The 62,137-nt window shown below is 37.2% G+C and overlaps 1 protein-coding gene across 1 annotated transcript; it reads left to right on the top strand.

Annotated features, from left to right (window-relative positions):
* Positions 1-31,433: 31,433 nt before the first annotated feature.
* Positions 31,434-36,172, top strand: BTG2 (BTG anti-proliferation factor 2). The gene is made up of 2 exons (XM_026715547.2): positions 31,434-31,837; positions 33,389-36,172. The coding sequence occupies exons 1-2, from the start codon at positions 31,666-31,668 to the stop codon at positions 33,724-33,726; spliced, it is 510 nt and encodes a 169-aa protein (XP_026571332.1). The 5' UTR covers positions 31,434-31,665; the 3' UTR covers positions 33,727-36,172.
* Positions 36,173-62,137: the final 25,965 nt, after the last annotated feature.

The raw sequence follows: 62,137 nt of genomic DNA, 5'->3' as shown, positions 1-62,137 counted from the left end.
GGCAAGGTTTAAACATGGTATTGTATTAGTTTAATGTTTTGTAATCTATCATAGCGGCCATCCCAACCTGGTTAGCTCTTGTTGTGCTGGGTCAAAGCTCCCATGATCCAAGCCAGCATTGATTGCTGAGTTCACTGTGTTGTTTTCATGCTCTCATAGTTGTATAGAGAGCTGGTACAGTGGAAAAGGGCTGCCAGGAAGCTTCACTAATCAACCACGAGGAGGTGCTGACAACTAACTCTTTTGCAATGCTATTTTTAAAAAGATCCCTTGTTCTGTCTACAAACCTGTTTTGCTGAGTTGACATTAGTGGCATTTTTATTATCTTATCAATAAGCAACGTACACTTACCGTCTGTAATATTTTCCCAATGACCTTAACCAGATGGCATTCATACCATCTTGCTACATTTACCATGCATGCATTCAGTCTGTTCCTTTCCCCTTCCTTTTTCAGTTTCTTAGTTTTTACTTACTTAGAATAGAAATTATATATTTTGAATATTTGCTTTGCTTTGTATGGTTAAAATCTATTTTCAGAAAAGGGTATTATAAAGTTATAGGATATTGTGAGTCTGTAAACTTGGTTCACCTGAACCTCAGACTCATGGATTGTATTCTAATAATTCTGTTTAGGTGTTTCTGTGGGAGACATTCATATGTCTTCTGTACTATTCATAGGTTATACAATGGCTATCTTATTTTTGTTACAAAAAAGCACTTATTTAATGAAATCATAGACCAGAATGTCCTAGAGTTCATTTCTACTTTCATCAGAGAAAGTAATTTTAGTGAATATTCAATTACCACATGAAGGTCACATTCTGTTCATATATTGCTACAGACAGTTAAGGATGGAATCAGATATACCTGTTTCTTTACCCATGTAAAACATGCTGACATTTACACAACCTATCTAGTGAGACGGAGATGCCTAAGAAAATCTAGATTTCCTGTATTTCTAAATCTTAGTAAAAGTGAATACAAAGTTAATCTAAATGGGGAAAAGTTTGGTTTTGATCAGGGATGTCAAACTCAAGGCTCTGTAAGTCAGATCTGGGGTGCTTAGATTCAGCCCAGGGGGTAGGCCTGGAAATAGCAAAGGACCGGTCTGTGGTGCCTCTGCTAGCAAAAACAGGGCATAGGGGGACCGCGGGCAGCCCCCATGTACCCTGTTTTTGGCCTGGATGGCCTCCTGCAGCACCCGGCCAAAATGGGATATGGGGAGCTGCAGGAGGGGCACCCAGCCTGTCCTTCCCATCCAGCCCACGGAGCACAACTACAATGCTGATCCGGCCCTCCAAGAAATCCAGTTTGACACCCCTGGTTTTAATTATTCCACTCTTAGAGTCATTTTACACTAATGATTTAAAAGCTATCCATTCCTCCTTCAAGTGGCGGAAACTTATATTGGCATGAAATTTGCTGTCCTCCCTCTGAGCCATGCACTGTGTTTCACATGATGTGCTTATGCCATCATGGAGCTTCCCATACACCCCCATGTGACTCTTATGGGAATAGAATGCTGAATTAGTCGCCTTTTGATTGAGCCAAAAAAGCTCATTTTATGATCGATCACCACAATTGGGCACAGTTGGATTAGTGTATTCTTTGGGCCCTGCTCTCAACAAACATGACCCTTCCCATACTTCCAGGCAGAAACTGCTTTTACTTAACTAAGTCCTTAAAGTATTAGACATCCATATTTCTTCCATAAACATTGAGTTTTTTTATCAGCCTATATTTCTCAAACGCAGTTAAATGAAAGTATTTTTAGTCTGAAAGGCAATAAAAAAGCAAAAGCAAATCAGAATGGAATAAGAGCAGAAAGATTCTCCAAAATTAACCATATACGTGTTGGTATATGGTATGACTGATGTATGGGAAAATAGCTTTGGACTGATTCTCTCTCCAAGCAGATTTAATTTTAGAACATCTAATAACCCCATTTATATTCAGTAATATTTCTTTTCAAAATACATACTGTACTCATCTATAGATCACCATGTATTCCTTAGTTTAATTAAAACAAAACAAAAAGCAAATTACAGTAGGAGTAGAGGATATCGTTATATGAAAAGCACCTGTGTTAGAATAGATAATACCAGGCAAAATGAAGTGTGATCCAATATTCAAATTGTTTATTTAAAGTATTTGTAACTCTTCATTTCTCCAAGAAAATAATGGGTGGTTTAAAGTTTTCTGAATAGCTTTATGACTGAGCACATCTTGAACTGCAACCCGACGCAAATTTGTGGGGACGTATCACAAAAAGGATTCCTTAAGGCAGTGGTTTTGAAACTTTCTGCTCTTAGTATCCCTTCCTATTTTAAAAAATTATGGAAGACCCAAAGAGATATTGCTTGCATGGGTTATATTTATCAATATTTATCATATTAAAAGAATAAAATGGTGGCATTTGTAAAGTATTCATTGAATCATGTAACATTAACTATTAATACCATTAGATATTGCCATAAATGAAATATTTTCATGGAAAAAAAAACCTGCAACCTTCTGGAAGGCCATGAAGATTTGGCTGGTCCTCCATGCATGGGGCTAAGATGGGGCTGCTGAGTCAGGGGATCTACGTATGAGTGGTCCAGTTGGAAGGATCAAATTTGCTTTTTCATTCTGGTGCACTTGAGTCAGCCTTGATTCCTGTCCATTTGCCTGGACAAGTCCCTGCAGTTTCCTTGACTGGTTTGCCACTGCTTCCTTCCTAGGGCGAGAGGAATCACTGGCCCAAAGTCACTCAGCTGGCTTTGTGTGTAAGGCAGGACTATGGTCTCCCAGTTTCTAACCTGATGCCTCAACTACTACACCAAACTGGCTCTGGTGTATGTGAGCATAAGGTCTTCATAAATACCACACTACCTATTTAATTCACACTATAGTATTGATAGCTTGATTTCCCTCCAGATATTGAGCACAATTGATATGGCAACATTTCTTTATTCAGATAGCAAGGCTCACTTGTACACATCTGACAGCTTGATTTAAAACACACAAAATTAACCCACTCCCTCTTCTTTCGGTACAGTTTGCAAGTTACAAATACCAACTCCGAGCAAGGATTAAAAGGGCAGGTGCTGCGTCACCAGGTTTCTTTAGGGACTCGGTTTCAAATTGAGCGGGTTCCAAACCAGATCACTTTGCAAGACTTGCATTTTGCCCTGTACCCAAAGATCTAGCTGTAAAGAAGGTTCGCGTTAGAAGATCTTTTCTTTTAAATCTAATTGGCACTAAAAGAAAACTACGCCTTAGTTTGTTTGGACTGATTATTTCTTTCTCACTCACATCAAGATGTTTCCCATAATTTGAAAAAGGTAGGGAGGTTAAGAACCGGGCGAGTCCCGTTTTGTTTGCCTCCTACGTCACATGTTTTTCAAAAGCGCTTACCAACCACCTCCGGGTAAGCCGTGGTTGCTGACGCGCAGAGCCTGCCACGTCAAGAAGTAGGAAGGGAAATAAAGTCCTAATTTGGGCTCGGAATGCGGCGACATTTGATTGGCTGCTAAAGAGAGGTGGGGCGGGTGAACGAACAGCTGGCTTCAGTTACTGAACTCTAATCCTTTCAACAACGGAGAGCAAAAAATCTTCCGAGAGTTGGAAATTGCCCGCCCTTAACTCAGCATAATATGAGCCTTTGGTGATGCCTGTTGATAATTTACTTGATGGCAGGCTGTTTCTAAGTGTCCTTCAAAAATAAGTAAATAAATCTAATTTGCTCTTCCTTCCCAGCATATCTGTAAGCGTTTTGAAAAGGGAACCGATTTAATTTTCCTGACAGTTATTTCATTTGCTGAACCACAAGGAAAAAAAACCGGAATTAAGGAGTTAAAATGTGCTCAGTTTAAAATCTGATTGGCCGCCTTCCCCCCCACCACCCTAGTATGTCATGACACAATTCAACAAAAGGTAACCTGAACTGTATAATGTAAACAGGGAGGCTTTTAAAAAACAACAGCACAATATTGTAACCTTTTAGCTGTACTGTAATTGGTTATCAGACAATAACTCCACCAGGAATTAGATTTATAAGATACTGAAAATATCCTGGATTTTGAGTTTTGCAACAATTGGGAGTGTAAGTTTTGCTAGGGCAAATCCTAAATAAAGGCTGGGGAAACATTTCCTGTAAAAACTCTGGGAATCTCTTCAAATTCAAAATCTCAACATGTTTTTGAATCATTAATTTGCAATCTAGCATACAGTAAGCCAGAGTCAATAATATCTGTTCTATGCTTTCTATATTCTGATTGAAGCTTCCCTTTATGTCATAAATCAATGAGCAACACAAGAGCAGAATGAAACAATGGGGCTGTAAGGGGCTTTGGAGGATTTCTAGTTCAACTCCCTGTTCATGGCAGGATACCCTGTACAGGTGGTTCTTAACCTTTTTGAAAGGATCGCCCCCTTGAGCCATTGAGGAAGTATTATCACCCCCCTCCCCCGATATAACCTCTTAATCACAACACAGGGAAATAATTCTTCAATTTATGCAAACACGTTTTTTGTTTTCTATAAAATTGTCATCAGGACATATTGATGCAAATAATTTATTTCCAGTCTTTTTCCCATATCTCAACTGTGTGAAAAATTCTGGTGCTACCCATCACTCTACTCCCAAACTTCGTGATACATGTATTTCATTATTATCTTATTTATTCAAGACACTTAAATGCAATGACCACTGAAAACAAAATTCAATTGCAAGAAAATGAAATGCCCGAAAAAACCAGTAACATTTAATGATTTAATTACAAGTGAATTTTAAGACGCAAAAAGAAATATAAAAAGGGCATAAGAACAAACCACAATGCAGGAACTAAGAATTTCAAGATGAAAACTCTGAAACTAAATTAAGATTCGAGGAAAATATATATTCATGCACACTGTAAAAAGGGTTAAAAAGACACGAAGAAAATTTTTACAGAAGGAAAGCAACAAAAATCAGAGCGACAAATTTAATGGGTAGAGTAATAGAGGCTGCTGCGCAATGCGCATGAAGATGAGCGAAGCGTATTCACATATGTATGGCATTCTGTACTGAAGCTAGCTGGAGGAACATTTTAAAACACAGTTCACTAATAGCAAGCGATCTGATGTTTTTGTACGACAGATATACAGTGGTTCACTGTACAAAAAAAAGTCTCAAAAGTGTCCCCAAAACTTCTTGCTCCATCGCCCCCATATTGCCCCCTTCCATTCCTTCACCCCCACATTGCCCCTTTTCGTTCTGTCGCTCACCTGAAAAATGAAATTGCCCCTGGGGGCCAATATCGCACAGGTTAAGAACCACTGCCCTATACCATCCCACACAAATGGTTGTTCAATCTTGAAAACTTCCAGAGATGAAGCACCCACAACTCTGAGAGAATTGGTTAACTGTTAGCAAATTTCTCCTTAGTTTCAGGTGGAATCTCTCTTTGACAACTTTTTACCCATTGCTTCTTCTCCTACTCTCAAGTGATTTGGAGAATAAGTCAAGCCCATTTTCTCTTTGACAGCTCAAGAACCAGAAGTTTTGCCTGTGTCTGATTCTTCATTGTTTAAATTAATTTAACTCTAGAAAATAATATATGTCATTCACGATAGAGAACTGTGAGGTCCTTGGTGTTCTCTGAGCTTTGTTAATTACTTGCAGACATGTCATTACCACAGTATTTTTTTGACAAAGTCTTTGTCAACAGCAATGGCTCATGCCCCACATATTAGAAAGAGTGTGGGTCCTAGAAGGCTGACTTGGGGGACACTACTGTTAACTGGTTCAGGGTTTGATAGGGCACTCCTTATTTTGACTACTTGTTGCCTGTCTGACAGAAATGCAGCTATCCATTTGTGCAGTAATCCAGAAATGCTATAAGAGTGAAGTTTTAACAGTAGTTTGTTGTGTACCACTGAATCAAAGGCTTTGCAGAAGTTTATGTAAATTGTGTCTATTGCTTTACCTTGGTCGACTTGTGTAGTCCAAATGTTTCTGCAGTGTAGGAGTTGCAGATTACAGGACAACAATGATTGATTCCATGACTTTACAGGTGATGCAGCATAAAGAGATTGGTCTGTAATTTTCAACTAGGCTGGGGTCTCCCTTTTTGAAGATAGGAATAACTGTGGCTAATGACTATAGGTCGGGCAAAGAGCTGGTTCTAAAAGATCTCGTAGATTGTGCTTAGTGGCTCGGCTATAGCAGTGGAAAGCTTTTTCAAAAAGAAGGCACATAATCCTGTATATACTTATACCTGTTTATACTTATATGTTTATATATTATGTTCATACTTGTTTTTTCATACATGCTTGACAAACAAAATAAATAAAATAATAAATAAATAAAGTAGGTAACATGACCAGTGCTGCTGTGCACTGATGTTATCTAGTTGGGTAGTGAAACATGTGCAAACACCAACAATTCTACAATTTAACATTTCCAAGCAAAACAAGCCTGTGCAAATGATGAAGGCAGAGTAGCACCACATATTTAGAGATAATAGAATCATCTATGCTATTAAGTTATAATTTGCTTTAATTTAGGGTGTTGTGTGAATCCAGCCATTATGATTTGGAAGTCAGACTTCATTATGACAGTGCAGGGCATGAACTCCGCTATAAAAAGAAGCTTCTTCACCACCTGTGCTTATATTTTTAAAGAGGGAAATGACATTTTCAGAAAAAATTAAACTTCTACTAACAACAACTTGTTGCTGCAAGTATTTTGTGTTTCCTCCTTGACAGATACGTCAAGAAATATTACAGTGGTGGGAATATCCTGGAGATTCAGCAGCAGCAGCAGCAGATAACAATGTCTGGGTTCCCCATAAAATTCCTTGAAACAAGCAAACCAGTTATGTAATATACTTGTCTGGTAGTATCTGGGACCAGTACTGTAGATACTTAGAACATAAGTCAAATTAGAAATGACTCATAAATTATTATGAACAGGATTTTTTTTTAAAGGTATTACTTGCAGCCACAATATAGTAGTTCTTCACTACTATATTTTGGTGTTACTGTATTTTGGTGTTACTGTAAAGAGCTTAAAGGTTTTCCTTATCCACTTGAAAGCCCTTTAAAAACTGTTTCTTATTCTGTGAAATCCAAGTAAATGAATAAAACAAGCTTCTCTGAGTGAAATAAAATGTCTTCATGGATTACAGACCTATGCTCATTTGCATTAGACCAGACTTTGTGGAACTACTTCTGAATATACTGAGTGTTATAAGATAATTTGGTGTATGCATTTATTTTAATCCAAATACTTTGAATCCATTTACCTGGCAGTTTTTCTGTATGAACGCATTAGCAGTTCTAGGTAAGTAAAGTTTTGTTGCAACTCATCTGAAAAGAAACCAGACTAAACTAGTAGAGAGTAGATCAAAATTATCTCCACTTCCTTCTCTTGAGGCTGAATTCCTGGTAATGACCATTTTGCCATAAATTACAGGCTCACTTTGCTTTCTAATCTCACAAAAGCCATGAGTTAAGGCCTCCTCAACATATCAATGACAAAGATCAGTGAGGTTGTTGTACACAGCTGTATTTTTCAACATCAGCAACTTTAAGATGCGTGAACTTCAATTCCCAGAATTCTTAAGCCAGTATGCATGAAGTTGCTGGGATTGGACTGGTATACAGAATTGTTTCTAATAGCAAAGGTTTTAGCTATAGTTTGGCTCTAGGTATTTATCAAATAAATAGTTTCCTATCAACATTAATATGAAGCTTTGTGTAAATGTGAAGCAAAACCAGAAAATAGATACCTGGATGTATAATCCTGATGATTGTACATTGTTGTGGTTATAAATGCTGAGAATTAGGCCTTTAATGTATTAATTACAGTTGTACAAAATGGTGAAGCATACAGTTCCCCCCCCCCAATATTCTTAGACCAGGGGTGTCACAGTCATATTGTCACAGTGATGTCACGTGACGTATCAGGACTTTCCCCCCCTTTGGTAAGGTGTGGGCGTGGCCAGCATGTGACCCATCCAGCCCAGAGGCTGGGAGTTTGACAGTCTTGTTTTAGACTATTTACATTAGCCATTAAATGGAAAGATGTGATTTGCTGACATCTAGTAGTTGTTCAGAATTTTACACCCCAAAATGGCAATCTTACTTCTATACCAGAGGAGTCAAACTTGCAGCGTCATGTCACGTGTTCCCCATTCGCTAAACCGGGAGTGGGTGTGGCCAGCACATGATGCATCTGGCCCCTGGGCTGCAAGTTTGACACCCCTGTTCTATACCATTACAACTGGCATAACTTTTTGTTGTCTTCCTCTTTTCTCCTTCAGTTCTCCCTCTGCAATAGGTAGTCTATGTGCTGTGGCTACTAGGCATGATCTAATGGATTGGGATTCTGTGACTGATTGCTTTTTATTTTGAGAATATTGTACAACCCCACCAATTCTGACTATCCTATAAAAAGACAAAGGGTTATAAAAAAGAGGCTTCTTTATACCAACGTATGATGAATACTTTTCAGAGCATTCCCCACAATAATCAACACTTGGTGTGTCTGAAAATCAAAATAGTTTTTCTATATAGTATAGAAAAAAAGTGGCCACCTGGTGATCTCTGGTTGACATTCAGTGTGCCACTAAAAGCTGAACTGTGAGTATTTGTGGTAATTGCTGATCTTACAAGATATACATGATGCTTCCATTTTGGGATCTGTTTCAAAACTCAGAAATATTTGAAAGTGGAGAAGCTACTCCCACTCATCCCCCTTTGAGATTGTATTCATTTTGAGCCCCAAACTCAGATGACACATTAAAACTTTTACAGACTTGTAATCTTAGCAAACATGTCCTTTCTCCAAAAGAACATCTTATCCTGTCACTGAATTTAGATATCTGGAGACAAAAGTATTAGGCCAGGATAAAAAAAACCCAAACAAATTCTGCAGCCAAGGAAAACTTGAACTTGTGTTACAAAAGAATGATTTGGCAGGATGGCTGCTGTTCAAAAGAGGGTGGGACTGGCTATAAAAATATAGGATGTGCAAGTTTTTAGGCATATCTAACATGTCTTTTGGATCCAGACCATGTTCAAAACCCCTTTTAGAATATGTAATTTCTGAGCAAGGCCAAACAAGCTTTGTTAATCCTGTAGCTCATCTGTCTCTTGCACTATTCTGGGCTTGCACTTTCTGTTCTCCTGTTAACTGTTTGGCAAAATTTATGTTCCCCACCCAAACAGCTGGCCTAACTTTAAAGAATCTCATTTTAATGGATCCATCATTACAGTTATATGACAACAAGACTGTAGTTGAGGGAAACAGTAAATATTCCACAACAGGGCAAGTGGTATACATGTTCCTGATCTACCAAAGTATGAGTGAGGAATTGTTTTGCATTCAGCAATTACAGTTTTGGGAATAGTTTGTGATTATATGGATAGTAGAGTTCTTTGTGGTTGAATTCCAATTCTAGAGTCTAAGGAAACATTTTCTGTCCATGTCTTTTGATTTTTCAAAAATAATTGAAAGCCACATTTAGGCAGACTTTTAATGTGAAGCAATAATTTTTCTTATCTTTCTTTTCTCTCTCTGGGTATAGAGAATGATAGTAAGAAAAGTTCTACATTTAGGCAAAAAAAACAAAACAAAACAAATGCACAGGTATAGAATAGTTGATACCTGGCTCAAGCATAGTAGTTGTGAGGGAGATTTGGAAGACTTAGTGGACAATCACTTAAATATAAGCCAGCTGTGTGTTGCAGTTGCCAAAAAAGCCAACACAGTCATAAGTTGCATTAATAGAAGGATAGAATCAAGTTCTCATAAAATATTAATAACACTTTATAATGCCTTGGTTAAGTCCACACTTGGAATATTGCATCCAAGTTTGGTTGTTGTTATATTAAAAAGATGTTGAGACTCTAGAAAGAGATGCAGAGATGAGCAACAAAGATGATTAGGGGACTGGAGGATAAATATATATGAAAAATGATTGCAGAAATTGGGTATGTCTAGTTTAATGAAAAGAAGGACTAAGGGTGACATGATAGCAGTGCTCTAATATCTAAGAGGCTGCCACAAAAAGGAGGTGAAGCAACTTATTCTCCAAAGCACCTGAAGGAAGAGCAAGAAGCAATGGATAGAAACTAACTGAGAGAACTAACCTAGAACTAAGGAGAAATTTCTTGGCAGAGAAGAATTAATCAATAGAACCACTTGCCTTGAGAAGTTGGAGATTTTAAGAAGAGATTGGACAACTGTTTGTCTGAAATGGTATAGGTGTCCTGCTTTGAGCAGGGTTTGGACTAGAAGACCTCCAAGGTCCCTTCCAACTCTGTTATTCTGTCGAGAGACCGGATTTAGTCTGCAAAAATCTGGATAGCTACTGGATAATAGCAAAATAACAACCACTACAAAACAAAAGGCTTGAATCTCTGCTGCTGTTTAGTGGTTGACTAAAATTTTGCAGAGAAAAAAAGAAAAGAAAAACTACTTGCTATTACAGCATTCTTGTTATCTTAGTCAAAATGCCAATAAGGGATTTTTTTTTAAAAAAAGAACACAATAAAAGTAGCTGTTAAAGCCAAAATTAAAGGAATAATGTATTATTTTCAATAAGTTTCAAGATCTGTTTTCTCATCAGTGGAAACATTTCATTTGCTTCGAAACTTCCTAATACTCAGTAAAACCTCAGTTCTAACCCATCTGCTTCCTGAATACTTTTCTTAAGAAAAAAAATCCTCTCAATATAGAACTATATACTGTACATATTGTAATGTGTGGTGAATACTATTCAAATTTAATATGTTCCTAGCATTAATCCACCCAAAGCAGTATGAAATCCACCCCAATTGTCTACTGTTCCCAACTTTGAAATGCAGAGAACATAATCTTCCTCCCAACTGACCAACAGGAGAATGAAAAATATTCAGAGTCTTGCCCTCTGAAGTATCACTGAGGGCCAAATTTAAAAAAAAACACCCTTCATCTCCTCTCCAGACAAAAATGAATTAAATATATCCACGCATAGGCTGATAGCTGTGTTTTTAGCTATATGTATTTGTGTGCATTTATCTGCTGGTTTGCCCACACATACACACCCCACCCCAACCCCCTTGAATGATTACCATGTAAGAACTTGGAAGCCTAATAATAAAAAATGAGGAGAAAATGCCAAATTCATAGATTTCATGACCACCCAACTGCCTGCAGTTTTTTTTAAAAAAAAAACATTGTGACTTGTGGAGGAGCTCTTATAGTACGCTTCCAAATAACTCTGGTAAGGTTGCATGTTTATAAGTGAGCAAGATTAGGAGAGAAGAAGAGAGGAAAGAGATCAGTCATCACAGTTTTAAACTCTGCAACCCCAGGAAGACAATGCTGAATTTTGTGCAACTGTGCAACCCCAGGAAGACAATGCTGAATTTTGCTCAGGGGATGGGGTGAGACAAAAATGAATCTCCAGCAAAGCACAAGCTCAAAGAGGCAGTAACAATAATTGGCAAAATAAATGCAAGTCAATACTTGGAGCACATGGCTCTTATATAAAGATGCTGAATTGATTTACAGATTCAGAGGAATCCCTCATTAATTCTCTCCAGACAGGTGCCCAGAGATCAACATGAGGCAAATGAATTATGGATAGGAAAGTTATATGCATGGCACTCTATAGCTGAGGTTTTCTTTTTTTAAAAAAAACAGGGGATTCATTAACATTTTTAATTGAGAAGAGTATGCATTAGGAAGAGCAATTATAAAAAATGTTCATCAATGTTCATTACTTCCCTCAGTTTTTTAGAAGGTGAAGTTGGCTTCTTTCTTTGGAAAGAAGTATACTTGAGTTTCCTGTTTCCTTTAGGAGTTATATAATAGATTTTCTGTTTCCCATTCCCAAATGGGGGTAACTGCATTACAGATTTTCAACAACTGAATTTGAAAAATATTCCAAAAGCTGGGGGTGGGGGACAAATCAATCCCCCTCCCCAACAAATTAGGGCTGCTTTGGGCAAAGCAGTGGTAGAAAATATGCTTTGCATGTGAAAAGAAATACTTCCCAGTGTGCCTTACAAAAGGAATGGGAAACTTGCCACGGCCAACTCACTGTGGCGATCATCACATTACAGCCAACTCATGGCCAACTTAACCACAGACAGCTCACCCCTGGACAACTTGCCACGGACAACTCGCTGCAGGACAATTTATCAATTCAATTATTTAAAATAAATAAAAAATGTTTTATTTTTTGTCATTCAGATTTCATTTTGTCGCTCCTTTTGCATCCTTTCTTTAATGATTTTATTCCATCATTTCTTTGATATCAATATAATTCTTGTCTCTCTGAATTGTTTTGTGGCGAGTTGACTGTGGTGACTTGGCTGTAGCAAGTTGGCTGCAGCGAATTGTCATAGACCCCTGACAACAAAGGCCTTTTTCAGACAGCAGCTCTGAGATACTTAATTGTATCATACAGCATACAGTCCAACTTCTCCCAACCTAAATCCTCCACAAGTTTTTGCAAAGCCCAGAAGTAGAGCCAGTTTGGACATGCTGTTTGGGAGTTGGTCCAATACACCCTGAGGACATTAGGTTGAGGAAAGCTGCAAGATTCTTAAAAGAGGTAATATTACTTTTTAGTTGCAGTATAAACATTTTTTCTTACAAGTAAAAATGTTGGCTCTCCCTCCATTTTCTCATAGTTGTTGACTATTACCTTTCACTTTGAGTATTTGCTGTTATTATCTCACATTCCAATGGAAATGGTTGACAGGTGCAGTTTTCAGTATGTTTACCAAGTAACTTTGGTCTTTTACAGATATTGCAAGTTGTTTCCTATACTATGGTGAAGCCAGCATATTTAAATTTGCCTTGTCATCTGTGAAATCCCAGATGTTTGTTTTGTTATGAATTTATCAAGATGAGGCGTGTTCCCTTTAAATTACTGCATAAAATACACATTTAGGTTGCTTCATGATTTAAACAAAACAGCCTCAATGGCATATAATTAGCCTATGCCATTTGTCTAATGATTCCAGTTTCTGTTTGTTACATGTAATGAAGGAAAGCAATACTTATGTGAATTCTCATAATAATGGAAGAACTGTAAGAATAAAACAAGGTCTATCACCTGAATTGCTGCCCAATATAATCTTTACTGGAGAGTGCCCCTATAGAAAGAAAGCCTGGAAACAATATATTGACTTTTCCAACTCAAAAGGACCTTCCAAGAGGCCTTTCCAGAAGATGATGAAATATAAATTAATTCACATTAAACCAATATTTGTTGCCAGTGGTTTGGTATATAAACTACTATTAACTGAGCTCATGCAACACATTAAGCCAATGTTTCCCAACCTCAGCAATTTTATGATGCATAATTTTAATTCCTAGAATTCTCCAGCCAACATGCTCATAACTAAGAATTCTCGAAGTTAAAGTCCACACATCTTAAGGCTCCTGAGTTGGGAAACACTAACTAAATCATATTTTACAAATTGCAATGGTAAATTCAGATAATATTCCAAGGCAATATCAAAGAAGCTACTTTATATCTTAGTATGCTGGGTAAAACACTCATAGAATGCTATCATGAGTATATTTGCTTCCATCTTTAAAACATGGGTTGGAATTGCATTAGCTGGGTACAACCCTACCTGTAATTTGGACTTATGGAGTGATAACGTAAGGGTTCAGCTGAAAAACTATTGCAACACAATTAAGAATTATTATTATTATTTTACCAATGAGCATCTTGCTGTGATACTGATACTATCTTTAGCCCCTGTGAAAATATGTCAGCTCAAGAAGAGGAACCAAACACAACCTGCTCTTCTACTGCAGGCTTCATTGTTATGCCACTAACAATGGAACAGAATTAGGCACCAGGCACTGAGGCTCAGCTTTGCTCTCAGCTGGCATGCAGAATTCCCCAAAATTTAACAATCAGTTCTTTTAAGCTGGGCAAGTCACCTCTATAATACACCACTGTCTATGTGTCACCTGACTATGCCATTGACATAATAATTGGCAAATTATGTCATATTATTTTATACATTGGAATGGCTGAGATTACCATCAGTTTAATGGAGAAAACAGCAATTTAACCCCAGTAGAACTAAAGACTATTTAAAACTATCTCATACATGGATAGGGTTAAAAAAAAATAAGTTGTTGCCACAGAATGTTTGTCCCTTGGTTGAAGAAAAATGAGGCAAGAACTCCACACCTGCTGGGTTTAATCTATTTATAAATAAATAGTGCTACATGAATGCTCTGTAGCTCCCAGATTATTTTTCTCAAGGAAATTAAACCTGGGACATGGCCCTGAGATTTCTAACACTTGGAACAGTGGTGAATGTGAAGCATATTGTGGTCAGCCCAACTCCTCTGGGTGTTTTCCCAGTAGCATATCTATTGACTGAATGGATAAGATTAAATAGCCCAACCCAAGTTTAAGTAGCTGGACAAGTTTCAGTTTTTAAATTAAAGTTGGGCAGACACTGTTGCTAACTTAGCCACCCTGTAATAATTTTACCTTCTGTATAATAACTTAGCAAACATGAAAATATGAAAAATGTTCAGGTTTTATTTTGGATACAAGCTTTTGTTCCATGTACTGCCATTTTTCTTTGGCTCCATCACTGAACTGTTCCTGCCAAGAATAGGCAAGTAAATGTTTCTGATCTGAGGGCCTTTGTTGGCATGACAGAGCTTGTTGGCACTGAACAGGATCAGAAGAAATGGAAGACCCGCCTTCTTCCTTCTTTTTTGTTTTTCTGTTGCTTACTTTGATCCAGCTGTCTCATGATGTCCAAACTACAGTACTATGGTATAGTAAAGGTAAAGGTTCCCCCGCACATGCATGGTAGTCATTTCCGGCCCTAGGGTTACCTTCCCACCAAAGTGGTCCCTATTTTTCTACTTGCATTTTTTATGTGCTTTTGGAACTGCTACATTGGAAAAGCTGGAACAAGTAACAGGAGCTCTGTTACATGGCACTAGGGATTCGAACCACTGAACTGCCAACCCTCTGATCGACAAGCTCAGCATCTTAGCCACTGAGCCACTGCATCCCCAGTACTATGGTAACTGTGGAAGAAAAGCAAGAGGTGGAAAAATGTTCATTTGCTCATTCATACTTATCACAGCATCTATGAATAGGTTTTGAATTTTCTAGTTTGATTACTTTCTGGCACAAATTATGAGCCATAGCTTCCTGGAAAACTATTTGTATTCCCCAGGTTTAGACCCGCAAATTAGGTGACAGCTGAGACTTAGATTTTGGAAATCTGTTTTTTTAAAATAATAATTTTATTAAGCATTACAACTAAAAAGATTAAAAACTAATACACACTGAGAAAAGGAACAAAAAGAAAAAGTAGAAAAGTTCTAATATAATAAAAAAAGAAAAGAAATAGATGACTTCCCCCTTTATCCCAAAAATTATAAACAATGTTAGCAATTATCACCTTTTAAAATACAACAAATAATCTCTCCTTCCACAATGTCATCTCTTAACAAATCCTTAAAGCAAACTTCATATGCATAAAGGCTACATGGTGGCTATGAACTTGATAGAAAATTTTTAGACTCCCAGCTGCTCAACTCAGTTCCTCAAGTCTTCTCATGAAGAATAGCAGTCTAGAGTACAAGTAGTGGTCTCTTGATCTTTTCTTTTTCCAGAATTCATAATCTGACCACCAATCACCACCGCAATGTTGTCTCTTCTCTTTCAGGGATGTCTAGTTTTCTATGAATCCACACCAGAAGTTTTCAGAAATCTCTCTCTTCTAATGCTCTTGAGATTCCAACTCTTAGAATTTCAAGCCAACATAATAAATAAGTCATATTAGCTGTGAATTCTTGGAGCTGAAATCTGAATAGATCTAGAGAAAACCAGCTAAACAGCTGGTATGCTAGTCAGATAGACATTGATCTAAGTCAGAGCCTTAAAAAAAGCAGGCAGCCTGCATAGTTCTGAGACAGACAGAAGCTATTGGCCACATAATGCTTAAACAATTAGGATTTGCCTTCCGATAATGTTTCTTTCTCATTGATAGTTTGTATCAATCACATATACTATTTATTCTGTTATACAGTAGGACTTTTTATTTCAAAGATTTTTGTTGCCATTCAAAGATTATTGTTTTAGTAGTACGATTTGAAGTAATAAACATGTACTGGGGGAGTTAATACATTCTGCTAATCCTATTAATACTTAATACTAATCTACTAATCCTGATGTGATTGATTTGATGGGTTATACGAGGTTGTTGTTTATAGCTTATGGCCTAGTAGTATATTGAACCTAGATAATTATAATTTGTTTAGCAATTAAACCATGGTTTAGAGTGATACGTGAATTGAATCATCAATAACAACTCATGTTATAGATATCTTTTTATTTTTTTTATTCAATGCCTATAGATTCTCATCACATTCAATGACTCTAGGCAGCATACAATTAAAATGTTATGATTAAAACATTAAAATATTTTAAAACAAAACAACAAAAACTTCAAAACCCAAATTCAAGAACATAGCCAGGTTTTAGGGCCTTGTGAAAGGCTAGTAAGGTTTTTGCCATTCTAATCTCTGAAGGGAGGATGTTCAATAGAGCAGGGGCCACTGCAGAGAAGGCCCAGCTTTTAGTCCCTGCCCGCTGATATTCTTTGGCTGACAGGATCTACATCATGCCCATTCTGCTAGATCAGATTGAACAGGTAGAGACTCTTTGAGAAAGGAACTCCCTCAGGTCACCTGGTCCCAAGCCATGTAGAGCTTTAAAGGTGATCACCAGCATCTTGAGTTGCACCCAGAAATACAATGTTAACCAATGCAGCTCATGCAGAAATAATGTTATATGTACCATATATTTGGGACATTTACTACCCCCCCACATTCAGTCCCAGTTGAAGTTTTCCTTTTATTAAGGGACAGACAGAGTTATTTTACAATAACTAGACAGTAGATTTCCCCAATCAATAGCTTTTCCATTTTCAGAGTATGCTTAATATTTGATGTATGCAGGAGCTGGCAGCATTTAGTCAATCCTGGCTGATATTGAAAAAGATAAGCTGGATTGAATCTGGGGACACATGGGAGATGACCAAGGAATCTGGGGCTGCAGTCTAAGCTCAGAAGTCGAAATATTTCAGAAAAATGCAGCGACAAACTACTCACATATAGTTGTCAAGAACATTACATGAACATAAGCCACCAGAAGTCAAGTGCAATGTGACTGAGATTTTACTGCTATTCCTGCCATTTCATATAGATCAACTGTAATGTAATTTAATCTCTCATCAGCCTAGTCCTTATTTATTAAGTGCCAAGATGGGAACAAATGCCAGTCAAACAATGTGGGATATGAAGCACTAACTTGAATGTGTTAAAAGTTTTACATAATTATGAGTTGTTGATATTAGATTTCTTCTTTTTTATAGGACATTGCCCCATTTTTGATTCTGGATTTTCTGATTGAACTGTTTCGGTGATGCCATAGTATTCCTTGTATTATGGCTGTTGCTTTTTAAGCAAAGATCCAGTCATGTTGCTTGTTGTGATGGTTGTCAAAAAGAATTGGGTTTCAGGATTTTGTGTGAGATATTTATCTGATTATTATAGGCATACTAGAAAGAGATAAAAAGCAACACCATGGAATAATCAAAATCTTACAATAGCTTCTGAGATTAACACCATTAGACACAAACATTAAAATAAGAGAAATCTTACTGTTTCCAAGTTCTTGGAAGCTTAATTAAAATTGCATATCTGATGTCTGGTCTTTAGCCTGGAAAGGTTGCTAGTTTATGGCACAAGTGGCTACTATTGCATCCATTCTGGCTATTTTCAATCTCTCTAGATAAGTAATCATCTTTTGTCATTTATATAATGTCATTTATATAATGCTGAGTCCTCCTGGCTTTGATGATGGTAAATAGTCACCTTAATCTTGGACACGTTATTGGATGTCTGATATTTATGTGCAGGTAGTTCTCCCAAGTTCAACAGTAGGATCTTGCCAGAATGTGAGGAACTGACAACAATTAATTCAAAACTCCAAAGAAAGTTCTTTAAAAATGCTTTTTAAAAATAAACATAAAAATTGGGACACTGAATTTGGTTGAGGTAAGGAAACCTATGAACCTGAAACAACCCTTTTCTGGGCTCTTGGAGTTTGTAGATTGGGAGGGATTATTTAGATAGGAAAGGAAACCCTATCTGTATAGACATATACACAAATTTGAACAGATGCAATTTGTTGTATCTTCCTTGGGAAGTTATTGGGAGTTACACTTGTTGTCACTTGTGCTACAATTAATTTAAAGGCACAGAACCTTTGAGAAAGGGAGAGAGAAGACAGGCTTACTCAGAAAAACAGAAACTAGAATGCACTAACTATTGTGTTTGTATGAGATAGTGGCTCGATGCAGGGATATATCTAGCTCAGCTGTTGAGCACTCAATGGGGAAGGAGATACAACATCTGGCTATGTTAGTTTTACAGCTGTTTAGATAGCAATGCCCATCACAGATGTCAGTAGGCCCAGCTCATCCTGTCATATTGTTAGAGGAAAATGACTCTAAAATTTTATAAAAGGGGATATATTATATATCATATTATAGTGAACTATATCCGGTGTGAAACATCTATCCTTGTTGTTATGTTCTACACTAGATAGTTTTTAAATACAAGACTGAACCTGGGGAATCATTAAGAGATTCAAAGAACCTTGTTGGTAAGACTGTGTGAATCTAAATGACTATCTCTTGCTTGCGGTATGTTTGCCACTTGATTTAACTAAAACCTGAACTGGGAAAAATAACGAAACAGGATTTGACTGGTGTAGACTAATACAGAATGACAACTTAAAAAAAGTTTTGTTAAATACATCCAAATATTTTATCATTTGTTGAATCCAAAGTGATAGGGATGGCTGCCCCTTTTCTCAGAATAGTTCACAAATGTCACTTCTTTAGTCGAAGCCCCTTATTTGCTCTGAGTCCCTCCCTGCCAGGTGTAAACGATTAACAATACATGTGACAAACCCAGTTACACAGTCACTGGCAGACAATAGAAATTTTCAGAGTAATCTAGTACCTAGGTGTGGTACCTCATTTCTCCGTAAACAATCCCAGGGTGGTGTTGGGAACCGTCAAATACTTTCAGGACTAATTCAGGTTTCTTTCTCTTTTCATCTCTCAGTTAAGAATTCATAATCATTTAGATTCAAATGGATTTTTCAAAATGGCATGTAAGTATACATGTAAGTATCCTAGTATACATTCTGGCCTACAAACAATTAGGCAGTAATAGATGTATAAATCACATGCTCACAAGACTTTAGTGGTACCAAGTCCACGAGAAACCAAATGTTAAATTTTTGATTCTCTGTCTGGACTGTTAAAATTTATTATACGTAAAAGATTATCCCAAGGAGGGGGATTAAGCCCTGGGTTCAAGCCTGTAAGAACACAAGCAGAGCTTCAGATCAAAGGCCTCAAGTACAACACTCATGATTGTCCAAAGAAGCCCCCATGAAGCCTTTTAGTAGGAGATGAAACCATTTGCATTCTCACATTTATGTATCTCAGTAACTAATCTTTAACACCTCTGCTGCTGGAAACTACATGAATCTTCTAAAGAATGTACTGACCTTTTCTCCCTTTATTTTTTCTTACATTTTTGTAATTTATTTATCAAGTGCCCACCTCATTTATGTAACTCTGGTTGGTTTACAAATAAAAACATACAGTCACACAAATAAAAACATATAGTCATATAAAAAGAAACAGTTAAAAACAGAATGAAAATAAAGTTAAAAAATAATAAAAAAGAGATTATAAGGACAGAAGGGGTGCCCTCAATGCTCTCTTGGACCCCCATGCCAATTGGCAGAACCAGGTCTTTAAAAATATTTTTACAATACATTTTTTATTTTTACATTTTAAAAACATCTCTTTCAGTGAACAATGTGGTTCCAGGTTTTTACATTTCAATACAAACACGACCTTAGTATATATTTATCTTTCACATTCAATTCTATATCATATCATTACTTCCATTTTCCCATAAATTTTCTCCAATATTCTTATTTTCTTTATACTTATTAAATCCATTTTCAATTTATATCTTGTCTTAATTCCTTTTTCTTTAAGTATTCTCATGTCTTGTTTTATAGTCTAACATTCTTATTTTTAATTCTAAATTCATTATCTTTATGCTTTTATCTGTCACATTTGCAATTTTATCTCATATTTTCATTTCATTATTCAGTAATTTTCATCTTAAATCTAATACTTCCAAAAGTTTCAGTCACTGATGGAAGCACCATTGGAAGTCCCAGCAGAACCAGGTCTTGACACTCTTTCAGAAGGCCAGAAGAGTGGGGCCTGCCTCACCTTTGCTTCTGTGTTCTTCTATGTCCACATAGAACTGGGGAGCAACAGTAAAATATTGCTTTCCATTCAATATTGTGAGTTTCTGAATGTGACAAAATAAGCTCTTAGTCAAACCTTGCTCTTAATTATCATACCACATACCTGGCCAGCTCCAATAATGTAAGGAATCCTGCAAAGCTCTTAAATTAACACATTTCACTATTAGGAATGAATGCAAGTGTCTTTTCTGATTAAAAATCATTAAGTTCAGATTGTCTTTGAGCCTTTGAGCATCAATCCTTCATAAGGGAAGTAGATATTGCCCAGCAATAGTGTTACCGATCTGGAGAAATGTTTTCTTTCATCTTTGTTTCTGCTAAGAAATTTTGTTTTTCCTGAAGAAGGAAAGATTTGTGATAGAAACATTTTTAGTACTAGACATGAGAAATGCATATGCTTACTCTTTTGCTCATTGCTAAACCAATGACTCTAGTCCTCAGTAAGTTGAGCCCCTCCTGGGTCATTAGTAGCCCAATGGCAGGGGAAAATTCTGTAATTGCATAGCTGTATCACTACAGCTGTTACCTTTAAGCCATAACATTATTTGCTCTGTTTGTAGAGTTCTGCCCTTTGTGCTTGATTCTACAGCAACCAGATGTAAAACTTATCAGCACCTTAACTTAGCAACTAAGTAGAAGAGGAAACTTAATCAAATATAGGTTTCTCTTATCTCTTATAGTTTACACTTTATTCTCTTTCCTATATACAGGATGTTAAAATAACATTCTATGCTATGTCAGATCTGTGGAGTATTTAGCTCATCCATGCTAAAACACAGAAGGTTGTCTAAGACCACTGGTCCACTTTGTATACAAATAATTGGAAGCTAATTTCCAGGAATTTAAGATAGAATCTTTTCCAGATTTAGATTTAGATGTAGGGCAAGTGCTAAGTCATAAAGCAATGGCTTTTATTATGGTTTCTTTCCTAACTACTGTTGCACTGCATAGGCTGTAATTTTACACGTTTATTTTGGGAGATAGTCTAGTTAAACTCGATGGGAATCACTTCCAAGTGTATATGCTTAAATTGCTACATTCCATGACTAATCCTTTGGATTCTTGCCCAGGTTGCTTGCAACTTTTGGCTTGATTGTTCTTAGAGACATCTTGGCTGATATCATAAATGCCTGGGAAGGTATTTCCTCATTAAAAGAAAGCAATTATTAGATTGATTTAAAGGCAGTTGTACTGGATCTCTCAGAAATGGCTAATTAGGCATAGGTCTCTAATATTCTGCATTAATAAGATGAGCAATAAATTTCACCATTACAGCTTTTCAACCACAGACAGTGGATTATCATAAGCAATTTCAACCGGTTTCAAAGTGGACCACAGTGTTGAGCTATCTTAGTTTGATGGATTTTTATTTTGGAACTGATAGAGGAAGTTCAACCTACCTATCAGTTGTTGTTGTGATAAAATGAGAGGAGTCCCCTTTATACGATGCTTTGAATTCCTGGAGCAAAGTGGGAAATAAGTACAATAAATATAACTGCTTCTCATCACCATCACCTTTATCTACTGTGGCTCAAGGAAGAGTATTGTAAAGATGTCATGTTGAGTACATGAGTGCAAGGGCAGGGGAATATCTAAGTAGAAAGAATAGCCTAAAATATTCAGAGAAGCCAAGCAGTTGCGTTATGTCTTATGGACATGATTTATATGGACTCTAGGTTTTAAAGAACTGCCAGAGATTCTTTCTGCACATACTTGTATATGTAATGGCCTCCTTGTAACTATTGGGTGTCTAAAATATCACCAGACTAGATTCTTTCCTTTCTATGTCACATCTACTTTTAAGTGGAATGCCCTTACAGACCTGTAGCTTGAGGGCCACTCCCTCTCTCAATTCCCCAATTTCTGGTTAAATATTCTGGTCCAAGCTAGTGCAAGCAAGCTTCCCCAATTCTTTAGGTGCACTCCCAAGTTTTTTTTTATGCTAGCTACATGCCTGTGCCTTTGCAAGTTTCTTCTGTGAAAAAGTTTATAGCAGCAGTAGCAAAACACTACAGAGCAGGAAAGTATCTAGGAATTATTATTAGAGGATGGTGTAGATGACAAAATAACAGAAGGAATCTGGTAGAATCTTTTCCGGCTAACACATTTTATTAAAAGAATAAGATGTAGCTCATTTTATCAGATGCATAGATTGGTTAGACCGATATAGAATTTAAGATGGGTTGAGGTGTGGGGAGAAAAGAAAGGGAATTTTATCTAGATTACATATGAGACACTTATCAGTTACCTTATCAATAATTGTAATGTGTAAAATATATATCTATATCTATGTATCTGAAGCTAAGTCTGAAGGATCTTTGTTTGCATGCAGGTAACCAGCAACTTATAATCACAATTCATACCGAACTTTCCATTGGAAAGCAAGGCAGTTGTTAAATGAATCGCACCTGATTTTATGACTTTTTCTGCTAGAATTGTAAAGCAAATCACTGCAGTTAAGTGAATCTAATTAGTCATTAACAACCCCCCCCCCCAGGCTTTATTTATTGGAAGCCAACTGGGAAGGTTGCAAATGGCAATTACATGACTCTAGGAGGCTGCAACCCTTGTAAAATACATGCTGGTTACCAAGTGCCCAAATTTTGATCATGTGATTGCGGGGATGCTGTGATAAGTATGAGGGGCCCTTTTTTCCCCAGTGTCATTGTACCTTCAGTCAATAAATGAATAGTTGTAACTCAAGGACTACCTGTAGTGTCAGGCACTTTTCTCTCAGGCTGCAATTGCAGACCCTTAGGAAGCACTATTTCACACTTTCCATCATTCCTTCAAGCAGAGGTTGCCAACCTTTTGGACCTCAGGGACCACCAAATTCATAATTTTAGATCCCAGGGACCACTAACCAGTTCTCTGGGCATGGCCTAATTTGTGGGTGTGGCTTGGTGGTCATGTGACTGGCTGGGCATGACTTGTATGTAAATATTATAAATATTTATATAAATATTGAAATTTTTTATTAAAAAAGAACAACTTTTACCCAAAATTAGGCAAAGCAGGCAGGCAGATTGAGTTGCTCACAGAATCAGATTGATTCAGAGAACTATCTATCTGCCATCGGTTAGCTCAGTCTGTCACATAAAATTTGCTTGCAAGCAAACTCACAAAATTAATTCACAACACATGTATGTAAATATTGAATTTTTTATTTTAAAAAAGAGCAATTTCTACCCAAAATCTGGCAAAGCAGGCAGGCAGATTGAATTGCTCACAGAATCATCTATCTATCTGCCATCGGCTAGCTCAGTCTGTCACATAAAATTTGCTTGCCATGAGTCTGCACTGAATAATAGAACCTTCAGTCCTAAGGGAGGTTGGCTGTGCTTAAAAGCAGAGCCAAAGATCTAAAGACTAGCTAGAAAGCACAAAATCCAACCATTTCCTGCTTCCTAGCTAATCTAAATCTCCTGGCACAGCAGAACAGCCAATGGTTGGAAAAATAGCAATTTAGCAGGCAAGTTTGCCAGGTAAGAAGTGGGCGGGGAGGGTTCCTACGGGCCATGTGGGCGGCGCAGCCTTGGGTTTCTGCACAGCCTAGTTGCTTAGGTGGGGTGTTCTGGGGGTGAGATTTCTTTGCGTCCCACCAAAATTTTCTCACGGCCCACCGGTTGGCAACTGCTGCCTTGGAGCATCATTTCAGGGTACTGTCAGAAATTTACATTGCCCAGACCAGTGCCTGATTCAAAGCTATTGCATTGTTGAGCCCTGAAGATGGTTCTGGCTTCTGCTCCTGCTTTCTCTAGTTTGGAAAATTTGAGAGCAACTATTAACTCTGTCTTGAGAAGACCGTGTTTTGCTTTGCCAAGCAAGATTTAAAAGCTGTATTTACCTATATTAAAATGATAGCATTGGAATATTCTATAAAGCATGATGTCTGGACACATTTCAACTTAGGATTCCAAATTTAAAAAGCATCCTTGATACACTGAGGAGAGAGGGATGTGATCCTTTCCCCAAAAAAGTTTGCCAACCCTGCTCTTATTTCTACTAGGATATTAGATATTCCACCTAATTTTGTTTAATCTGCACATTTGAGTACCGTTCTTAAGCCAGATATATAAACATTTGTCAAGCCCATGTTTAACTAAATATTTAGTATTATAGGGTAGTTTGTCAACATTTATTCTTGACAAATCCATTTTGACATCGGGTAATCATATTACAGGTAGTCTTCGATTTACAACAGTTCATTTAGTGACCATACAAAGTTACAACAGCACTGAAAAAGTGATTTATGGCCATTTTTCACAGTTATGACCTTTGCAGCATCCCCATGGTCACATGATCAAAAATCAGTCGCTTGGCAATTGGTTCATACTTATGACCATCCCGGGCTCATGTGACCAATTTTTGCGGCCTTTTGACAAGCAAAGTCAATAGGGAAGCCAGATTCACTTAAGAAGTATGTTACTAACTTATCAACTGCAGTGATTCACTTAACAACTGAAGCAAGAAAGGTCTTAAAATGGGGCAAAAGTCACTCAACAAAATTTGGGGCTCAATTATGGTTGTTAAGTCAAGGACCACCTATATAAAGTGCTCAGAGATTGAACTCTTTATGAGTTGCTCTACCACGTTTCTAGGTATTCATGGTCAGCCAACTTCTCTATAGTTTCCCTTATCTTCCTATTTTCCCATTTTAAAGACAGGGACATCTGCCCTTCTCTCATGTCACCAATTCATAATCTGAATGACAATTGCTCTAAAACCACTATCACCAAATGTCTTTCAGGCAGAATCAGTATACCGTACATGTTGAAAAAGTAGAAGTCGTATGTTTTGAAGGTTTGAGCTGTTGACAAGCTCTTATTATTGCTGAAGCAGTAATCTAGGACAGCCCTGTCATTTCTATTACTTTTTTGACCTCGTTTTTATTAGAATACAATGAACAGACCTTTCCTGGTTGCAAAGATGAAAACAAGTTCTGTTTAAAACACAAACATGAGCAACACCCCTCCTCCCCAAAAGCCAGCTGTCCCTTTTCTACTCTTCCACCAGTTCTTTTTTGAAAGCTCTAATTATGGTTGTATTTTTCCTTTCTCTTACTTCATAGATTCTTCATTTGCATCTCTGTTTGAAGCCTGACACAAGGAAATAAAGGAGATGATTCTTTGCCCAGCTTAGCATGGAGATAAAAATATTAAGGGACAAGTTTCATCAGTTTAATTTCATCAGTTTAATTTAGTTTCAGTTTTAATTTAATTGCTTTTTTAAAAAAAAATCAAAGTAATTTAATTTAGAAACTCCAGCATAATTGTTGTGATCAGCTGATTGATTACTGTATGTATGATCAAGTCACTATCAAATCTTAGCAACCACATAAATAAATTTTCATAGGTGAATTTTCTCTATAAAATCTCACCTCAACTAGGTCTTTCATGTCTTTCTTTCTTTCTCTTTTTTAAAATATATGTTTTATTAATACATTTTCTTTTTATATCACATAAAAAATTCCATATCAATCTGAACAGTGTGTTTTCTGGACATAATTGGTTTTAAGTAGAAATACAAGGTTAGTCAACATAAATCATAATAGTAAGAATAATAACCATATCAGTAATAGTCACAAAACAGTAATACACTTAGTTTATACATCTTATAATACAATATTATTTTTTAGATCTTATCAATTTCTAATCTCTGATTCTATTAGATAACCATTGATAAACCAAGTCCCATGTGAAGAAATATTCTGTTTCTTCCTTGTCTTTTATTTTAAGTGTTAATCTATCCATCTCAGCACATTCTAATATTTTTTTAATAACATTTTCATCTGTAGGGATCTCTTCATTTTTTCATTGCGGTGTGAACACAATTCTTGCTGCTGTTAGTATATTTAAAATTAGGCCTTTCATATCTTTTATGGTGCATTCATTGCCACTGTAATTGAGTCCCATCTGCTGGTCATCCTCATTCTTTTCACCTTTTCAGCATTAAGAGCTTTTCCAGAGGGATAAGTCTGTGCATAATGTGTCTTTGTCTAAGTAGGATAATTTGAGACTGGTCATTTGTGCCTCAAGTGAGAACTCTGGGTTGATTTGTTTAATGATCTGTTGTTTTGTTTTGCTTGGCTGTCCATGGAATTTTCAGGAGTCTTCTCCAACACCAACACCAAAGTTCAAAAGGATCAATAGTCTTCCTATTCGGCTTATTCAAAGTCCATAGGATGACCAATACTATGATTATTTTTTTTTAGCAAACTACAAACCAGAATTATTAAACTGTAGTATCAAAGAGTTTGATACTACATTTAATTTGATGCATCAAGTAATATCTTTTCTTCTTGATAATCTCCAGAACATTTACTACAAGTATGTGGAATCTAACAATCCACCTTGATGAGCTCCTTCAGTTTGTTAAATGGTATTGCTTTCCCTCAGCCATACTGTGATCCTATATATAAGATTATGATCTATGTATGCTTATCTAGAAACAGATTCATTAAAACATGTCTAGATCTGTTCTGTAAATTTTGTAAGTTGTCTATTTGGATAAGACAGTGACCAACACATAAGTACACACACAGACACAAACACAACTGGTAAGAATTTGATCTATTTTTAAAGCTTCTAGGCCATGAAGCCTGAATACACAGGGAGTGAAAAAATCTCTGTTTTTTATATACAACTATATAATTATACAACTATAATGACGTGGGAAAGTACCCGAACAAAGCTGAATACCATACATACGTATATATGTATGTATGGTATACATATGTATGTATGTATGTATGTATGTATGTATGTATATATATAAAACCATTGTTTGACTTCTATTTTCTGCAGCTTGGTGACTTGATTCATTGTCATTATGTTCTGACCTCAGTTTTGAAGATCAGATAATATTTTTGATGCTCATAAGTGATTCCAGTTAAGCCAGCCTTAAACCTGGTCTGGCTGATAAACATATACACAATTACAAGCATGAACTCAGTTTCAGTGACTGTCCTATCCTCCCTTCCCCCACATAGGACTGGTTTCAGAGCCAGTTTGATTTGTTGATGTAAACTGATATTTTTAATTTTTTAAGGAAGGAAGAAAAATGGATAATGGTTGATGAGGGGAAAGGGAAGAAAATTTTAAACCACAGTTTAATCCAAGAATTTCCAACTACAAACTAGTTATTTTTAAAAGTAATTATATTAAAAAAGTGTTCCTCTTTATATCAGAATTCCTCACCATTTCAGTAAATAGCATCATTGTGGAAATCTATCACCTTAAAAAAAAGCGCCTTTGAATTTATTGGAATTTACTCCCACATTACTACATATGGGTTAGCATATTTTGCGATAGAATTCCTCCTTTAGAAAACAAGACACATTTTTACAGATAAAACTTATAAAAACAGAAAACAAGCAATTATCCCCAATTAGACTTCTTTTTTTCTTCTTTTAACTTGTCTCTGATATGTATCATTTTCCTTTTGGTTTATGACCCTTTTCTATATCTATTCATCTTAAAGCTTCAAAATGTTGTATGAAATACTTTATTGGCAAAGGGGGGAGTCTTTATGCCAGCCTAAAATTTGACCCACATTACAGCTTTTGGAACAATACATTTGTAGTATGTAAAATAAAAGACAAGAAAAAAACCCGTAGGAGAATAGAGTAATATTGTATCAATTGAAAATGTTCTGCAGAAGGCTTTTATAGACATATTGAGAAAATAGTTGAGGTGAGAATTTGTTTTAAGTATAGTATTCCGCTACTAAATATGCAGGAAAATATAGGAGCCATTAAGAATTGCATCAATGGAATTAGAATTTTGGTGGCACAAGCTAAAAAATTGAATCTATGCATTACATTACAAGCTATGGAACTTCAACCAATCAGTTGCAACATTTTAGGGTAAATTCACACTACAGTAATAATATGTGACTCATACTATTACCTCAGGGACCAATTGCAGGTATTGCTGGTAGAAATGTAACCTAAATAACAAAGGAGCCTCAACTGATGACTGTCAGTGTCTTCATTGAAATTGCTTACAAGAACTCCTCCTGCGAGGGCTATGATTTAAAATAAAAAGCCATTAAATGAATTTAATGCTTTGATTTGTTGCAAAGCCTACAGAGACAAAACTAGTTATCATGAAAAATAGGATTAATACCTCCAATTCAGTGATCCAGATGATGAAAAAAGGAAGGAAAACTAGGGCTTTCCATTTGCACTATTGTTTAATGAGGATGATCTGTAAGTGACTAGTATGTGTTTTTTTTTTCATCTGCAGTTACCATTATTGTATGCACAAAGTGTTTTTATTTCCTTTAAATGGAAATAGATTACCCAAAACTCTTTTGAAACTACTTGTTCCGAATAATATTATTTGTTTGCTAGATTCTATGACAGATGAACTGCTACACGTGTACTTTAGCAGGGTTCATTATGGCGCTTCCTCATTTTTTCCTTCACAACTCCTGGCTCAATATGACCCATTTTAAATTCAATCTTTCGTTTGCTGGTGTTTTCTCCCTACAGCAATCTTGGCTCCTTGCTGTGCAGTTTTCAGAGACTTGTTCTTCCAAAAGACAAACAAATGGACAGTCCCAAACCCCCACCCTGTATATAATATATTTCCAACAGTTCATTGGGTTGGAAGAAATAAAAAGAAAATAATTAAAAATGGCCTCAAGAGACATGTATATCTGTACTTCCTTTGTAGTTTATATGTGGCCATTCTGCATAGTTTCTGGTAAGAGCAATTCCCACATAGTTCATAGTATCTTGCTGCCTCCTTTTGCTCTTGTTTCCATTGCAATAAATATACTAAATCCATACCAATTTTTTATTAGCATGGCACCAGTACAAATCCAGCAGTCAAACTGTCACCCAGAGGTCTAAAAATATAAACTTTTACTTCTAAATCCAGTTACTTCTAATATTGAAAGTTTCCATGATGTCTGTTCAAGACTAAACAGTTGCGTTCTCATAAATTTTAGGATGAGGTGGCAAATAGGCCAGAAAGAAATGAAGATAAGAGACAGAATCATAAGAAAGCTGAAATGACACTGTATTCCATATTCTGTTCCTGTTTGATAATGTGGAAGAAGCTGTTCAGGATTTCACAATACATGTCTGTGCTTGTTATTGTGTCTATTTATAGTTTGACTTGATAGACAAAGGGTGTTCATAAAAACAAAAGCAGACTTAATAAAACAAATATAACCTGACTTGCAAAAGATGGAGATATTTTCTTGAACAGCACAATTTGAAAATATTTAGCATCGATAGAATTGTTGAGCTTTTATTTAAAAAGTGTCTGTGACAAATATTCAAAATGCTAATTGTATATATAGGATAGATTTAAAAAATAAATTTTGACAAGACCAAAGAAAGACAGGACAGGTATGAAAGTGCAAATAACAAATGTCTAACACAAATATCTAACACTTAATTGGAGTGGGATATGTCAATCCATGAATGTAATATTTGGAATTCTTTTGGTTGAATTAACATTTTTGAGAGGAAGAGTTAAAAGATTAATGTCCAGATTGACCAAACATCTGTGAAGCTTGCTGGTCATTGCTAGCATCAACAGAGGGATAGTTACATGATCACATGAAGTGATACTACTACTTTATGAGATGATGAGATCACATTTGGAATACTGCGTCTAGTTCTGGTCACCACAAAAGATGCTGAGACCCTAGAAAGAGTGCAGAGAAGAGCAACAAAGATGATAAGGGGGATGGTGATTAAACCATATGATGAACAATTGAGGGAACTAAATATGTCTACTCTAACAAAGAGAAGGACTAGAGACGATTTAAGTCTTTCAAGTACTTGAAAGGGGTATTTGCAGAGAAGACAGGTTTGACCTATTCTCCAAAGGCAACTGAGAGTAAGACAAGAAGTAAGGGATGAAAGATTATTAAAGACAGATTTTTAATATTTTGAACTAAGGAGAAATTTCCTGACAGTGAGAACAATTAATCAATGGAACAACTTCCTTCCAGAAGTTGTGGATGCTAAGTCACTGGAGGTTTTCAAGAAGAGACTGGACAGCTATTTGTCTAGAATGGTGTAGGGTTTCCTGTTTGATAAGGGGTTAGACTAGAAGACCACCAAGGTCCCTTTAACCCTATTATTCTATTTTCTATGTTCTAGCCATTATTCTCAGTGGATCTTCCATTATAGTGTTATTATATAATGAGAGTAGGCAACTTTATACTTCGAGTTGGGGGAAGAACTTGAGTGGAACAAACAAAAACATAAAGCTGTTTATGATCAGGACTTTTTGACTTAAATTCTGGATTACATTTTGTGTCTGCTCTTAACTTGTTGAGCTAAGCAACATTTCCAGTGTATAATTTTAAACATATACCATTCAATTGTAACCTCAGCTTCAACTGGTACAATCTTTTACAGATTCAAACTTGCTTATTTGTCATTCACATCTAGTTTAATTCATGCTGCAATGTTCCAAAGAAAGGCATGAATGCAATTTAAATTAAAAGCATCTCCCCAGACAACTTATTCTTTTAAAAAAGAACAGCCTAACTAACCTTATTCCCACACATGTATCTGAATAATTTCTTGGGTGGCAGTAGCCTGAACCTATCACAACAAACACAGGAGCAGACTATATTGCTGTATCCCAGCACAAGTGCTATGAGGTCCATCCCATTTTATTTTACAAAGAAACGAGTCTTTGTAAAATGGGTGAACAGACAGACATATACCTTTAATGTATTTCAGTTGGGAATTCGGAACCATTGACAAAGTCCCGATTTCCCCGTGGCCTTTTGATAATACCGGTAAGTAGCTGCAGTAATTATTTGTCGAACTATTAAACCAAGACACAATTTCTCTCCTGCCAGGCAAAGCCCTATTAATAGCCCCAAACCAGGCGCTTTCCCCTTCCCTTTCCCCCCTCCAGCTGCTTTGACCATGTTCTCAAGGCGTGACTTTCCCAGTACTCGCGTCACTACTTCCACCCTGCTGAGGTCACCAACATTAGCATATCAAGGAAAGCTCAGCCAATCAGAAGCGAGCCATCTAGTGACGGCTGCACTTTCCAAGATTATTAAGAGTCCTGTTTGTAGTAGGGGCATGTCAAATAGAAGGCGGGTGGCGGACGTGAGAGAAGCCTTCTCAAAACCCATCGTTAAGCAGTTGCTTTTACCGCAGGCGGGTCAGCCACGAACTGCCGGACCGGCCAATTACTTCGTCGTTTCCGTGTTTGTGCCCTTTCTCTAAGCAGCGCGGGAGCTTTAGGGCACCGAGCTAACTTTATACGAAGCCAGACATGAGCCAAGGCCAGCGCTGGAATGGAAGCTACGTTAACAACAGCCGGGCGGATATGGTATTGGAGATCGCCGCCGCCGTAGGCTTTGTGTCCAGCTTATTCCGCACCCGCGGCTGCGTTAGTGAACAGCAACTTCAGGTTTTCAGTGAGGCTCTTGAAGAGGCACTTACAGGTGAGAAACGGCGCCTCCTTGAAGTGTATCCTAGGGATCTTTGGCCAAATCTGGGGAATCAAGCTTAACTTTTCTGTCCCTTAAAAAAAAGTGGGACCGTTTTTTTCTTTTTTCTTCTTCCCTTTCTTACCATTTAGTTTAATTAGTCTCGTCTGTGAATTTCCTCCTGTCACGCAAAATACTCATTTTCAGCATTCAATATGCCTGCCCTTTATTTTTAATATGTCCTTTAATTGGGATTTTTTTTAAAGCAATGCATTCTTTAAAATATGTTTTCCTGTAATAACTACTCCTGGATAGCAAGCATATGTGTGGCCCAGATTAGTGACAAATTATTCCTCCACCCTGCAACTATAATCTGCTTTTAACAATCTGTCTTTTCCCAATATTATGAGAATAAGAGCTATAATCCAGTGCTTCTAGAGGTGCCACATTGCACTGCAGCCCTGGGATTAAAAATGTGTGTCCCAAATTAGACTGAAAAAAAAAAGGTCCTTTGTTCTGGTGACCAAGGAAACTAGACTTTACTAGATCAAACGAGATAGAACAAGGAAACTAGCTTTCATAGTCCATTGGGTAGCGGCTTTGCCGAGACATCAGACTCAGCAAAACAAAAGGGGGAAATATATTTGAATACATAGGAGAAGAATGGAATGATTGGGTATTACTGCTCTAATCTTAAAAATCATAGCTGAAGGGCTCATCCCACAGTCCCTTTAAAAGCACAATTCTGTTCAGTAGGCCTTACTTCCATGTCAGGGGAAAAGTGCAGAATTTCAGGCATGCTACTTAAGACTGCAAATAGTTTCAAGTTACAGAGCTCTCTTCATCTGGTTACACTAGTGTATTATTAAGTATAAAATATACTCAGAAAGGCATAATCACATTTATTATGGGATAGAGCTATATACAGTACTTGAAATGCAGAGGAGGTTGCTCTGAATTTCTAATACTAATAGCATACTAATTGCATTGTCTGCTAAGAAGATTTCAGTAATTACTGAAATGTTATGGATAATGCATTTAGTTTAAACCTTTTGGATTCCACCCCCCCGTTGGATTTTTTGTTTGAGTTTGAAAGGCTATCGCCATGTTTTAGATAAATTGGTTTTATTTGTTCTCTGTGTGGGGATTATTTTACAGTTCTTATTGGAAATGACTTTCCCCCCCTCAACCAATAATTTAACTGTTCATTATGCTGTCATTCTCTAAAAGAAAGAGGAACCTGGAGATCAGAGGCTGGGTCATCTATCAGAGATACCCTACTGCATCTGACATTGTAAAGGGATTCTACCAGATGAACTCTAAGATTCCTTCCATTCTTATGATTTTCTAATTCTAGAACTTTAATATATTGCTTGAAGAAAATGAGAGTTTGATTAGATCAGACCCAAAACTTAAGATGGGAACCTCTCTACTTTTTAAAAAACGCATTCTGCCACCAATTTTAGCTGAATGTTTCTTTGTGTGTAAAAAGTATTCTATCTTTTGTTTGTCCATTAACTCCACTGATCTCTTACCCTTTGTGATATGTTTCTTGTTCCTTTGCAGAGCATTACAAACATCACTGGTTCCCTGAGAAACCATTCAAAGGGTCTGGCTACCGCTGTATCCGTATCAACCATAAAATGGACCCTATCATCAGCAAAGCAGCTAGCCAGATTGGACTCAGCCTTCATCAACTCTACCAGCTCTTGCCCAGTGAGCTGACACTCTGGGTAGACCCTTATGAAGTATCTTACCGAATAGGGGAGGATGGATCCATCTGTGTTCTGTATGAAGCATCGGTGGCACCTGTGAGCTCCTACGGGATGCTCACCTGCAAAAATCAAATGATGCTGGGGCGCACTAGCCCTTCCAAAAGCTACATGATGACCGTTTCCAGCTAAGCACTCCTTGTTATCCTTACTTTGCCAAGACATGGGCTACTGTATACCTCAACTTGAGGATGTATTTTTTTAAAAAAATGAAGAGCTATTTATATTTTTTTTTAAGAAAAGGAAATCCAAATTGAAATTCAGTAGCAGGTACTACTCTTTTGTAGAGTGGTGCTAAGGTGCCTTTTAAAAGCTGTCTGCAGGCTTGCAAGTTTATTAAAAAAAAGCCAATATCTACCTAGTTAGCATTGGATTGACAATTCTGGAATGTTGACCTGCCTGTTTGGGAAACGCAGGGTTAAAAATAAAAGTACAGGGGCTGGGCAGGGCTTACCACTTTTAAACAGTGACAAACGATGGGGTAAATGCTACTACAACTGTGAATCTACAGGTCAGGAGTAAGTGCAGAACTGTGCATGTGGCTCACAATGGTATGACTTCATTCTAGTCATGGCGCTTTTTTCCCATAAAATGTTTCTTTTCATTTGCTTATACTGACAAGCCACTACATCACCAGCTTTATATCATGTTCCAATTTTCAGCAACAGTTTTGTCTTTATGGCATCGACATTTTATTTAGATACCCAATCACAACAGTAACTTTCTTTTTTGTCCAATGGATGATGGGTTGCTAAATATCTGCCCATAATTTTGCACAAAAACCCAATTTCTTTCTGCACTTGATCCTAAATTTCATGCTCATGAAAAATTCCTATTGGTGCCTGAACGTGTAGTTTCTGTATATAGAATTTTGTTGATAAAGGTTCTAGGATGTGATCTGTGTAACTGGCTGGCTGGTTACTCTTAACAGTTCACTCCTGTCAACAAAAGTGCAAATGGCCAGGTCACTATGAACTATATCTACTGAAAGCATGTTTTCACTGCAGTTTTGTCTATTCTACTGCCTTTAATACAATCTTGTAAAATTCCTGACAATGCTGCCAATAATTGTGGAGAAGTAATTACAAAACCAGGGCACTTAATTTTTTAAAAATCTTCAGAGCATATAATTGGCTTGGTTTTTCTTCATTTACTTCTCCAGAGCTTTTCCCTGGTTTGTTTGAATTGAGTTATCAGATACTGTGCAATAAGGATCCAAAAATTTGGGCACTCAGACGAAGAGTTATTTCCTATTTGCAAAATGACTATTTTTCTCCTGAAAACTGCTCAAATAATTCCTAAAATGTCCTTAAATAGTCAGAGGTCAGAGTAGGCATTCTAAAATCTACTGTGGCATATCTTTTATGGGGTGTGAAGGTTTTTGCTTTTTCTAAAAAAAATACAATTTTTTTGAAAAGGCATGAATTTGCTAAGGTGTTCTCTTCCAGAGCAACTCCTATTGAGATGAATGGAAAGTTTTGCAAGGGACATGGTTAGTCACCTTGTGAAATTGTGGTTCATTTCAATGGCTTGCATAGAGACACTTAGTTGTACCCCCAATTTTCCAACATTGAAGTATTAGCCGCTACAACTGTCCTTTTGATTTCTTCCAATTTATTATGTAAAGCTCTTGTATGTAGGCCAGAGCTTAGGTTCAGTTATTACAAAGCTTGTAAAGCACTAAAGTCCCCTAAGAGCTAAAAAAGAAAATAATAATAGTGCTGCCACTCCGTTAGCAGACTTGTGCAATATTTGGTGGCACAAGGGGGGAACGTTTTCTGCACTGTAGCTTTTCCCTCACAAGACAAGTTGCTGTTGTTCAAAGTCTGCCTAAGAGCCTTGTTCCTTCTCTAATATTGTAAAACTCAATAGGAGTGGGAAGTGTAAGATAGCTTGAAACAAATGTTTGTTTTGCTGTGCTCCTTGCCTCTGTTTAGAATTTCCCAAATGCCAGTAATTGTGTTGGTGTGCTCAAAGCAACTCTGATTAGAGGTATACTGATGGTTCCCCTTAGTCCTTCATTACCACAGAAGTGTTCTGTAAAAACCAAATTGTTATTCCATCTCTTTTGTTTTTCTTTCCCACTATCCTTGAAGAATTGATAGAGAAACAGAAGGTTACTAAATATCATGCTGTTACACTTGGCATTGAATCTAGTATTAAGGTTTTGTTTTGTTTTTTCACATTAAGACAACCAAATTTGGACACGGTCTGTTGTGTAACTTGTGCATGTAAAAGCTGTGAATTGATGTGTGCTCTTTGTTGCCTTCGGATTCTAAGTCTGATGCAACCAGTGCTGAAGAACTGTGTACTAGAAGCTGCCTATGGGTTGTGAGTGTGTGTGTCTTTTCTGCCTCTCTTCAAAGATGTTTGCAAAACTTGAGCTGGCCTGTTGAGTGGGACCTAGTTTCATAACTGGTGAAAATAATACCACATTTGTAAGCTATTGTGTGGGGGAGGGATGTTTGTTGTACAATGGTGTTTTTATATGCAAAATGTACAGATATATTGAGAAATGTACACTTTTGATACTTTAATAAAAATGTAGCAATTTAAATACATTGTTGGAAAGATTAAAGGGATTGGCTCATTCTTTGTAAAATGAGGTCCTACTTGCTCGGTTCCTACAGAATAACATTACGACGGGAAAGCAACTCTCTCTATGTGGAAGCAAGAAGAGACAAAGCATTACTTTTCTTTCTTAGACTCAGAAATAAAAAAGGAAAGCACAAAATCCTACCTTCTACAAACTAGCAAATTCCGGCTCTTTGATAGGGTTTTGTGTGTTTGTCTTTACCTCAGTCTGAGGTTTCACTTTACCTCAATTTCTGTAGAGACCAGTGGAAATGAAATTGGCTAACTCAAGTGCTGGCCCTTGTTTACTGGGTGTTGAGAAAGCAAAGGATTGGAGTATTGTGCAAATTAAGGCCATCTTTCTCTTTGGCTTTGATGGAAGTTTGTGACATTTTGTGGTCCTCAGTTAATGTCCCAAGCACTGTAGGAGTATTCCTGAAAGTTTTTAAAGCATGTGTATGTATTTAGGACATATGTCTATTTACTACACAATTGTTTGGGAATAGTTGAAATACACATAACTGGCCTTGGATTTCAAATTGTTTGCAACTGTGCAAAATGTGACTCCTAGAATTTCTTTGCAGTTAATTTGAAGCAAAAAATGAGATTACTTTCAGAAATGTATTTGGTGCATCTATCACATTTATTCTAAGATTACTTCATTTCCTTTTAGGACACCATTCCACAATTTAACATTTTTATTTCACTTACTGATCATAGCATGATGTGGCATAGCATGATGTGTGAGTGGAAGTTTTTTTATTTCCTACCACATTCCTGGTTTGCTTTTTTGTCCTTTCCGGTACACTAAATATAGAGAAGTACAAGGCAACAGGAGCTAAAACAAAAAGAGTACAAATCAGGAGTTGACCCCATCCCAAAATTATTTTGCTTGTATACAACACTGACATTGACTTTAACCATGTTTAAAACATCATAGCTTAAAGTGTGTGAATGAAGTCTGAATAAAAACCTGTTTTCAATGTACACAAAACAAACACAAACTCCAGATTCATTTGTAGATTATGACAATTGCAATTAACTTCATGTACACATGCATAAACATTTGAGATGGGAAAAAGTAGCTGGTAAACAGCTAACTAGACAAAAATATGTTGGATGATAAGATTGGCTGATAGTATTCTGTTAGGACTGCAGAAGATCTGCAAGTCCCTGATAGAAAGAAAAGCTAATGACATAGTTGTGGTGATGCCAGTAAGTTAGTAGACAGTCCTGTAGGACTACCCACATGCAAAACAGTGGAAGTAGATAGTGGCACTTCCCAAAAATAAGCACCGAAAATTGCCTTAGACATGATCTTTTATATACAATGATTGTTTTATATATATATATACTTTATCTACAAACATATTATATGTGTGCTATTACTGTTTCCAGTTAAAATCTTAAATAATTGCTTAGAGGCTCGTATTTGGTTCTCACCTGCTCTTACCTTTGTTTTCACCTTTTATATATAAATATTTATCTACATATAGATGGAAAAGCCAAGGTTGTATTTGGATAGTTTGGAAGTAGAAAAGAAACTTAAAAAAACATACTACCCACATTCCTTTCATCAGTTGTCATGGAAATAACAGCTGGATGTCTACTGTAATTCTATTTTTTCCATCATTACGTTGATTTTCTTGCCAAGACTGTACAATTTCACAATAACTAGTTAAGGAAAGCCTTAGAGAACTATTCTTTAGGAATAGCATTCTAAGAATAGAGGAGTAGTAGTAACTTTGACCTTTGGAGTAGACCTTTGTTAGTTTAACCCATAAGCTGTAACAACTGTAAAATATACATTTAAAATGATGGATAGAGACAGAACTGATAAAATACATGTACATATATAAACAAAAGAGATAAAAAAGGTTAAATATGACTAAAGTAAAATTTACTTTACCAATGATCAAAAGAACTTAAAGTATTTTCCTATATTTTAATGAGATTCTTCATTTTTATCTGAATTCATACTTTAAATAAGACCTGTTAAAATCCATGGGATATAAATTTGCCATCATTTACCTTAAAACACAATTTTCAGTAGGTTTCCATTTACATATTAATAAATTTGTTTCAGCCAATATATAATGCATCCTTTTCTGCAGATTAATAGGATCTAGCACATAAAAATAAAACATCATATCTGGCCTGTAAGACTTACTACAGTGCTTGATACAAGATTACGACTGCCAAAGACAAGCATGAAAATAAAATAATTGATATTTGTACTTTTATTACAGAGTTGAATCTAGTATTTTGGAAATAAATATTCTTCTCCATTTACCACTGCTGCTTTCAAACATATGCTTTCAAGTCCAGGGGAAACTCAATTTGATTATGTACTAGAATTGTATCCTCCTTTTTGGTTCAATATGGCATGCATAATATTTTCTTCTTCCATTTCTCCCCCACAACAATCCTGTGAGTAGTTCTAGCTAAAAGAATGTGACTAGTTAAACACATCAACGTGCATTTTTATGGTTAAGATGAAATGAGATCTCCTGGTATGGCATCGGTCCAACATTTTAACCACCATGCCAAAGCAGCTTACCCATAGTCTTTACAACATAACTAGTCTTAGGCTACAGGTTGAGCCATTGCTAATTCAACAGTGAAGGTTCTTCATGCAGAAGCCCTATCTATCTTTTAGATATCATAGTAATCATACTGAAGAGGCTACATAAAGTGACCATTGCAGTAATATCTGTGCAAAGTTTAGGCGGGATTGTGATAAATGATTGGTAAATCATTATGAAGAAAACATGCAAATATATATGTTTGCAACATAATAATATGCATTAATTTATTCAAACAAACTTTGCTTTCAGAAGATCCAATTACATTATTGTACTGATTTATTTTAGCCCTGCACAATAATACGTTTTTGGGTGGCAGTTTATAATCATGCCACTGAAGCTTCACAACAGAGCACATAATTTGCATCTCTCATTGAAGCACAACTTTGGGGAAAATAATCCTGAAATAAATGAAGTACATAATGTATTTATATTCATTTACAGGTTTATCATTGCTTGTTTGAAATGCTCATATTCAAGAGTTTAGAATAAGATACTCAAAAATAGGTTAACTTTTCAACAATTCTAGTTTCAGTCCTTCTCCTTAACTTAAATAAATAACTTAAATAGGATCCCAAAGGTGCTTTTTCAGGAGGCAACTGGACTTTCTTGTTTTTTCTTCAAAGAATGAGATTCTTGGATGAGAAGCGAAACGTCTTCAAAGAAAAAAGAAAAAACAAAACAAGAAAGTCTAGTTGCCTCCTGAAAAAGCACCTTTGGGACAACCATGACCTGGATGACTTAAGTATCTTTACACACTTTTGAAATAGGACTTTCTTTAATAATGGCTGATTACTAATAGTCCTGTAGATGTCAAAGCTTTATTAAAATTGAGTTAGATTCAAGAACTTCCACCTGATATAAAAGCTGTGTTTGGGTGAACAATCTCAGTTGACAGAATGATTCACCATGATTTATCTGGAGTCACTAGTGAACAAGGCTATTAAAATTGCAGTTTTAAGCTCATACAGTAGTTTTTACACAGCATTTAACACGATTTTCACAATTTAGTAACATTCTGCTGTATCAACATTTGTGATACTTGTACATGATTCTTATTGATAGATGAACCTTTGAAGTTCCATTAGCAATGTTAAGGGGGTTTTGGTCTGCAAAATGTTATTGCTATTTGAGTACCTTAAACTCCTATCCTGAATTGATGAAAACAGTGTCCTATATAGCTGAGTATCCCAAATTGACAAATGCTTTATGTCCAGCTCTTTTTTCTACACTATGGCTGAGTCTAAAGTCCATCATAGATAGTATTTATCTACTGCTAAAACTCTTATGTCTTGTCTGATTGCAACCTTCCAATGGATGAAACAGTACGTTATAGAACAAGAAAAAAGCAAGTCCCTTAATTGGGCTAATTTACAAAATGTGTGCAAAATATGAGTCCCATTACACACGTGTGATTAAAATTTGGCAAAGTTGTGGCCGCTTCAATGCTGCTGCATTGCTGTGTTCAGCTGTGGTCACATGATCATTTCCAACTACCTGCCAGCTTTCCACAATCAGCAAGGAGTAGAAAGTCCTAGGCTGGCAAGCAGTAAGTAGCTGCTACCAGATATGGAATGGTATTAGGGATGTTCAGGGGTGTGAGAGAAGTGCCGTGTTGATCAGTGAGGGTGCTCAGGGGTGCTCAAGGCCCTGCATGGATCAGAGATGGTACATGGAAGTGCAAAGGAGTGTGGAATAGGTACCATGTGGGTCAGGGAGGTGCATGAGGGTGTAATGGGCGCACAATGGATGCACAGCAGCATGTTGTTCAGATAAGGTCCAGAGGTGGTATTCAGCAGGTTCTGACCAGTTCTGGAGAAACAGCAGTGGAAATTTTGAGTGGAAATACCATCTCTGACTGGAGATTTTACAGTATCCTTCCCCTGCCACGCCCACCAAGCCACATTCACAGAGCTGGTAGTAAAAAAAAAAATGAATTCCACCACTGGTCCATGTGGGTGTACAAGAGGCACTTCATGGTTGGGGATGGTGCAAGGGGGTGTACCAGAGGCATGTGAGTTGGGGAGAGTGTACAAGGGGTGAAGGTGTATGTGAGAGGTGCTCCGCGGGTTGGGTACATGAGTTATAGGTAAGAAAATATGTCTGATGAGATGATCCAAGAGGTCATGAGTTGTCTACTTCTGATATGTACTTGGAGATAATTTATGTGAATAAAGCCAGTAATTCAGGAGGAGTTTCCAGTTGACTTAATAAGGTATAGGCTGCATCTTGTATCTCTGTCCCCATCTATGTGAGGAAATTAATGGCTTCATATGCTGAGCTGTCTTCTGGGGCTCTTTTGTATTATTCTATGCCAGGCAAGCAGTTTAAAATTCAATTAAGCTGTAGATCAGATGCCCAATTCAATTTCTACTTGATTCAATAATTTTGATGGCTGACCTATTTTTCCACCTGTGATACACAGGTGATACACAGATAAACATTTCTATTACCAAAAGGCATTCATAAAGCATGGTAAATGATATACAACACACGTGTGAGTTTCTTGGAAGAAGATACGCACACATAAACGTCTATTTGAAGAACTGCTTTATGGAAATGAACAATGAAAGCAACAACAAATTCCACATTCCTAACTCCTAAAATCCTAAACCTAACCTTCTTAATCTGTGCTTGTATTCTGGAAGACTCCATAATAACTTAATAGTCCCAAAAGTAAGAATGCTTACATTCTAGAATTTAGAGCAATATGCAATTGTCAACATTATGAGTCAACTTTTTAGTTTTTCTTTACTCCCTTATTCCATTTTTCTTCCTCTCCAATATATTGTTCAATCCTATGAGATACAAGGATTCACCGTTTTTGATGAAACATCATGCCAGCAGATAACGAGTGGGGTGAAAGATACATCACAGAGTAATTACTTATTTTAGGAAACTGCTCGGGGAGTGTGAGAAATTATTAATATACACAACAGGGAAACCCTCCCCCTCATTTTGTGTCAATTGATGATAAGAGTGGTTCCTCCCCTTATTCCTCCAATGTAGGGGTGGACATGTTTGCCCCGATACTGTATGCATAGTGGCAATTCTTTATGAAAGGCTGTTCAAATAGCCACTGGGAAGGTTGCCAGCGCATGACTCATTGGGGCAAGGAGGACAAGGCTGTGCAGTACAACAGCTTGTCCCTCACGTAGTCTTTCAACATGTGACATGGACTGAATGAATAAATTCTGGGGCCAGAATCATTCTAGTGAGATGCTTTATAGTCTTTTAAGTTCACAAATAATATAGATGCATGCAACTTTCACATCCTTATCTATTCCAGGAAATTCCTCCATCCATATAACACTATTACACCACAGATTATATATGTTTGAATTTATATCTGTGGGATAGAGAGAAAATGGCCCTAACAAAAATACTCTTCAAAGTTTAAATTATACAGGGTGGTGCCTAGTTTTGTAAAGACACCCACATAATCTGTAAGTAGCAGAAATCCCAGATGAGTCAAGAAAGGAGGAGTAAAATGGGACGTGGTTGGGTGGAACAAGTCATGACTGACAATTTCTGACCAGTGTACTTGTACAGCAGCATCTGTAGGTCCTTATTATCAGCTCTTACTAATCAAACAGTGAAACTGTATGCAAAGGGATTTGAGAGAAATAATAATGGCCCTGTTAATAAGAGAATACTTTCAAACCCATTTTCAGTCATGATTTTGGTATTTTAATAAAATGTAGGTTAAAGTGGTTGTCTTTATTTGTAGAAATGAAGATTTCTCTTATTTTGTCACATGCAGAATGATTTTCAGCCTTGTTTTCAATGGAAATGAAAAATACAGGTGTAGGTTTGCTTTACCTGGAAATCAACTAGAGCTATGTATTCCATAGAATATATCTCAGCAAATCCTAATCCTTTACCTGATTTTGGTCATCCTGGAGGTAGTCCAGTCTGAATACCTGAAATAGTTAGGAAAACATGGTCCACAGGAAAATGAAAAGCCAGCTATTTCTTTTTTTCTTTTTCCTATTCTTGTTTTCTTTAGATTGGATGAAATTTACAGGCAAATTCTCATGATGGAACAAATAATTTCTTCAAGCAAATCTGTAAAATTCACAAGCTACTGACAGTCATATGTTCTATTATTTAAAATAAGTGTGAAAATTCACTTTATAAGATATAGTTTGTTTACTCTAGCTTAGAACGGTTTATGCTCTGTCAAAGATTGATGTATTGTGTATTAGCTAATCTTATGGATTATTTAACAAACCTTGGTTGCGACAAGCATGATTGAATGCAGTATGTGAATTTAATCTATGTATGGGAGCTTCCCCAGAGGATTTTTATTTGAGAGTTAATGATCATAACAGTAAGCGTGTAGACTGGTTATAATGCCCCTTCTTAAATCTGCAAATAAACTTATGTCCTTAAATATTTACTAGTGGGCTGTAATCCTCACAAGTTTATGTTACAACTACTGCTTTAAATTTTAAGATGCAAAATATTTTTTCTGGTTGCTTCAAGAGACCAACATGGTTACTCATTAGAAAGCTCCTTAAATCTATTATAGTATATAGAGTGAATATATATATATATAAAAGCTGAATACCATATATATATATATTATTATTTTTCTTAAGTTTTCGCGGGTACTTACATGTATGGTATTCAGCTTTGTTCAGGTATTTTCTCATGTCATTATAGTTGCGCTTTTAAAGTTGTAGCAACGTTTCGGCAGAATCTCATCTGCCATCGTCAGGTTTCTGTATTGTGTTCGGCTGTGAGTCTGATGACTCACAGAAGCCTGATGATGGCAGATGAGATTCTGCCGAAACGTTGCTACAACTTTAAAAGCACAACTATAATGACGTGGGAAAATACCCGAACAAAGCTGAATACCATACATGTAAGTACCCGCGAAAACTTAAGAAAACACGTATATATAGAGTATTACATTATAGTATAGAGTGGAATGGAGTGGAGTGGAATGGAACAGAATAGAATAGGACTTGGAAGGGACCTTGGCAGTCTTCTAGTCCAATCTCTGGCTCAAACAGGAGACCTTGTACCATTTCAGACTAATTGCTGTCCAATCTCTTAAAAACCTCCAGGGATGGAGCACCTACAACTTCTGAAGGCAAGCGGTTCCACTGATTAATTGTTCTCACTGTCAGGAATTTTTTTTTTTTAATTTCTTGGATCTCTCCTTCAGACGTTTCCATCTGTTGCTTCTTGTCCTGTCCTTCAAGAGTTTTGGAGAATAGGTTCTATTTATATTGCAATGTTGTATGAGTGACACAGATAGGAGTTTGTGAAACAATGTCTACATTTCATTCCCTGCCTTTCTGTAGATATCAATGATTGTCTGTGTTATATTGTTTATACTTCTCAAGGTTCACGTCAATCTGTGGTTAAGCAGACTTTTCAATGAAAAAACCTTCATGATTAAGATATGTATGAAATTCTTTTGATTCAGAAATAATAAATAGATGGGCCATCCTATCATATTTTTAATATATATTTCTATGGAATGCTAGGTATTTTGTCAACAGATGGTAGGGTAGAGGAAATATCCCACGTTCACCATAGTTTTGTTTGTGAATTTGGGGTTGTATTAATGCACAGATGGGCCTGCAGCAGGGCCAATGGGCCCAATATCATATATACCCAGCCTATTGACTGTTATACATGTATCCATTGTAAAGTTTTGCATGGACAGAACCTTTATATGTAGGATTTGTTGGTTTTGGCTGTGCGGGTATTTCAACTCTGTACCAAAGAGGTATAACTCTATTTATGTACCACAATAGCATTACATTTGAATCTCTGAATAGAGCTTTGGATTCTAGTTAATTAAAACGGAGAATCAGACCATTGTAGAAATAATTTCACCTCCATATTTTCGATCACTTATGTGCATATTCAGTTATTACTGAATTTCAGTTTGGGGGAGCCTGGTAATGCCAAACCAACTGTTTTGACTACAGCTGCATGTGTTTGGCATGCTATCATTCCCATAAGAGAGAGCATTAGAGTTCTGGAAAGCATGTCTGAGCTGGTAATCATATCAGAGGCAAACATTTCATGGCCCTGGAGTGGGGCACTGATGAATGATTCAGCTTGTATTTTTAAGCAGCTGGTGCAGAAAGAGAGAGAAACCAGCTGAAGAGGCTTTCTTTCGAGTGGCATGTTCCATTCAGTCAGAGTTAGCCTCCAGATGTTTCCTGCATTTGCTTTGTTTTCCCCCATGAGGAGAGTTGGGAGGGGGAGAGGAAGGAGGAGGAGTGACTCTGGGTTGCATTAAGACCAGTCAGACAACCGTCTGAGCAAAGCATTCAACTCTTGTATCTGGGGAAATCAGTCTGTGGCCTAGAGCACAGTTTCAACACCTGCCTGCTTGAAACCTACTAGGGAGGGGGGAAGTATTTAATTCACAACATGGCTTCGGTGCTTCCTTTCCCACTCATTTCGGGATGGTGGTGGTGGTGGTGATGATAACAATGTATCAAAAATCATTCGAATATCCAATGAGAATTTACATGCTTGAAATGTATGCATTTCATAAATTATCTTCCCATTAGTGTTGGCTAAATTATGATTTTGGAATGAGTATTTTCCCCAGTGTATCAGTTTAAATAACAATAGACAACACTGAAGAACCATATTAGAATGCCTTTATTTTTATTACTGAAGGAAAACAAATAGCCATAACACTTTTGCAGTACAAGGTCCCAGCTGGGCTTGCAATTTTCATGCTTGACTCTGTCTTTTATTACGCATGTACATGTATGCACCCATACCACTTCTGAGTGCTGGACCCAAAATTATTGACCCAAAGTTTACCTGATTTATATGGAGATTAGGAATACTCAGAGAGAAAATTAGTTGATTATTGAATCTTATATAATTAGTAGATTCTCATTTTCATCAGATTCTAGAGAATTTCTTGTGGAGAGGGAAATCAGCTCTTTGCCAACTTTTCATATTCAGTACTAAAACAGGCTCCTTTCTAGTTGGTCAGAAGTTCTCATTTGCCTCTTCTTCTTGATAAGTAGTATTAGGGTAGCAATAAATATCCTGAGATTACCAGATTCAAATCCACAACGTACATTAAAGCATGCAGGCACACAAAGGGCATACCTCTATGAAGCTTATTAAAGTAGCCACATTTTGTCCTGGGATCAGGTGGCAGCATTAGAGAGCAGAGAAACTCTGAGAAAAGACATGGTTGCTTTCAAGAATTGCAAATGTGGTAATTTGCACTCCAATCTGAAGGTTTTCCAATGAGGATTCTGATATTAAGGAAGGATTTCATGAGCTCAAACTGCCTGCAAATTCCTCCAAAGTTGACAAAAATACTTTCCTTTATTTTAGTTTCAAATAAAGCAGTGCAGAAAAAGGTGGAGCCAATACTCTACTCTACTAATAGGTAGATCGGATGTTGGCTTCCAACTGGTTCAAAGACTTCAAATGAAAGTTATAGGGACACATCATAATACCAAGTGTGGATACCTGGATCACTTCTCTCAAAGGCCTCAAAGGAGATTGAACAGAATATTTACAGTTTAGGTGGCAGAGATTATAAAATACACAGTTTAAGTTCCAATTATGAAATTTAAATCTTATAACATCAAGTTGTATAACAAAACTTTTTATTGTTAAATTAAAATGGGCTTAGAAATGTCAGTGTTCTCAGGCAAGTAACTAAATATTTTTGTGCTTGTCCCAGGTTGTATGAAACCTTTCCCCAACTAGTTTCTCCATGTGTTTCTCCAATTATTATCTCTACTAAACCCACCCAATACTACTAATAGTTGTGCCCTTAGGATAATGGAACCTATATCGGGAATATCTCAAAAGCTGGAGAAGTTCAGAAGTCTATATAATGACAGTGACAGCATTGTTGAGCTTTTGCACCTGCATTTTTATTCATATGTTTTCAAACTCATCACCAGGACTTTGCAACCGTTAGTGGTTTCCTGGGTATACAAACTCACAACATAATATTTAATGGTAAACACATCTTTTATGATGTATCCCTGAAATATAGGAAACTATAGGTCTTATTTCATTATTATCTCTGCAATTCAAGAGAAGCCGTCATTACCTGGTGCCTTCTGGATGTGTCAGATTCCAAATTCCATAATTTCCAGCTATGCTAGCTTTGAATTGGAGAGATAAGAGATAGGGTGGCAGTTTGTGGAAGGCTGATATGCATACATTTCACGTGTCATGAAATCAGGAGTCTTGAAATTAATTTATGAGCACTAACAATACAGTATTAAAAAAGCAGTGCTATAGATTGGACAGCTGATAAGCAGAGGCTTCTAACATTCATTGTGCTGACCTATATTGTCTCATTGTTTTTGCTGTGCTTTGTCTGGTTTCTTGTGCTCAGCAGTTGTCTCATATTTAACATCAAAGCCGATTGGCAGGCATTTTCCTGTTCTTTGCCTAAGCAGTGTCTAGTGTTTGCCTGGGTGCATTTGCAGATCCTTTAATCTCTGCTGCAGTTTAACATATAGTCATGCATTCATACTCATAGGCAAGATACGTGTTTAGGTTTCTTAGTTTGCATGTGTGAACCTGCTTTTCCAACTATGTACAGAATAAGTGTGATTGAATTCAGTGGAATGTATGTCTAAGTAACACAAATGGGATTGATCTGCTGTTAGATTAATTGTTGTTTGTCATCTGGTTAGAGTGAAGTGAAAATGTACAATTGGGACTGTTATTCCCGACTGAATTACATTAACTACCATTACTTTCAGATCCTAATTTTCTATTGCAAACTGTGCTTAAGAAGCTTTTAAATACTATCTCTCTATATATACATACATATATATATACATCTTAGCAATTTTTTTAAAAAAAATTGAACCTCAAAACTAGGATAGAGCATTAAAAAATAACAGAATTATTAACTCAAACATCACCAGAAACCTAACTGCAAATATAATAATAGTTGAACAAAACTGACCTAGCTATAAGAACCTCTTTTAAAAGGGTGTGCAATTTCTTGGGGAAGCTAAGATTGTTATCAAAACAATACCATCTTAGGCACCATGCTGAGAAAATTAAAATATTATAAATGGGAAGGCAAGCCTGGAGTATTATCTTAGCTTGATGAACAGTCGCTTGTATATAAATGAGTTCTGACATATCATCACCATCATCATCAACAACAACAACAATAACAACAACATCAACAACAATATATTTGAAAAGCACATGGGAGAAGTCATCGGTTGCAAACCAGACAGATGGACTCACACGTAAGCCACTCTGAGCTTGCTTGAATTATTTTCCTTTGGACTTTGAAACAGGAGCGGACTTGCCTCCCTGCCCCCCTCCTCACACCATCCCTGTCTGCACCATTCTTATTTATGACCTGTTGGGGGGATAAAAGAGGCTTGTTCACTGTGACACATGCAACTGGTGTGGGGGCAACTGTTGCCATCTGTCTAGTTGGGGAGTTTAGAAGCAGGACCAAGGAGGAGGCCTTTTCCTTTTGTTCCTTTTTTCATGCATCACTAAGCTGCACCTTTTGTCTTTTGGGGAGGTGGTGGATGAGGGTAAATGGGCCAAGGGAGCTTGGGAGCAAAGTGGCCTCTTTTTATTTGTGCATTATACAGGTCGGGGCAGCAGAGCTTGCTCGCATCTCCAGGATTTGCATGTTGATGTCTGTGTGCAGAAGTGTTTCAAGGGCTTGCTGCTGAATGGCAAAACCCAATCCTCGTTTTCTAGCCGGGCCATATCTGATGCTCCCCTTTTCTCATCCATCACAAACTCTTTTGAGCTTGGTTGCCCTGCCTCTGATTCTGTGTCCTGGGATGGCTTGAGGAGCGAGATTTTAAAAGGGGGAGGTGTTTGTTTTCCTTTTTTTTTTTTTTTAGCTTGTTTGGTTTTGTCTGGAGAAGACTGGTTTATTGGATTCATTCAGTGCCTAGAATGATACTGTGGGTCTGTTGAAGAATGAAATCAACCAAGGGATGGGTCTGTGCAGAGCAGATTAGTCGATTATATGGGTGTGCTTAATACTAATCATCCCCTGACAAAATCTCTTTGAAGCTGAAGGCAATTTCTTTCCATTGTACTGAGGTGGGGGTGCGGGGGATGAAAGTGCCCTGGATTGCCTAGACAGTAGCTAGTCAATTCAGCATGTCAACACCCTTCCTTTAGGTGGTTCCTTATTTGGTGAATATAAAAAGAGTGAGTAGTCTTTAAACGCAGCAACAATCTTTTAAGCATGGATTGCAAAAAAAATTGCTCAAAATAATTTCAGTTTAGAAAGTACACGTGAGAATCATGGTCGGGAGATGTACTGCATGTATAAAGGAAGGCACAGAAATGATTGCTCAGGTTTCATCATCTCTCTCATGTACTAAGGGAGTAAAAGATACAGCCAGCCAGGAGAAAACTGCCAGAGCAGAACAGAAAGGATAACTGGGTGGTTGTAGAGAAGAAGATCCTACGGTCTAGGACAAGCCAAAAGAAAAAAGAAAAAGGAATTAATGATTTGGCTTATGGGTAAAATCTTTTGTGCCATTAGCTGGCTGCTCTTCCTTGTTGTTCCATCTTCCATTGATCTCCTCTTCTTCTTCTTCTAGATGTATTTAACCGCATCACCCATTCCCTTGAGTCAATAGTAGTGGAAGGGCTTCAGATTGATGCTTTTTCATTCCCTCTGCCCCAAATTGAGAATTCCTCAGGGAAGGGAACTTTCTTCTATCTATAAGACTCATCAGGAAAAGGCAGCTTGGTATCTTGGTGTCTTCTCTTTTAAATACTCTCAATTACAGAGTCATTTGTCACTGGCCAAACTGGCTAAAGTTAATGAGAACTGAAATCCAAAATGTGAAGGCACTATGTTGCGTGTCTTAGAGTCATCTATGATGATGTTATCTAATTAAGGGATCCTATAAGGTAGTCTTTGATTTAGGATCATAATTGAGCCCAGCATTTCTGTTGCCAAGCAAAACATTTTTTTAAGTGAATTTGCCCCATTTTATGACCTTTCTTGTCACAGTAGTTAAGTGAATCACTGCAATTAATAAGGCAGTTAATAACAATCTCTGCTAAGTTAATAACAAGTTAATAATCACTGTGAAGTTAATAACACAGTTAATAACAATCGCTGTTAAGTTACAGTATACAGTTGTTAAATGAATCTGGTTTCCCCATTAACTAGGCTTATAAGAAGGTTGCAAAAGGTGATCAGGTGATCCCCTAGGACCAGAGGTGGTATTCAGCAGGTTCTGACCAGTTCTGGAGAACTGGTAGCAGAAATTTTGAGTAGTTCGGAGAACTGGAGAACTTTATCTCCAAATCTCTTTTCCATTATAAATCTGAAGGTGACATGGATGAATTTCCAGTTTCCCATCCAGATGGTTTGTTTCAGCAAGGCAGTTGTTGTATGATGAACCCTAACATGATGGAAAGTTGTTGGTAGTTCTGTTTAGAAGCATATCACAAGATATGCAAACATAATATACCGTTTGTCAGATTTTCATCTAACCCTTTCCCCATAGTCACAACAAAGGAAGTTGAACTTGGCAAATTGTGGTTGCCAAGAGGTTTTTATTTTGCAGATCACTTAAAAGTACAGACATTTTTAGAGGCTCATCTTTGTTTTAATTCCAGCTATATTGAAAAATCATGTGTATTGCAGCACTGTAAAGCTGTGACTGACCAAAGCACATCCTTTGAGGATGGCCCTCCTTTTAATTTCATCATGATGAACACAATTATTTTTCCTCTAGTGATTTTTTTTTTAAATCAAGGATAGCATGGTCTGAATGTACAATGGATTCCAGTAATCACTGGGAAAGTTTTCATAAGCTGCTTAATAAGCAATGACTATGAAGCAGTGTGAGCAATGTGATCCTTCAAACAAAATAAACCCCATTGTTGTCTAAATGTCTGGGCAGACTGAGGAAAGAAAGCTAGTTAATTAAATTGAACTCTTAATTCAAAGTCAGTGCACATTGGGAAAAGACTACCACTTAGAGATTCCACTCATTTCTAGGAATGGTTAATATTATGGACAAAAGGATATATACAGATTGTTAAAAAGTCATGGTAAGCCATATTGCACCTGTCATTGTCTTCACTTCTGTGAAGTCGCAATCATTTGTAGCTATCACTTCATGAACTCTGTTCCACACATTCATTCCATATAAAAACATTTCCAATCCAGCTGCATTTCTGTCACTTTCTCCTCACCATCTGCAGATCAAAGACACATTCAGTTTGGTGTTGTCTATGTGTTGTGAATTTGGAGCTTCAAGGCAACACCTTTCGCCAATTATTGCTGAGTCCAAATTAGCCAGAAGCCATCAATGCTCCTTGTATAAACTTGCTCACTGCTGAGTTTATTACCCCTTCTCAGCTTCCTGCTCCTGGTAAAATAGCACGCAGCCCTTCATCTTTTCTTGCTTAAAAAGAAGCAAAAAATGGGAACAAGACTTGGGAAAAAAATTTAGAACTCTGATGTTATATATGCCGACGGCAGCAATGGAAGGTCACCTCGATCTCCATAATAGATGAATGGCTGCAAAAACTGATGGAGTTAGCAGAGGCAACTGTTTTGATTAAAGAAAAAAACCACAAATACCTTTACTTCTACTTGGAAACTACTTCTGGACTTTGTGCTTGAGGTGGAAAAAAAATGAAATGGCTAGTTTCTATTATTATGAAAAAGTAGGAAGTTGAGGGTAGCTGTTAATGCCTTATTTTATTTACTGTACGAAAGGATTCGGAAGTTGATGCCTCCCCCCCCCCCCACTTGCTTTCCCTCACTATCCGCTTCCCTTTTTCCTTCTCTAATTTCCCTAATATTTATTTTTGTATTCTCTTTGTATGTCATATTATAAATTAATTAAAAAATCTATAAATAATACAAAAGAAGCAAAAATGGTTTCTAGTAATATCCACTCCTATAACATTCACATAGTCCATATGTTTATCCACACTTATTTGTGTGCTAAGTATTTTGCATACATTCTGCCTCCAGCCCACTTAAGAATCACCAAATTAAACTGTGCTGAAAAACAAATTGGCATCTGGTATGATTTCCAATAATCTTCAGTGGTATTATACTGTATGGTACATTGTAATACATTAAACCAGAAGTGATCATCAACAGGGAATTCAGAAAGGAATGATTTAAGCTTGACTTACTCTTAGGCTGGGGACAGAATGGAGGTAAAGTTGTGGAACACGGCAGAAAAAAGATATTGCTAGGGCATACTTGTTCTATTGTTAATGCAAGTGGAGAAAAGTCCTCCATCCAAACAAAAGTTCAGAATTTGCAGTTTCTTTGGCAATAATTAACAAATAGAACTAACCCTCAGTATGAAACCAAATGTTAAAATTTCAGATGACCTTTTCCAATAGTTTCATGTATCTATTTGAAAAGAATTTGGCGACTATGACTAATTGCAAGCTTGCCATATCTTCATCTACTGTGCTGGTTACTCCCTGCCTCTCTGTTAGCCTCCTACAAAGTAGTTCAGGCAAGCACCACAACCAGGACTCTAGCTCTACCTTTATTATAAGATGTATTTAATAGAGTCTTGCAAGCAGGGGTGGGATTCTCCTGGTGTAACCACCGGTTCGTTAATCATGACAGGCCAGGGCTGTCAAACGTCTGGCCCATGGGCGAAATGCATGATATGCTGCCCACGCCCACACCCAGTTTAGCAAAGGGGAAAAAAGTCCCGATACATCACGAGGCGCTGCTGTGACAACATGATTTGGACACCCCTGCTCTAGGCTGCCAATTTCCAATAAAATCTTTCTCAAGAAAATGAGTATCTCATGGATCCAAGATCCAAAACAGCTATGCATGCTCAATCTGTTTAAAACAAAATGGTGTCCTGAAAAAGCAGCTTTGGGACCACCATGACTTAGATGACTGAGAATCTCCGTAGACTTTTAATAAAATGGAAGGTAGCTAAACCAGATTGAGGTAATGGAAGTTGGAAAAAGATTATAATTCTTTCAGACATAGTCTTGAATGGCATTATCTAACCCAGGGGTGTCAAACTCAAGGACCACAGGCCTGGGAGGGGCACATGCAGCCCTCCTGAGCTCAATTTCTGCTGGCAGAGGGTTGCAGGAGGCCGTTGCAGCTGAAAACGGACCTCTGGAGCCCTTTTCCATTGGCAGAGCGCTTGGGCCACCACAGGTATCCTCCAACATGAGTGATGTCAAGCTGGTCATGTCCACCCCAGCCTTCTGAGGTCAAACACAACCCTGATGCGGCCTTCAATGAAATTGAATTTGACACCCCTGATCTAACCCCTACCTGCTTTCTGCAATAAGAAAAAAGTTCCAGTTGGGCCCACAAGAGTTTTCTTCCTTTTCTGAAGGGGCAAAAAAGTAATATCTCTTTTCCTCCCATAGAGTCAATCCAGCTTAATACAAACATAGAATTCTTTATTGGTGATTAGACACACAAGAAATTTGTTTCTAGTGTGTAAGCTCTCAATGTACATACAACCATAGTGATAAGCAACAAAGTTATAATGCAATTTATATTAGAGCAAATCATAGGATAAATTCTCCATTTAGTCTTGGCTTTGAAAAGTAGAGTGTTTTGTTTTTGCAAGATACCTGGAAAGTTGTAATTTTCAAGAAGCTATAAATTTCATTTTTATTTTGGCACAATGCTTTCTAGTTTCTGTTTGCTGGTGTAAAATACAGAAGTATATTGATGTAGAAACAGCATTATGGATTATATCAACAACTCTATGTGTTGTATAGTGTGTCTTGTAGTGAAAAATCTTCTCTTTCACTTCTTTTGAAAGGCATATTTATCTTGCTATATAGTTTTTATGAGTATTTTTTTTAAAAAAGTTTTTTTGTTTTGCAATCTGGTTAATTAAGCCTGAACTGATTAAAAATAACATGCAACTATCATAAAATTCTTTTTTTTTGTAAACTTCTGAAAATGACATAAATATTTATAATTACCTACTGAAGGGAGAAATAGTTTCTATAATCCCTTTGCTGCAGGAATAAGTAAAAAGTGCTTGAATCAACCATCTCCTTGTTCTTCACTGATTAAATATGAATTGCAACTACTCAAATGGGTCTTTTTCACTTTGCACTTTGTTGAAATCTACATAAATGAAAATTTCTATTGACTCCAAGGAGAAATAGCTGCTATAGTCACTCAGCTACAAGAACATCTGAAAATTGCTTGAATCAAGCAAACACCAATACTGCAATTACAGTATCTTCTTGTTCTTCTGTTGATTCTCCTTGCAGTATAAACTAATAAGAGGCCCCTTCCCTTCCTACACAAGAGGTGTCCAGATAGGAAATTAATAACTTTTGATTTGTATCACCTCCCATCCATCTTCATTCCACCCCAATAACCTGAGGTACCTTGAAGAGGTGGGATATCTAGAAGGCAAAAGTGGTAATATAAATCCACTGAACAGAGAGGTATCAACTATCAATTAGAAAGATTGGACATTTTTCTTTTAGCCCTGGGGCCTCACTGATTCTACCTCTCCTCCTCCTTTTTCCCCTTCTCAGAGTGCTTTGGGTATTAAGGCTCAGAATCCTGGCTCAGCAGATATCGTTGTAATCCTTGCACTAATCTCCACACACAAGCTCTCTTTTCTGTCTCCTGTTTTAGCTCTGCCTGCCTTAGTGATTCCTTGAAACTACATCACCCTGTGCCCTAAAGGCAGCTTGAAGTATCCTGGTGCTAGCTGGCAGAGGAGGTGAGATCAAAGTGCTCTCCCTCTCTCAGGCACTGCCAGACACCCTCAATGAACCCTCAGCTGTTATTTTTGCAGGAATTATCCTCCTCGCCAATTAAGGATCTATTTCCCAACCCTTTCGTCTCATTTAACATACGGGAGTCAATGCAATCTCATCACACTCCAATTTTCTGGGCATATTTAACATTCAAGGGAATTACTAGACTGGAAAACAGATTCCTGTTTTTCACCAACTCAGAATATACCCAGGAAAGATCAGGGACTTTTTAAATCCCAAAACTGACTACCTCTACATTTTGGTTTCTGTTTTATTGCCTAGAAAAAGCATAGCTCTTCCTGGGAACTGAGACAGACGGTTGTTTTGGGTTTTTTTTTGCCTGATTCAGTCGTGTGTTTTACCTAGGAAAACAACATATTTTTTTCCGGATGGGATGCATGGGATGCATTTTTTCACAAACCTTTTCCTGTACAAACCCTTAATTGTTAATGTGCAAAAAGGAAAACTATTGAAACTTTGAAGTGGGGTTAGTCCATCAGTTTTGGGTTTTGACCAGGCCTGGAAAAGTTCCTTGTCTTGCATCTTGCCAAGTTTTGAATATAGCATATGGCATACCAGTGACCAGTGAAGCTGCTAAACTTAAAAAAGAAAACAAGAAGCAAAAGAGTTAATCTTCTCTGTGTTTTGACATTGTAGTAGAGTATTGCACTGGATGCCTACTGATCCATGCACATAAATATTTTCTACATTTCCAAAAAAGATTTGCACATCAATATATTCATCTATGTCACAATATTATTATTATCATGCCCTGTATATTCTTGCAGAAAGATAAAGATAGCAAAAAGTTGGCATTTCCTCCTTTTATTTGACGTAAGGGAAAATTGTCCAAAATAAACAAGCAAGTAGTTATCCAGGCCTATCCTGAAAACTGTTTTTACTGGTTGAGTGCATATGATTGTTTAACTAGGATGGAATGAAGAAACAAATCTGTTTTCCTTTGGAAAGGTCCATTCTAACCAATGTGGACTCTATATTTGAATGAGAGGTGTGAGAAATCTGAAATACTGGGCTTTTTCACACTTATGCTTTCAAGCATCAGAAAAAGAACTGGCAGAAAGGTCTCTCTCTCTCTCTCTCTCTCTCTCCCTAAAAGGACAGGCATGGCAGATGTTAGCTGAAGCACCGTTTCCAAGGGTAACCACAGGGGCCACATATACATGCTTCCAGCCAGCAGGGCTGGGTTGGTGTCCTTTCACTCATCGCTCTTCTCATGCGGAGGGCCTGGTATGCAGCAAGGGAACAAATCCAAGCCAAGTGAGGACTCAGAATGATTGTCCATTTTTCCCAGGTGTCAGAGAGAAAAACTGCCAACATTAAAGAGTATAAAGGCCCAGCCATCCAGAATCTTAATCCCATCAAGTATCATCACCCAGAAAAGCCAGCGCAGAAAAGTATTTTCTGCAGGCGATGCCAGTGTTTACCTTTTATCCTTTGAAGGCCCCTTTTGGAGCCAAGGAAGAGATCACCCACCTTTCTTTTTCACAGTCAAATAAAGCACCTATCGTGATGTTTATGGGGCAGACACTGCTGGCGCATGGTGTACAGTACAGCCTGACAGATGGTCACTTCAACAAAGGGGAGAAGGAATGAATAGAAACTAAGAAGACATGGAAATTCTTATTGACAAAGTCTAAAAATATTTCTAGGCTTGTTTGTTTTACAGAAGGAACAGAAGGAATATTACAGAGGCTTGATGATTAAATAACATTCCCGAGTACTGCAGAAGGAAATTATGTGAAGCATTTAGGAATGGGAAGAATCAGAGTTTAATTCTAACATGTGTACTAAAACTATGTTGGGGTTTAAGTTGGGTTCCTGAATCAGAGTGCAAAACTCCAGACCGAGAGGCTTAAGTTTCTTGGGCTTCATTCGTGTTTCTCCTGTGGTTTGGATTGTATGGTAGTACAAGTGTCTGGTCAGAGATTTAGACCAAGAGGTAAATGTTAAAAGCAGAAAATGCACAGCACCCCTTAAAGAAGGAACACACAACTTCTCAGTTGCTGCAGGGAGCAGAGATGTGTTACTCAGCTTGTGTTTGCGGAAGAATCCACAGATCTTGCACTCCACCCCCGCAGGGTGGAAACAAAGCTGCTGGGCTGACAAGATGTTGATGGATGGAGCCTTGCCCAACCCAACCCTGCAGGGTCGCCTGTTGCATCAGGTGCCTCCTCTATCCGGAGACTGCTTGCAACAGAAACAGGAAAGGAGGAAAAAAAAAACCCAACAACCTTTTCCCCACTATCCGTTCTCAGCAAACACCAAGTCAACTCAGCTGCATCATCTTGGCAACAGTTATATGATTGGTTTGTCGGCAGAAGCCAGTGGGCCAATTGGGGCTTCAGCACTTTAGAGAGTTAAAATAGAGAAGCATGATTTCTTTCTTTTTTCCTCCAGAGCAATGGAAGGGGAAAGGGGCCTTTCAGATTCAGCCTGATGGGCAGCTCAGGGAGGGGTGGTAGGCAGCTGCTTCTTGTCTAGGCATATTTTCCCCACTTCTTCCCCACTTTTCCTAAGGCCTGATCTTGTTTCACTGAGCTATGCAGGGAAGGCTCTTTTCCCTCCTTGGTTTCCCACCCTTCTAAACTGTGCTGATGCAGCTAGATTGAGCCTTGATGAGTATAGCTCCAGCCAGCCTGGGATCAAGCATTTACTTCTATTCTAATCAATTTTTAAAAATATACTTTACTAAACTTCTGCAAAGGCTAACATATAAAAACAAGAAAAAAAGGAATTGAGAAGGAAAAAAAAAACAAGAAAAAAGGAATTGAGAAGGGAAGGGAAAAGTTCAAAGGAATAAGGAAAAAAGAAATAGAAAAAAGATAACTTCCAACTTTCTTTGATACAGTTGCAAATATAAAATATATTAACTTGTTCATCTCAAACTCAATACTAACAGCATTTCTATAATAATAAAAAATTCTAATCATTATAATTCCACAATTAATACAACATTTTTATGGTTTCCAGGAAAAAGCTATTTCTACCTGGGACAAAATCTAGAAAAAGGCTTTTTTAAAAATCAAAATAGTTCATTTCATCTTCTTGGTCAGTTCCATTAATTTCACCATCCATTCTTCCATTGTGGAAATCTTTAAGTCTTTGTCCATACAAACGTCTTGCTGCCATTATCATATATAAAAACAAAACCTCATGCTTTTTTCTCCAACTACTTATCCATCAAACCAAAAAGAAAAACTTCTGGATTCAATTATTTTAAGAATTTTCTGAATTAAAATACATACTTTACCCCAGTAATTAAGACTTGTTCCAATCATTTTTGTTTGTTTGCTTTTCAGACAAAACAAACACACAATAGCACTAGAATGTTAGTGGGAATGGATCACTCAGAATGGAGAAATTAGTTTGGAAGGCTAAAGTCCCAAAGAAGATACAATTAAGATTGGTTGAACTAGATTGATTTTCTCAAGGCAGTTTAAAGAAGTATGTAACTTCTGCGGACTTTTCTCTAAATCAACTCAAACACATTATTAAACAGTATGTTTGTGAGCAGTTCAATACCCATGCTTTAACTAACAAAAACCAGAATGAGTTTTGGACCACAAAATTGTCCCAACTGCCCATATATTCTTCTTTGACAGCGCTATTAGGTTAATATATCATGGGATTATCTTAAACATAAAGCCTTCAGCAGGACAGTTTATGACATTCTCCTTAATAAACTGGTTTAGTATGGGTTAGATGATAACTACGGGTTGGACTCACAATTGGCTGAATGACTGTATCCAAAGAGTGCTCATTAATGGAGTGAAGTAGTGAGAGATGTGTCTGGGAACCTGGCCTATCAATGACTTGGCGAGAATGGTTAGTACAGAGAAGGAACATTCAAAAAGGTCTAGAACAGTCTGTAAAGTGAGTGAAGTGAATAAGATGGTATTTAAAAGGGAGAATGTAAAAAATCTGTATCTGGGTAAAAAAAAGGAAAAGCACAAATATAGGATAGGCAGACCTGACTTGGCAGTACCATTTGTGAAAGATTCAGGTGTCTTATTGGCTGCAAGTGAAACGTAAACTGACACTGGAATCCTGCTGCTAAAAAGACAACATTATCTCTGGGTGCCTTAATAGGGCTATAGGGGCCAGATCATAAGAAGCATTTGTTCCAGTCAGACCCATTTGAAAAACTGTATCCCAGTTCACTATAGTTCAGAAAGGAAAATGTAAAATTAGAGTATGTGATTCAACAGGAGGGTTATCAAGATGGTGAACAGTTTCAACATCAAGCCATATAAGGACTGGCTAAAATAGGTGTTTTGCCTACAGAAGAGATAATTGAGGAGAAATATGATAGCGTTCTTCAGCTATCTTGCCACATAGAAGAGGGGCTAAATGTATTTCTGTTACTGCAAAGTGCAAAGCAAGAGGCAGCTGGTTAAAATTACAAGGAAATAGATTCTGGCTCGATATCAGGAGGAACTTTCCAAGTGGATAAGTCATCAGCCTGTGGAACATGCTATCACATGAAGGATTGAATTCTCTGTTGGAGGTTGTCAGAGGCTAGATCCCACATTGAGTGGTGTTGGATTAGAATGATCTCCACATACATTTGAACTTTCTGATATTAGACTTTTTCATAAGAAATGGAGTTAGAGCAAGGACTGGTTGGGTCTTCTGCATCTTGAGCTTGGATATGAGACTGTCTTCATTAGTATAATAAATTTTATTCATGTCAAGCTGGGTGCACTCCAACCAGGTTTCACATAATTTCTTGAGTGGTGCTGGGAAAAGTCAGTTTAAGACGATTCTCCCTACTCCCAAACATGCCTTCCTTTATCATGGGTTAAAAAAATTGTGAGAAGGCAGATTTATTTCAAGATTATTTTAAGAATTATTACAGATTTGTGTGATAATTTGCTGCTATTTCTATAGTTGTAATTGTATGATTTATGGTTTGTGACTATTTCACAAAAAAAGAAAGGAAAATACTTGAATTTCCTTCTTACAATCCTGAAAATGGTTGCTGTGCATCAACTACTCATTCTCCGATCTTTACACCAGGCTCTCTTGTCTATGCATTGCCTGAGTTTTTGGATGTAGAAGACATAGAAGCTAGTTGAACATACAGATCTATTAGTCTGCATGAAATAAACAACTCTTGTACACCACATTTTGTGGGTGCATCTGTGTTCCTCAGGATTGATATGTGCTACTTTTTGGTTGTAAATCTTAATATTCTCTGAAATAGAATTTATATCTCAGTTTGAACATTCTCCTGATGTTAAAACAGAAACTTAACACCAAAAAGAGATTCCTGAGAATTACTATGCTTTCTTCTTCTAATAAAGTTTTTGATAATGGCTAAGAAATTCCAAACCTAATCATAATACACACACATATAAAACATATGGTTAAAAATGAAGTAAAGTGTAAAATACTACTTAGCCCCAAACTTGCAAAGAATAGTAACAAAAGCTTTCCAAAAGATAATTCTTTTTGTTAAAAGCTTTCCAAAAGATAATTCTTTTTGTTAAAGTAGATGAAACTCCAATAAACCAAAGAATATTCTTCTCACAAGAGATAATACAGTTAACTACTGTTGCAGAAATACACCTTTTGCATGTCACTATTAGTCATACAGTACTCAAAAAGTCTTAGTATGCATATGAATGCTTTAGCACCAGGTCTTAAGAAACAGAGAAAGATTCCAAAAGATGAAATATCCTCTAGGTGACTTAACCTAAGCCAGAGTATTATGAGTAATAATTAGCATTTGAATTGTTCCCAGGAATAAATGGTTTGCTCCCTGTAATGGTCATGTTCTGTTAGGTCAAAATGATTTCATTGTTGACCACTCCTCAAGGACTATACTGATGATTTATGTATGTTAAATTGAGCAAAACAAACAAACAAACAAGCAGCTGAGTTTGGTTTACATCCTTTTGAGCAAGATTTGATAGGTTTTGGTTGGGGTGCCCCATTGACATATTTTCTAGTTTCATGATTCTTATCTCAGTCTGAGAAAAGAGCTGTTAATGTGGGTTGCCCTGAAGTAATGCTTTTAGGGCTTTGTCATATGATTGTTGATAGTCCATAGTATTTAGATGAGGTCTATCAGCAGGAGATAAGATGGCCTCGGAATTTAGTAAATGATGGGCAGAGAGGAATCATCATGATTCAACGGAAGGGAGAGGCCAGGGCACTGTTTTGTATACTTAGGAAACAAGGGACCAGCCTGCACTGGAGTGAGTCTAGGATTGAGATATAAATGATTTTATTCAGTGAAAATCCTATAGGTTGCCGGGTTGGTATCTGTTGAGATGTTAATGTAAGGATCTCAACAGGTAGTAAATAAATTGCATCTCAGAAAATCACAATAAGTCTTCAGTGATTACATTCTAAGGAAACAACTCAACTGTCAGAGCTGAAATTCGTCTTTCTCAAAAGATCTAGAGTGTGAAGTGCTAAGATCTCTTTCATTGCTTCCTACAGTTGCTCCAACCCTTCTGAAGCAAGCCTCTTGAAAAAGATGGGTGGACCACAGTAGCACTCCTCCCCCAACCCAAAAATATTACTCTGTTTTTGCTTCTGTTCTTGTATTTAAGCCAAAAGTGAAGGCCTTGGGGCTAGAGAGTGGCTCAGAAGAGGAGGAGTCCTTTACTAGAAACAGGTACATTTTTGTGCTGGGGTGTTGCCTACATTCTTTTGCTGTGTAAATTGTGTTAGTTTTGCAAGGGATCTTGGCACTATAAGAATAAGGTTCTGTCCAAGGAACAAAGGCAAGAGCATATTGGGTTTCCCAGCACAATTCCCACCAGGAAAAGGGAGGATGGTACCAGCAGCTCCAAGATCTGCAATCTTACTTGAAGCACAAGTAGTCTATGACACAACTGCTCTCCCACAACAGCATATATTTTCCAGCCTACTCAGTTGAATGCAAGCTGGATACCCTGACACTAAGTAATGAAAAAGAGCAATTAGCCAAACATGATGATCTGTTACTAGCAATGATTAGGAGAGGAGATAGAAACTTTATACAACTTTTAAATGCCAGTACAGGTGAGATCCCCCCCCCCACACACACACACAATAACTCCTTTATTATTGTTCCAAATGTTGCTAAAGCTAAAGGGGGAAAAGATATATGGCAGTGTATTTCTTGGGATAGTAACATACAAGGAAGATCCTAGCATGGCCATGGCCTAGCATGTGATCCATGTATCCCTCATACACACAGATCAATGTTTTGTTTAACCATGGTTTATTGACTAAATCACGATGGGTTTGCATACAAACTCTGTTGGTTAAAACTCTGTTGGTTCATAGTTTACTAGAATGACTGCAACATGCAAAACCATAATCAAAGAAACCACAAAATTATAACACTATAAAAATATGAACGATGAATTTGATGATATAGCTCAGGGGTCCCCAAACTTAGCAACTTGTAGACTTGTAGACTTCAATTAATGTGAGTTGAAGTCCACAAGACTTAAAATTGCCAAGTTTGAAGACCTCTAATGTAGCTGCTGACTCCAACTTGTTTGGGGCCTATACCTCCAGATTTTCTTATCCTTGTATAAATTAAAACCAATGTAAACTTAATTTGTGAAGATAGCAGTGAATTGACTAGCTGATTTTTTATTAGATCCATTATGCAAGCT

This window comes from Pseudonaja textilis, chromosome 3 (genome assembly GCF_049901715.1).
Source record: "Pseudonaja textilis isolate UNSWEBS1 chromosome 3, rPseTex1.2, whole genome shotgun sequence".
Lineage (NCBI taxonomy): Eukaryota > Metazoa > Chordata > Lepidosauria > Squamata > Elapidae > Pseudonaja > Pseudonaja textilis.
The sequence above is the reverse complement of the archived record's forward strand: the minus strand, read 5'-3'. Positions and strand labels throughout refer to the sequence as shown.

Excerpts from the sequence above, each read along its gene's own strand:
- BTG2 (XM_026715547.2), top strand. The coding sequence starts at position 31,666 with ATGAGCCAAGGCCAGCGCTGGAATGGAAGCTACGTTAACAACAGCCGG. Across the intron at positions 31,838-33,388 it reads TCTTGAAGAGGCACTTACAG|AGCATTACAAACATCACTGG; the intron begins GTGAGAAACGGC and ends GTTCCTTTGCAG.